The sequence below is a fragment of the Acipenser ruthenus genome, chromosome 55 (assembly GCF_902713425.1).
Source record: "Acipenser ruthenus chromosome 55, fAciRut3.2 maternal haplotype, whole genome shotgun sequence".
Classification (NCBI taxonomy): Eukaryota; Metazoa; Chordata; class Actinopteri; order Acipenseriformes; family Acipenseridae; genus Acipenser; species Acipenser ruthenus.
In genome coordinates this window covers 1831639-1901556 of record NC_081243.1, presented here as the reverse complement: position 1 = coordinate 1901556, position 69918 = coordinate 1831639, and the positions used below count along the sequence as shown (strand labels likewise).

General features: G+C 42.7%; 6 protein-coding genes across 9 annotated transcripts in view; 2 read left to right on the top strand and 4 right to left on the bottom strand.

The window, feature by feature from the left end:
• Positions 1 to 6631, bottom strand: part of LOC117401672 (V-type proton ATPase catalytic subunit A-like) — a 13104-nt gene extending 6473 nt beyond the window's left edge. Inside the window, exons 1-8 of the mRNA XM_059017124.1 lie at positions 6490 to 6631; positions 5204 to 5285; positions 3513 to 3641; positions 2740 to 2954; positions 2450 to 2587; positions 2039 to 2190; positions 1717 to 1879; positions 177 to 285 (exon numbers count right to left, since the gene is read on the bottom strand). Coding sequence (XP_058873107.1) covers positions 177 to 285; positions 1717 to 1879; positions 2039 to 2190; positions 2450 to 2587; positions 2740 to 2954; positions 3513 to 3641; positions 5204 to 5285 — 988 coding nt within the window. The 5' untranslated portion in view covers positions 6490 to 6631. The remainder of the gene's footprint in view (positions 1 to 176; positions 286 to 1716; positions 1880 to 2038; positions 2191 to 2449; positions 2588 to 2739; positions 2955 to 3512; positions 3642 to 5203; positions 5286 to 6489) is intronic.
• A 4850-nt stretch (positions 6632 to 11481) lies between these two features.
• Positions 11482 to 17716, top strand: cfap126 (cilia and flagella associated protein 126). Of its 2 annotated transcripts, XM_034002500.3 has the most exons (5): positions 11482 to 11607; positions 12592 to 12654; positions 13401 to 13478; positions 15944 to 16108; positions 16413 to 17716. In XM_034002500.3, the coding sequence occupies exons 1-5, from the start codon at positions 11581 to 11583 to the stop codon at positions 16602 to 16604; spliced, it is 525 nt and encodes a 174-aa protein (XP_033858391.3). In that variant the 5' UTR covers positions 11482 to 11580; the 3' UTR covers positions 16605 to 17716. The 2 variants fall into 2 exon arrangements, with proteins under 2 accessions (XP_033858391.3, XP_058873111.1); XM_059017128.1 differs by lacking the exon at positions 13401 to 13478.
• Positions 17717 to 20139: 2423 nt separating this feature from the next.
• On the bottom strand, positions 20140 to 33372 carry LOC117401684 (death effector domain-containing protein-like). 2 transcript variants are annotated; one of them, XM_059017126.1, is made up of 5 exons: positions 32550 to 33287; positions 24636 to 25397; positions 24253 to 24357; positions 22985 to 23122; positions 20140 to 20997 (listed from the first exon to the last, which is right to left on the bottom strand). In XM_059017126.1, the coding sequence occupies exons 2-5, from the start codon at positions 25129 to 25131 to the stop codon at positions 20618 to 20620; spliced, it is 1119 nt and encodes a 372-aa protein (XP_058873109.1). In that variant the 5' UTR covers positions 25132 to 25397; positions 32550 to 33287; the 3' UTR covers positions 20140 to 20617. The 2 variants fall into 2 exon arrangements, with proteins under 2 accessions (XP_058873109.1, XP_058873110.1); XM_059017127.1 differs by lacking the exon at positions 20140 to 20997 and adding an exon at positions 21365 to 22551 and having other exon boundaries at positions 22986 to 23122; positions 32550 to 33372.
• A 1078-nt stretch (positions 33373 to 34450) lies between these two features.
• LOC117401670 (zinc finger protein OZF-like) lies at positions 34451 to 48820 on the bottom strand. Of its 2 annotated transcripts, none has more exons than XM_059017123.1 (5): positions 45886 to 48820; positions 43211 to 43312; positions 41501 to 41803; positions 39609 to 40409; positions 34451 to 38228 (listed from the first exon to the last, which is right to left on the bottom strand). In XM_059017123.1, the coding sequence occupies exons 1-5, from the start codon at positions 45947 to 45949 to the stop codon at positions 37948 to 37950; spliced, it is 1551 nt and encodes a 516-aa protein (XP_058873106.1). In that variant the 5' UTR covers positions 45950 to 48820; the 3' UTR covers positions 34451 to 37947. The 2 variants fall into 2 exon arrangements, with proteins under 2 accessions (XP_058873106.1, XP_034770697.2); XM_034914806.2 differs by lacking the exon at positions 45886 to 48820 and adding an exon at positions 44770 to 45874.
• Positions 48821 to 49999: 1179 nt separating this feature from the next.
• Positions 50000 to 59138, bottom strand: LOC117401673 (uncharacterized). The gene is made up of 5 exons (XM_034002462.3): positions 57832 to 59138; positions 55815 to 56015; positions 52036 to 52193; positions 51264 to 51498; positions 50000 to 50304 (listed from the first exon to the last, which is right to left on the bottom strand). The coding sequence occupies exons 1-5, from the start codon at positions 58712 to 58714 to the stop codon at positions 50132 to 50134; spliced, it is 1650 nt and encodes a 549-aa protein (XP_033858353.3). The 5' UTR covers positions 58715 to 59138; the 3' UTR covers positions 50000 to 50131.
• Positions 59139 to 66682: 7544 nt separating this feature from the next.
• Positions 66683 to 69918, top strand: part of LOC117401699 (galectin-3-binding protein A-like) — a 5093-nt gene continuing 1857 nt past the window's right edge. Inside the window, exons 1-2 of the mRNA XM_059017206.1 lie at positions 66683 to 66850; positions 68152 to 68463. Of these exons, the coding sequence (XP_058873189.1) occupies positions 66802 to 66850; positions 68152 to 68463 (361 nt within the window). The 5' untranslated portion in view covers positions 66683 to 66801. The remainder of the gene's footprint in view (positions 66851 to 68151; positions 68464 to 69918) is intronic.

The following is a 69918-nucleotide window of genomic DNA, read 5'->3' as shown; positions in this document are numbered from 1 at the left end:
GGTGTGTGTACTGGGATGCTGTACCTGTGTAGATGGAGGGTGTGTGTACTGGGATGCTGTGTCTGTGTAGATGGAGGGTGTGTGTACTGGGATGCTGTACCTGTGTAGATGGAGGGTGTGTGTGCTGGGATGCTGTGTCTGTGTAGATGGAGGGTGTGTGTGCTGGGATGCTGTACCTGTGTAGATGGAGGCCTCTCTCGCTGCCACAGGCATGTTTGAGGTGTTTGCTACCAGAGTGGTTCGCTTCATTATTGACTCTGTCTTTCCATCCACCTCCATCGTCAACTACAGAGACAGAGAGGGGGGATTAGTGACCACAAGCTGCACATTGAAACTGGCAGGAAACACAAAGGAAACTGGAAGCCCAGAGAGGCCTGACTGTGTAACCAGTGCTGCAGTGACTGGAGAGATTGAATCAGAGACATGCTTCATCCTCCACTGTACAAAACACACGGCAATCAGGATAAATATTCTATCAAGCTGGAAGACAAAGAAGGAGGTTTATTGATGAAGAAAAACTGTAAAATATTTTGTGTTGAACAGAAAGAGGCAGTGGAAATCTCTGCTCTGTATTTTGCAGCTCATTGGAAGTAGAGAGGATAGGCCTTCAGGATTTTTACTGCATTCATTTTGGCAATAATTCTATGAGTTGTCATGCCAATAAAGATTTGGAATTTGATAATGAGGGAGGGAGGGGAGGGAGTTAAAGCCCAGCACAGTGTAATACAGCACAGTGAAAGCATGGTAAAGCATAGGGAAGCATTGTAAAGCACAGAGAGGTCTGGTAAAGCATAGGCAAGCATTGTAAAGCACAGAGAGGTCTGGTAAAGCATAGGGAAGCATTGTAAAGCACAGAGAGGTCTGGTAAAGCATAGGGAAGCATTGTAAAGCACAGAGAGGTGTGGTAAAGCATAGGGAAGCATTGTAAAGCACAGAGAGGTCTGGTAAAGCATGGGGAAGCATTGTAAAGCACAGAGAGGTCTGGTAAAGCATAGGGAAGCATTGTAAAGCACAGAGAGGTCTGGTAAAGCATAGGGAAGCATTGTAAAGCACAGAGAGGTCTGGTAAAGCATAGGGAAGCATTGTAAAGCACAGAGAGGTCTGGTAAAGCATAGGGAAGCATTGTAAAGCACAGAGAGGTCTGGTAAAGCATAGGGAAGCATTGTAAAGCACTGAGAGGCATGGTAATAATAATAGAAAAACATGGTAAACTATGGTACATGCAAAGTGCAACCACGAGAAAAGCTTAGGGAAAACTGCAAAATTACCTTGGCCTTCCTCTGTCACATAATCTACTCAGCTCAACGCAACCACACATACCCCCACTCTCTCCCTTCTCCCCGTCTCACCTCGGGGAAGTTTCTCAGCACCTCTGACATCTCGTTCCCTTGCTCCCCCTCCCCCTCCTCCCTTTCCCTCTCCCTCTCCCCCTCTCACCTCGGGGAAGTCTCTCAACACCTCTGACACCTCGTTCCCTCGCTCCCCCTCCCCTTCCTCCCTCTCCCTCTCCCTCTCCCCCTCTCACCTCGGGGAAGTCTCTCAACACCTCTGACATCTCGTTCCCTTGCTCCCCCTCCCCCTCCTCCCTCTCCCTCTCCCTCTCCCCCTCTCACCTCGGGGAAGTCTCTCAACACCTCTGACATCTCGTTCCCCCTCCCCCTCTCCCTCTCCCTCTCCCTCTCCCTCTCCCTCTCCCTCTCCCCCTCTCCCTCTCACCTCGGGGAAGTCTCTCAACACCTCTGACATCTCGTTGCCTCGCTCTCCGCAGCCCACATACACAATGATGTTGCTGTTGGAGTATTTGGAGAGGGATTGTGAGATCACCGTCTTCCCACAGCCAAACGCTCCCGGGATCGCTGTGGTGCCTCCCAGCACACACCTGAGAGAGACAGACACAGAGAGACAGAGACACTGTACAAGAGAAACAGCATGAGAGACAGGGAGGCAGGGAGACAGACAGAGAGACAGACACACAGGCAGGCAGGCAGGCAGGCAGGCAGGCAGGCAGGCAGACAGGCAGACAGGAAGACAGACTCACGGGAACAGCGCGTCCAGCACTCTCTGGCCGGTCAGCAGAGGGTGGTTGGCTTGAAGCTTCTCCAGCACCGGACGCACCTGCCTGACCGGCCAGATCTGCTTCAATGACAGGCTCTCCTTCACACCTTCAAACTGGAGCTCCATCACCACATCCTAAGAGACAGAGAGAATTAGTTGTACAGTCAACAGACAGACACAAAGACACACAGACAGACAGACAGTGTGCTCAATATAACTGTGTTGTATCTGTTCTAATGTATGATTGTGTATTGTGTTGTAGCTTTGGCAATACTTATTCTGCTTGTAATGCCAATAAAGCATTTGAACATGAACTTGAACTTGACAGCCAGACACACAGACAGACAGACAGACAGACAGACAGACAGACAGACAGGCAGGCAGGCAAACTCACCGTTACGTTGTAGTGCCCGGGCGGTGCCAGGTAGGTGACAGTCCCGCGGGATTTGGGCGGCACCATCATCTTGTGAGAGACCAGAGAATTCTCCTGGACTGAGGCGTAGATATCACCCCCCACCACGTGAGAGCCAAGCTGAGAGAAGAGAGGAGGGACACTCACACACACTGTGAAGACAATGAGAAACTCACACCGACTCTCTCTTCTCCCCTCTCTCCCCACTCTCCTCTCTCTTCTCACACCACTACTCCGCCCCCCTCCCCTCCCCTCCCCTCCCCTCCCCTCACCCGGATACTCTTCTCTGGGTTGAACTCCCACTCTCTCCCCCGGCTCAGGGCTCCCATGTTGACTCCACTGGGGATGTAGATGCTGTGTGTCAGTTCGCTGATGTCCTGTAGGGGGCGCTGGATCCCGTCGAAGATGGAGCCCATGATCCCGGGTCCCAGCTCGACGGAGAGGGGCTGGCCAGTCCGCAGCACGGGGTCCCCCACGCAGACTCCCGCTGAGAGAGAGGGGGGGTCAAGGAGAACAACGTAACTCTGATACACAGCAGGGTGTGTGTTTGTGTGTCTGTGTGTGTCAGGGTGTACTGTAAGATACAGTCTGTCAGTGTGTCTTCATACACCTGTACTGTGTGTTGTATTGTAAAAACCCGACTCCAACAGCTTGTTATGGTAAAACTAACAGGATGCTTTATTGTGTGTCATATTTTTCCAGCATGGTATCTCACTGCTGTAAAGCCAGCACACACACTCAGCTACAGCAACACAAACAATCCACACAGCACGACACCCAGCATGGAGGACCAGAAGGACGGGAGCTTGTCTCCACGGTGGGGCCGTTTAGGTCTGACCCAGTCTGAGGCGCTTATGGCAGGCGGCTTCACTGAGCGTGCTCTGTCGAACCGTTGCTTCATCAGTGTGTGTCAGTGTGTGGCAACGTGTGTCAGTGTGTGTGTGTGTGTGTGTGTGTGTCAGTGTATTTTGTGAGTGTCAGTGTGGGTCAATGTGTCAGTGTGTGTCAATGTGTTTTGTGTACAGTACAGTATTGTAAAGGTTACCTGTCTCTTCGTACACCTGCACTGTGGCCAGATCTCCTTCCAGTCTGATGATTTCTCCAACCAGCTCCGAGTGACCCACCCTGACCAGCTCATACATGGCAGCTCCAGACATCTCCGACGCAATGACCACTGAAAGAGAGAGGAGAGAGTGACCACTGAGAGAGAGGAGAGAGAGAACGGTGAGAGAGAGAGAGAGAGAGAGGAGAGAGAAACCACTGAGAGAGAGAGGAGAGAGAGACCACCAAGAGAGAGAGGAGAGAGTGACCATTAAGAGAGAGAGGATAGAGTGACCACTGAGAGAAAGAGGAGAGACAGACCGGTGAGAGAGACCACTGAGAGAGAGAGGAGAGAGAGACCACTAAGAGAGAGAGGAGAGAGTGACCATTAAGAGAGAGAGGATAGAGTGACCACTGAGAGAAAGAGGAGAGACAGACCGGTGAGAGAGAAACCTGAGAGAGAGAGGACAGTCTTTCTGTCTGTCTGTCTGTGTGTGGTTCTGTGTGTTTGTGTGTCTGTCTGTGTGTGTGTCTACGTGTGTGTGTGTCTGTCTGTGTCTGTGTGTGTGTCTGTCTGTTTGTGTGTCAGTGTGTCTGTCTGTCTGTCTGTGTGTGTCTGTCTGTGTGTCTGTCTGTCTGTGTCTGTGTGTGTGTCTGTCTGTCTGTGTGTCAGTCTGTCTGTCTGTCTGTCTCTGTGTGTCTGTCTGTGTGTCTGTCTGTGTGTGTCTGTCTGTGTGTGTGTCAGTCAGTCAGTATGTGTGTCAGTCAGTCAGTCTGTGTGTCTGTCTGTGTATGTGTGTGTCTGTCAGTCAGTCAGTCAGTCAGTCAGTTAGTCTTTGTGTGTGTGACTGTATGTGTGTCTGTCTGTCAGTCAGTCAGTCAGTCTGTGTGTGTCTGTCTGTGTGTCAGTCAGTCAGTCAGTCTGTGTGTCTGTCTCTGTGTGTGTGTGTGTGTGTGTGTCAGTCAGTCAGTCAGTCAGTCTCTCTGTGTGCCTGTCTGTGTGTCTATGTGTCAGTCAGTCAGTCTGTGTGTCTGTCAGTCTGTGTGTGTGTGTGTGTGTGTGTGTGTGTGTGTGTGTGTGTCTATGTGTCAGTCAGTCAGTCTGTGTGTCTGTGTGTCAGTCAGTCAGTCTGTCTGTCTGTGTGTCTATGTGTCAGTCAGTCAGTCTGTCTGTGTGTCTATGTGTCAGTCAGTCAGTCTGTGTGTCTGTCAGTCTGTGTGTCTGTCAGTCTGTGTGTCAGTCAGTCAGTCTGTCTGTGTGTGTGTGTGTGTGTGTGTCTATGTGTCAGTCAGTCAGTCAGTCAGTCTGTGTGTCTGTGTGTCTGTGTGCCTGTCTGTGTGTCTATGTGTCAGTCAGTCAGTCTGTCTCTGTGTGTGTGTGTGTCAGTCAGTCAGTCAGTCAGTCTGTCTCTCTGTGTGTCTGTCTGTGTGTCAGTCAGTCAGTCTGTCTCTGTGTGTGTGTGTGTCAGTCAGTCAGTCAGTCTGTCTCTCTGTGTGTCTGTCTGTGTGTCTGTGTGTCAGTCAGTCAGTCTGTCTCTCTGTGTGTCTGTCTGTGTGTCTGTGTGTCAGTCAGTCAGTCTGTCTCTGTGTGTGTGTGTGTGTGTGTCAGTCAGTCAGTCAGTCTGTCTCTCTGTGTGTCTGTCTGTGTGTCTGTGTGTCAGTCAGTCAGTCTGTCTCTCTGTGTGTTTTTCTTACCTGGTCCTGAGACTCCAAACACGTAACCCACTTTGCTCTCCTTCTCCACATCAGAGATTTTGGGTAGTTTTGAAAAATCCATCTGAACAAAAGAACACAGATACAGTATAAAGGATACCTCACAATGAATACAGTAAAAGACACCTCACAAGGAATACAGTAGAAAGGACACCTAACAGTGAAACAACTTTTTACAGCCCCAATTTGCTCCTATTGATGGCCATTTACACAATGGCCAAAAGTTTAGCATCAACTAGAATTTTAAGGTTGAGATAATAAAATAAATAAATAAAAAACTATATGAACATAATTAAGATCTTTCATTTAAATTAATGTAAATGAAGGAAACTACAAAATGACATCGCAAAAGAAATGTCACCTTTTTAAATGTTGTCAGTTTTTCATTGAGTATCTGGAAAACTACAAAAGCGGTGTGGAATTCAATATGTTAACGTGACATTATTCAGCAGTTTTCTTTCGACTTTATAGAGCAAAAAGAGTTAATTTTATAGAGTGATGCAAAACGTTTGGTCATAGCTGTAGAGTCACCTTCAATATTAAGCCCCTCCTGGTAGTTTACATGCTGTCAAACCAGGCATTACAAAAACCATTATAAAAACCATTATAAAAACCATTACAAAAACAAAGCAAATGGTAGCAAACCAAACTGAAGCAGAAGAAAAAAGATCTGAAAACATCCAACTAGTTGAATACAATTAAACAGTAAAATATAATTCCTAGACCCTGCATTCCTCATCGTTTAACCCTCTGAACTACACGGAATGGGAAACTGGACTGTGATGCCTGTCCAGTCTGTTCACATTCTCTTCATGTATAGTTTCAACTGCAGGGACTAAAATGGCAGGGTGTGGAGTAGTGGTTAGGGCTCTGGACTCTTGACCGGAGGGTTGTGGGTTCAATCCCCAGTGGGGGACACTGCTGTTGTACCCTTGAGCAAGGTACTTTACCTAGATTGCTCCAGTAAAAACCCAACTGTATAAATGGGTAATTGTATGTAAAAATAATGTGATATCTGTATAAAGTGAAATAATGTGATATCTTGTAACAATTGTAAGTCGCCCTGGATAAGGGCGTCTGCTAAGAAATAAATAATAATAATAATAAAATAATCACAACTGTCTATAAATGATATAACTAATCACAAAGAGCTACTGATAACACAATTACAATTGTAACACAAACGAAATATGCACCAGGGCTACATATTCACAATATATTCCTTAATAAACAGATAACGCTATACAAAAATCAATATTTTCACTGACCTTGAAAACTTTTTAACTCTTAATTCCTGAGGTTTCTTTCTTTCTTTCTTTTGCTCACAGGCACCATCTACTCGCTTCGTCTCCGTGTTTTTTGTTACGTTTATATATTTTGAGCCGTGTTTACAGATAAACACGTTTCCTCTGGGACTCGGCTTGCCATCGCCTGAGCCGATAACGGCGGCTTGTTTACCCCTTGTTTAGAGTAAAGAGAGATGTAGCGAGTGAGGGGGGCGAGGCGGCTTTAGACCCTGAATAGACCGGCCTCGGGACCCCAGCGGTGCGGGGCTGCCCGGTTTGAACAGGGGACGAAGGCGGACCCAAAACATCAGACTTGTACTGTACTGGGTCTCAGTCACACAGCGAGGGGAAGGAGACCCGTCATATGATGCTTAATACTAGATTTTTTAAAACGCAAAGAGGCACACAGTTCTGCTCTTCAGGTGAAAACTGAGGTTCAGGTTCAGAAAATGTTATTAATTAATTAATTGCGTAGTTAATTAATGAATTAATGAATTAATTATTTAATGTATACTGCATGTTCTTTACGAAATAAGATCTGAAAAAAAAAACGAGATTTTGTGATTTACAATTACCATGGTGACATCAAACTGATGAAAGTTGTTATTTTTTTCAGTATTAAACTATTAACATTTTCAAATAGTTAACTTAAAAACGATACACTTATACATACACATAATACACAATTAAATGAAACCGTGAACCTGTTTATTTTTTATTTTTTATAAGAAAATTTATTTTACATGTAAATCAAAATGCTTGCTTTAAAAATGTCCTGGAAGCAAGTGTTTCTATATAAGTTATGTAACACATCCAACCAAACCCGTTTATAGCAGTGGCTGCATTAACAACACATTGCAGACATTGTTTTGTGAATATAATGTATAGTCTTAAATAGTTAAAATACACTAAACTATGTTTGCATGTGCTTAATAAGATGTATGCCATAGCACTGTCAATATGGACCATGGGGCTGATGCACCCGCCATAGCACTGTCAACAGGGTGAATACCATAGGGCTGATTTACCTGCCATAGCACTGTCAATAGGGTGCAGGCCATATGTTTTTTAATTATATTGTTAGTCTATGTTTGTATATATTTACACTGCGATACAGACAGCAGGTAAGGAATGTGCTCCCTGTAAACACTTCAGTTATAAGACACAGTAACAATACAAACATGCAGGCACACATTCTGCCCTCATGTAATCGGACCCCACCCTGACACACACAGATTTCACAATGATTGTCTTCGCTGTTTACATGACAGCTTCCTTATCACGGCTCTAACTTTCTGTTGTTATTTCTCCCCTGGCTGTGCTTACAGGAGTCCAAGGCTTCCAAATGTATTCCTTATCTTATAACAGTGAGCTGACTGCCCCACTGCCTCCTATAGGGATCCTGTGATAGACCCTCCCAGTAAGAATGCGCATGTCCTGCAGTAAACTCAAGGTCATGGAGGCTTGACTTTGCAAACCTCACTACAGCTTCCAGCTACAGACTGAACCTGACACAAACCTGCTCTTTCAAAACAGCTGTCTATATAATAATAGTGAGAATAATACTACAACTAATATTAATATAACTAATAATAATAATAATAATAATAATAATAATAATAATAATAATAATAATAATAATAATAATAATATGACTAACAACAACAATATATATAGATACATAAGAGAGCAGACTCCAGCTCGCGTAGTCGATGTGTTTCTTGTGAGTGCAGCACTGCACTGTGAACAGGAACACACTGCAGTATGAACAGGAACACACTGCACTGTGAACAGGAACACACTGCACTATGAACAGGAACACACGGCACAATGAACAGGAACACACTGCACTATGAACAGGAACACACGGCACAATGAACAGGAACACACGGCACAATGAACAGGAACACACTGCACAATGAACAGGAACACACTGCACAATGAACAGGAACACACTGCACTATGAACAGGAACACACGGCACAATGAACAGGAACACACTGCACTGTGAACAGGAACACACTGCACTGTGAACAGGAACACACTGCACTATGAACAGGAACACACTGCACTGTGAACAGGAACACACTGCACAATGAACAGGGACACACTGCACTATGAACAGGAACACACTGCACTATGAACAGGAACACACTGCACTATGAACAGGAAAACACTGCACTATGAACAGGAACACACTGCACTATGAACAGGAACACACTGCACAATGAACAGGAACACACTGCACAATGAACAGGAACACACTGCACTATGAACAGGAACACACTGCACTATGAACAGGAACACACTGCACAATGAACAGGAACACACTGCACTATGAACAGGAAAACACTGCACTATGAACAGGAACACACTGCACAATGAACAGGAACACACTGCACAATGAACAGGAACACACTGCACTATGAACAGGAACACACTGCACTATGAACAGAAACACTGCACTATCAACAGGAACACACTGCACAATGAACAGGAACACACTGCACAATGAACAGGAACACACTGCACTATGAACAGGAACACACTGCACAATGAACAGGAACACACTGCACAATGAACAGGAACACACTGCACTATGAACAGGAACACACTGCACAATGAACAGGAACACACTGCACAATGAACAGGAACACACTGCACTATGAACAGGAACACACTGCACTATGAACAGAAACACTGCACTATCAACAGGAACACACTGCACAATGAACAGGAACACACTGCACAATGAACAGGAACACACTGCACTATGAACAGGAACTCACTGCACAATGAACAGGAACACACTGCACAATGAACAGGAACACACTGCACAATGAACAGGAACACACTGCACAATGAACAGGAACACACTGCACAATGAACAGGAACACACTGCACTATGAACAGGAACACACTGCACTATGAACAGAAACACTGCACTATCAACAGGAACACACTGCACAATGAACAGGAACACACTGCACAATGAACAGGAACACACTGCACAATGAACAGGAACACACTGCACAATGAACAGGAACACACTGCACAATGAACAGGAACACACGGCACTATGAACAGGAACTCACGGCACTATGAACAGGAACACACTGCACAATGAACAGGAACACACTGCACAATGAACAGGAACACACGGCACTATGAACAGGAACTCACGGCACTATGAACAGGAACACACTGCACAATGAACAGGAACACACTGCACAATGAACAGGAACACACTGCACAATGAACAGGAACACACTGCACTATGAACAGGAACACACTGCACTATGAACAGGAACACACTGCACTATGAACAGGAACACACGGCACTATGAACAGGAACACACTGCACTATGAACAGGAACTCACTGCACAATGAACAGGAACACACTGCACTATGAACAGGAACACACTGCACTATGAACAGGAACACACTGCACTATGAACAGGAACACACGGCACTATGAACAGGAACACACTGCACTATGAACAGGAACTCACTGCACAATGAACAGGAACACACTGCACTATGAACAGGAACACACTGCACTATGAACAGGAACACACTGCACTATGAACAGGAACACACTGCACTATGAACAGGAACACACTGCACTATGAACAGGAAAACACTGCACTATGAACAGGAACACTGCACTATCTATGTTGCACTCAGTTGGCACTCACAGATTAATTCAGTGCATCTTATGTTTGTGTTGTGTTTGTTATGTCAATATTTATACTACTGGCCCATTTGAAAATGTTCCAAGGTACATTTGCACTGTAATGTTGCAGTTTTCCCTTGTTATTCCTATTCATCATAGTTTACCATGGCTTGTTTTAAAATATGATTTATTGTACCTCTCTGGGATTTACAATGCTTTCACTGTGCTCTAACACACTTTGCTGTGCTTTTACTGTGGGAAACTTTTGTAAGGGATTGTTTGCAATGGTTTTTTTTTGTTTTTTTTTAATGTGCTTTACTATACCTCTCTGGGATTCACAATCAAAGAAATGAAAGACGTTATTTACAAACCGCTAACCAAGATCATGCAACAGTCTCTTGACACAGGGGTTGTACCGACAGACTGGAGAATTGTAAACGTAATACCGATCCACAAAAAGGGAGACAAAACTACAGACAACTACAGACCAATAAGTCTGACTTCTATTATATGTAAACTTATGGAAACTATAAAAAGATCCAACATGGAAAATTACCTATATGGTAACAGTATCCTGGGAGACAGCCAGCATGGTTTTAGGAAAGGGAGATCGTGTCTAACTAACCTGCTTGACTATTTTGAGGATGCAACATTGAAAATGGATAATTGCAAAGCATACGACATGGTTTATTTAGATTTCCAGAAAGCTTTTGACAAAGTCCCGCACAAAAGATTAATTCTCAAACTGAACGCAGTAGGGATTCAAGGAAATGCATGCACATGGATTAGGGAGTGGTTAACATGTAGAAAACAGAAAGTACTGATTAGAGGAGAAACCTCAAAATGGATTGAGGTAACCAGTGGTGTACCACAGGGATCAATATTAGGTCCTCTGCTATTCCTAATCTACATTAATGATTTAGATTCTGGTATAGTAAGCAAACTTGTTAAATTTGCAGACGACACAAAAATAGGAGGAGTGGCAAACACTGTTGCAGCAGCAAAGGTCATTCAAAATGATCTAGACAGCATTCAGAACTGGGCAGACACATGGCAAATGATATTTAATAGAGAAAAGTGTAAAGTACTGCATGCAGGCAATAAAAATGTGCATTATAAATATCATATGGGAGATACTGAAATTGAAGAAGGGAACTATGAAAAAGACCTAGGAGTTTATGTTGACTCAGAGATCTTTTTTTGTAGCGAACATTTTTTTTAATTTATAATGCAATCTTTAATGTTAACAATTTGAATCCCGAAATTAAACATTAACATTGTGACAGTAGGCTGTCAGTCACCACGGGCCGTTGTCATGCACACTGCGCAGACCCCGCCTCTTTTCACAGTTGCTATGAGACGGGTGTAAACAGAAAAGAGACCAGAAGGACGAAAGCATGGCTTCGAGTTACTCCGCGAATCAGGTAAAATTAAATATTTAAAAATAACCCGGCCTGTATAGATATACATTCCACCGGCTTACTAGTATTTTAATTAACGTATTTGTCGTTTTTCTTTAAAGTAGGTTACAACAGCAAAGCGGTGTGCGATACAAAACATTTTTAATATACTGTATCAAATCTCGTTTTGTTAACGGTCTAAAAATGACTATTTTAATGTATTCGCTAGTTTACTTTCTCTGAATTGAAGTCCAATACAAAAATAGTGTCGTCTTTATTTATTCTGCAATATCAGTGCACAATACATATCTATATTAAATATGAAATATTAGCATAACTGTGGAATACAAACTCCCTTAATATTAACAGTATGAACTTGTCAAATCTATTGCTATGGATTCATTCAGAAAGTAGTTAACGGTATAAATTCAATTAAATTCAATGAGGTCATATTGTAAGTGACTCTGTATCAGCAGTCTAAGTTGCTTTGTATAACAATAATAATAATAATAATAATAATAATAATAATAATAATAAACTGTGGGAAAATGCAGTAAACTAACAGAAATGGATTCTACATAGGGTCAAACTGAATAGGATTGTGGGGCTCTGTATGTATGTGTGTCTGTCTCTGTGTCTGTCTGTGTACAGCTATGATGAAACTAAACTCTGGAAGAATGTAGTAAACTAACACAGACATCAAGAAGGAATTATATTGTAGTGCCAAACTAGACAGGATTGTGGGGCACTGTCTGTAGCTTTACTCAGATTTAGGAGAGAAAAAAAGTCATACCATGGCATTTTTGATTTGTTAGGAGAGTACAAATTAAAACAAACATGACTATCGTGCAGGTGGGCATTGTTGCATTTTAACAGAGGTGGTGCAATGTTAATAATGTTGGTCTTGAAAAACAAATAAAATAAGTGAGAATAGAACACCCCATTTGTCTTGCTGAAGGTCGTTGTGTCAGGGCTGCATTGTAACTCTGTGTCTCTTTTGATTTCCAGTACGACAATGCATTCACATCCCAGAAACTGCAGAACTGGACTTTACCCAGACAACACAAACAGGTATGAGGCTGAGGCAATACACAAGCACTGGCTCAGGCATTTTAATAGCGAGCCCTGGGGTAGCAGTCTGTCTGGCAATACCTGGAGCTGATTCACGTCTATCGTTCAGAGTCCCTTACTATAAATCACGGACGAGGAATCAAACAATCAAACAAACAATTTGTCTAAATCCCAGTGCATCTTATCCTGTGTGTTGATGTCATCTCGTGACATGCTCTAAAGAGGCTGTGTGGTCCAGTGGTTAAAGAAAAGGGCTTGTAACAAGGAGGTCCCCGGTTCAAATCCCACCTCAGCCACTGACTCATTGTGTGACCCTGAGCAAGTCACTTAACCTCCTTGTGCTCCGTCTTTCGGGTGAGACGTAATTGTAAGTGACTCTGCAGCTGATGCATAGTTCACACACCCTAGTCTCTGTAAGTCTCCTTGGATAAAGGCGTCTGCTAAATAAACAAATAACAGTAAAATACACACTAGTGCTACTCAGGGTCTGTGGAACCAGACGTGTTTAATAGCAGTTCCTGAGTGCAATCTTGTTTCTAGTGGTTTATAATTAATTAAACTAGTGTTACCGCATCGAAGGGAAAATCATTTCACAGTTTGAGCAGACAGAACCAAACACCACGAGTCGACACATCTCTCAAAGCAACAATAAGAGACACTACAGGTTCACTCCCCCATTTTCTCTTGCTCTCTCCTGGTTTATTTGCTGACGATCCACTTTCCCCCCCCCCCCCCCAATTACCCAGCATCCCTCAGCTCTGGGAGGCCACACCCAGTTCATCACCAATGATCGAGGTCATCTCCTGCCAGGCATGAGGTCAAAGGTCAGTGCCAGTTTACTTGTTTCTTTTAACCCTGCCGTGACAGTGTGTGTGATATTTACGCTCCACTCTCTCCCCCCCCGATGTGTTCATGTTCTCTACCATGGTAATGTGTTAAGCCCGCCGCACACAGCCCGACTGAAACCATCCCGACTCATCTCATCTCAACTGGCCGTACAGAGTTTGGATGAATCGTATCAGTGTGCGTGCACTTAAATCCAAGATTATGCAGATTTCAGTTGGGATGTCTTCAGATTTGAAGATTGAACATGTTGAATCTTTTTCAGACGCAGTTTCGTTCAGATGTGATCAGTCTGTCTGTGTGCAGCGGTTGCCAACCAAGACTGACTGAGACCGATTAGTCATAAGGGTGTCAACCAATGGTGAAGCAGGTTTAAGTGACGTAGCTTGTCATGTAACTTGTCATACAAGATGGCGGAATATTGACAGATTTAGTTCCACAGGTGAAAATACATTAGTCTTGAATTGCTCTGATTGTCCTGAATTCAAAAATACAAGATATGTGCACATTGAATAGTTTTTTTTAGGCGTTTACTAATCAAAGGTAAATTATCAATTTACCTTTTTATTACCAATCTACTGGCAGCCTATATTTTCTTACTGCGCTAAAACAGAAGTAACCGGTGCGTCGATCTCCATTATTATTATTATTATTATTATTATTTATTTCTTAGCAGACGCCCTTATCCAGGGCGACTTACAATCGTAGGCAAATACATTTCAAGCGTTACAATACAAGTAATACAATAAGAGCAAGAAATACAATAACTTTTGTTCAAGTAAAGTACAAGTTTGACAAACCACAATTCAATAATACAGCAGGTAATAGTGATAGTTACATCAGGATATGATTAAATAGTGATAGTTACATCAGGATGTGATTAAATACAAAGTACTACAGGTTAAAAACTTGGCAGATTACAGTATTCTGAAGTACAGGATTAAATGCAGTAAAATAGGGGCTGATAAGAGCAAAATAAAGCACATAGGGTGATAGTGTCCCAGGATACAAACAGAGGAGTTCTACAGGTGCTCTTTGAAGAGGTGAGTCTTAAGGAGGCGCCGGAATGTGGTCAGGGACTGGGCAGTCCTGACATCTGTAGGAAGGTCATTCCACCACTGCGGAGCAAGGGTGGAGAAGGAGCGGGCTTTGGAGGCAGGGGAGCGTAGCGGTGGTAGAGCTAGTCTTCTAGTGCAGGCGGAGCGGAGAGGTCGAGTGGGGGTGTAGGGAGAGATGAGGGTCTGGAGGTAGCTGGGTGCAGACTGGTCAAGGCATCTGTAGGCTAGTACAAGAGTCTTGAACTGGATGCGAGCGGTGATCGGGAGCCAGTGGAGCGAGCGGAGTAGTGGAGTAGCGTGGGCGAAGCGAGGCAGAGAGAACACCAGGCGGGCAGCAGAGTTCTGGATGAGCTGGAGCGGACGGGTGGCGGACGCAGGGAGGCCAGCCAGGAGGGAGTTGCAGTAGTCTAGGCGGGAGAGTACCAGGGCCTGGACCAGGAGCTGGGTAGCATAGTTGGTGAGGAAGGGTCGGATTCTTCGGATGTTGCTCAGGAAGAATCTGCAAGTGCGTGCCAGAGTGGAGATGTGCTGGGAATAAGAGAGGCAGGGGTCCAGGGTGACTCCAAGGTTCTTAGCTGAGGAAGAGGGAGAGAGTGTGGTAATAGGTCCAATAGGTCACAAATCACAAGCCCCTAGATCCACACGCTGAGAAAAAAAACCCTGCCAAAGTCAAATAAAAAATCAACAGGTTGAATTTTATTTACCACAGGCTAAAGTGTAGTAGACAAGCTATACAAAAAAACAAACACTGCCTGAAACGTTTGCACGGTGTAAATGGTCAATTAATTAATAGGTTAAGCGCTTCTTTTGGTTGCCTCGCGGCGCTGTCTCCACCGTCTAATCAGCATACGATGCCATGCATAATATGAGGGTCGCTATGTTGGGCTAAGTCAATACAAAAATGTGTACAGGGCAGTATTAATTAAATCTGCATACATAGTAATCACCAGTATCTAGTTGTGGTCCGTCTAATTCAGTCTTAGCAGTGTGCGACACCCAGTCGGGAAAAACTCAATTGTGACGTCAAACCAAAATTTAGCATCAACTGATCGCAGAATCTGTGCATACTCAGATGAGAGGAGTCGGGATGGCTTGAGTCGGGCTGTGTGCAGCGGGCTTAAAAGAACAGTAAAGACTAACTGAAGGCTATAACTAAGCCAAGTTTGAAGCCAAGTAGCTGGGTGCCTCTCCTTGTGTTCTAGCCTTCCTCTTTCCTTTCCCATGTTAGTGAATTCTCGCCCTCACATTTTCTTTCTCTTTATTTATGCTGCCTCTCCGTTTGCAGGACAGGTCGTGGAGCTCTTTCCTCTCTCCTCTCCCCCCTCCTGTCTAATGTTTTCTCTCAGTGAACCCCCCCTCTCTCTCCTCTCTCTCTCTCTCTCTCTCAGGACAGTTCATGGAGCTCGTTCCTGGGTACCTGGGACCTGCCTCGTCGCATCCCCCCTCCCCGGGTGAACTACACTGCCCGCTCTGCAGAGGGCGCACACAAGCTCCAGAAGCTGGTGCAGGAGGGGTCTGCAGCCTACCTACTGAGCAGAGACAAGAGAGGAGGGGTGAGAGGGGGCAGAGGGTGACGAGGAGGGGAGAGAGGGATGGGGAGAGGGGGGGAGGAGAAAGGAGAGCACAGTGACAGACAGATATTTAAAAAAAGATAAGCCAGGTGAAAACTGTTTCTCATACACATTAACAAGAATATCTACTTTCCTAGCATGCATCAAAAATAAAAAATAAAACACAACTAAAACTTTCCATATCATCTTTAGTTCAAGTGTGTTTAGGGCCTAGGGTCCCAGTATTACTGCTAAAAACAACCTTAATGTAATCTCATTCTGATCAGATATGCTCTTTCTCTCCCAGGGCACACCTGCAAAACCAGCGACACCAGTCCAACAAGCAGAACAGCTGCCCCAGGCCCCCCCAGTGTCTCCCAGTCCTCAGAAGACCACCCCGACTCCTAGACCCACCACCCAGGAGCAGGGAGGCTCTCCCCGGGCACACACAGCACCCGAGGCCCTGGCTTCGGAGAGGCCTGCTTCTGAAAATAAATGAACTATTAACACAGTAAATGATGATCACTTCATAAGCGTGGGCTGAGCAAATTTCTTTCACCTTGATCTAAAGTCACAATGCATGAAAAAAAAAACAATCATAACTGTAAAAACATTCTTTGGTGGTGAATTTATATTTATATAATTTTTTTATTTATATAAAAAATATGATATCCACCCCACATTTGAGGTAAGAAGTTGAAAATCACCTTCTATCACTCTCTCACACACCACCCTGGACTACATTTTTATAAGATATAGTTAAATAAGAACAATAAAACACACAGCTAATTCCAAAGTGAAGTCATTCCCATCTGAGGGAAATTTCAGAAGCATCGCCTCCCTCCTCATACTGTGTTCAAACTGTGAGAAATGATTTATGTTAAGAGACACACCACACACAACATGCATTGATTCTAAATAGAAACACTAAGATTATACTCCTGCGAATAAACAAAAGAGTTCTGTTAGCTTTAAAACTGTGCCCTATGTTCTATACACAAGAAAAGCTGTCCTGTAATCTTGACAAATCTAGAGCTGGTTTCATATTTGTAATTAAGTTCTAATAATAGAAACCTTTAATGACAAATGTTTCTACTAGAAGTCTCTGTGTCTTCTGTGCTGAGATGAGTTTTAATTCACATTGTTATATCTGGGTGATGTGGACTCCACCACGTCAATATTATAAAGTGTGAAGGATCTCTTACTGGCGCAGTGTGTAAGAGACAGTAACCTTGCAGAGGTGTGAATGGCGCTAGTTAGAGAAGGTATTTTTTAAAGGAAGGCATGGAAAAGCTATTGGTGTTATGCCCTGTACACACTGCCCATTGCGATCAATAGCGACATGATTTTTCAATCGCATCGGGCAGTGTGTTGTGCGATACGATTTTACAGGATCAGCCAATTTATTTCAGTCAGCTCGCAATGTTTAAACATGTATTTTGTGATGCGATTCCCACCGTGTTCAGTCATATGCCTGTATTCATTTATTAATAACGTTTTAAGTAAATATTAAGTATAATATATATTTTCAATATAAGCATTTGGGTCACACAGTATACCGTATGTTCTCTTGTGTGAACATACGGTATGTATGATTTGGTATAATTTAATTAAAACACTATTAATAATAAATGAATCATGGTTGTAGCAGTGGTTTTTAAGTGTCCTGTAAATATTTTGTCTAGTAGTTAAAAAGTACAATGCTTATGGGGCTGTCAGAGCTTGCTTTCAAAATATGCCGGCACGAACATCATATAAAAAGCAATGGAGTGGGTGTAATACATATATATCACACATACAATTATTTATTTCAACAATGTTTTTGCAAAACTTCAAAAATGCTAGTTCAAAAGTATTCATATAGATACACAGTTGTTGGTCAAAAGTTTACATACCCCAATGGAAATTTAGAATTTCTAGACATTTCTCAAAAACAAATTATAGGAAACCTCTTTTATAGCAAAAGTTTTGCTTTTGAGGACGAGGAAAGAAAGTTACAAGAAATAGATGTCTACAGTTATTTATTTAAACATTTTTTATTTTTTGCAAAACTCCAAAAATGCTAATTCAAAAGTATTCATACCCTTTTATGCTACGATAGTATTGTTTACAAGGTGCTAGAAATTTCAATATGATAATGCAGAACCTAATTCTAGAAAATGCTGTATGAAAATGCTAAATGATTGTAGGTGAACATTCTTAGAGAGTATAAAAGGGTTAGTCATAGGATGATTGCTGTCATTACCAATAAGTGAATATAGAAAAAAAGAGCTATCTGAAGACCTTAGGCAGAAAATTATGTATTGCCATAAAGCTGGAGAAGGATACAAGAAGATTTCCAAGCATTTGAGTATCCCAATTTCATCTATTGTTTCTATTTTCAAGACGTACAAGACTCATGGTACTGTCACAACGCTCCCTCGGTCTGCAAGAAAGAAGGTTCTTTCACCAAGAAGTAAAAGAATTGTGAGGAAGGTTAATAACAATCTGAGATTGACTACCAAAGATATTCAAAGTGAATTGGCTGCAAGTGGGACTGGGGATTCCATTTCAAGCATAGGTCGAGTATTGCATGGTGAAGGTCTCAATGGTCACAGGCCAAGGAAAAAGACACTCTTAGGAAAACATCACAAGGACAATCGCTTAAAGTTTGCAAAACGACATTTGAATGATGGATATGAGTTCTGGTCAAAGGTTTTGTGGAGCAATGAAACAAAAATCGAGCTATTTGGTCATGCTGATAGTCATTATATTTGGAGAAAGTCTGGTGAGGCGTACAAAGAAAAGAACACCATACCTACGGTGAAGCATGGAAGTGGTAATATCCTTCTGTGGGACTGTTTTTCCTCTAATGGCAGGAAATTTAGTTCCAATACATGGTAAAATGGATTCCACAGCATACCAAAAGATATTGGCCAATCATCTGAAACCCTCCAGTACAAAACTTGATTTAAAGCGCAACTGAACGTTCCAACACAAAAATGATCCAAAGCACACATCAAAATCTACTTCAGAATATTTAAATAAGAAAATCAAGGTTCTGGAATGGCCTAGTCAAAGTCCCACTCTAAATCCAATCGAGAATCTTTGGAATGAGTTGAAGGCGGCTGTGCACAAGAGAAGTCCTCAGAATTTGAATGAACTCGGACAATTTTACGTTGAAGAATGGTCAAAAATCACTAAAGAATCATGCCATAAGCTCACTGACAAATATCCTAAGAGGTTATTATTGCTAAAGGTGCCTCAACTAGCTATTAATTTCATTTTCCTTATCAGGGTATAAATACTTATGAATTAGCATTCTTGGAGTTTTGCAAAAAAAAAAAAAAATTCTGAAATAAATAACTAGACATTTATTTCTTGTAACTTTTTTTCCTCATCCACAAAAGCAAAACATTTTGTTAGAAATGATTATTTGTTTTCGAGAAATTATACATTTCCATTGGGGTATGTCAACTTTTGACTACAACTTTGTTATGTGTTTATAATGTGGATCTGCATCGGCCACATGGAACTCACCGGTTTACAGATTAAAAGGCGAGTTTTGCTTTTAATTGAGTGATGCCCGCTGGCAAAGATTTTTTTGTGACGCGACCTCCTCCATTGAGATATGACGGTTGCATCAGGCAGTATGTTTACACGTGCAAGAATGTTGTTGGACAGATGGGCAGTCATTTCCTTATACCCCACATTTCAATAGCTTGTGCTTTGTAAAGTTTCATCACTTTTGGATCAGTGGTTCTGTAAATAAACTGAAACATGCAAAGTGTGACATACTGAGAGTCGGTCAGACAGACAGACAAGCTCCTCAGGACCATTAGATTTTTTTAGCCAGTTTCTTCACCACAGGAAAAGCGTTTCTCTAGATACATGTTACAGACGGTCCCCATATATCCTGATGAATAACTTGTGCTAAAGGTGGTCCTTGGCAAAGCTTCATATGAATTGACAAGTGGTTCTTAAAAACATATAAAAAACATGTGACACACACAGAGAGACAGGGGTAAGAGCTGTGTAATAAAACCAGTCCTGTGTAGTATATATGTTGTATATTTTATTTAAAGTAGAGTATATACAGTACATTGATGAGAGATAAGTATACTTCTGCCAGCCTATCTCTATCTCCACCTCTCTCATTCACAGAGTCCTTCTGTCTCAGACAGGTAGCTCGTGCTCACAGTATTCACAGGCACTCCAATGACATGGAGTACAGACACTGGCACAGTCACTCGCTTTCACTCACACACACGAGCTCGACACACAAGGAGGTTATTATAGCAATCCTCGCTTCACACTCCAGATGCTGCTGTGGAACAGTTTCTCTTCTTCCCAGACAGACAGACGGGGAGGGAGGGAGCACTGCTGTTCTGTCCCCAAGTGGCTTCATTATTTGTTCTTGAGTGTTTGGGTATACGAATGAATACCAATAGAGCACTGTAGTAATCACTCACACACACCCCTCCTTGTCCTCTCTCAATACACACACATAGCCTCTCTCTCGCACACACACAGTTACGAGGTGTCCCTCCCTATGAGCAGGTTCCTCAGCAGCCTCCTCCTGCCTGCCTGGTAGTCCTCCTCATCCACGTTGACGAGCAGCTTGATGGCCTCGTGTCCGACGGCCTGCTTCAGGGAGTCTGTGATGAAGACGCCCTTGAGTGCCTCGAGCAGCGAGCCGTTGATGTAGTCCCTCCAGAAAGCGTCCAGGTAGGTGAGCTCCGAGAACTTGATGTCGCAGATGATGGAGCCGAGGTCCCGCGACTTCAGGATGGTGTTGGCCTGGTTGAAGCGCTCAAACTGCCGCTCCAGAGCCTCGGGCTTGTTGGAAAAGACATTCCCCGTCAGGGCAGACTCGTGCTGGCAGTACTCAGCACGCACCCGCAGCCGGATATCTGAGAGGAGAGAGAGAGAGAGAGAGGAGAGGGTCAGGGCAGACTTGTGCTGGCAGTACTCAGCATGTACCCGCAGCTGGATATCTGAGAGGAGAGAGAGAGAGAGAGAGAGAGAGAGAGAGAGGAGAGGGTCAGGGCAGACTCGTGCTGGCAGTACTCAGCACGCACCCACAGCTGGATATCTGAGAGAGGAGAGAGAGAGAGACAGGGGCTTAGCAGAGAGAGAGAGAGAGAGAGAGAGAGAGAGAGAGAGAGAGAGAGAGAGAGAGAGAGAGAGAAAGAGGGTTAGCAGAGAGAGAGAGAGAGAGAGAGAGAGAGAGGGTTAGCAGAGAGAGAGAGAGAGAGAGAGAGAGAGAGAGTCCAGAGTTCTGTAAAAACATCATGAGATTACAAAGAAAAACACCAAACAATGCATGCAGGGCTGAATTAGGCCTTTATCCATTGATTATTAACATCCAAAAAAGAGCATTAAAATACTGGATTCATCTAAAAACTAGTGATCCAAACTCACTCCATCATAAAGCCCTGCAATACCAAGAGCTCAGCCCAGAAAAGAGTCCCCTCAGCCAGCTGGTCCTGAAGCTCACTGAGCTGAGCAACACTGACATCAGTCAGCTTCAGGACAGCACTGCAAAAACAATTCCAATTAGTGTAAACCAAATTATAAAACACCTGAAACACTCCTATCTGGACCATTGGGATACAAACACTAAAACACAAAACAAACTAGAGTGCTATCGGACCCTAAATAGAAATTACACCCTGGCAGAATACCTGGTAACTGTCAGAAACACAAAGCAGAGGCAGATCCTGACCAAATACCGGCTCAGTGACCACAACCTGGCCATTGAAAAAGGCCGACAGAGGCAAACCTGGCTGGCCAGGGAGAACAGGCACTGTGGTCACTGTGAGACAGGAGAGGTCGAGACAGAGATTCACTTCCTGACACACTGTGAAAAATATAAAAACATAAGGGACATTTTCTTCCCCAAATTCTGTGATTTAGTCCCAGAATTCCCAAAAATGTGTGATACCCAGAAGCTGTCAATCCTGCTGGGGGAAGACAAACACACAGCCAGACTGGCTGGTCAATACGTGGAGACCTGTCATAGCCTGAGGGACAGACCGTGAACACGTCACACTAGAGAGGGAAAAGAGAGAGGGAGGGAGGGAGGGATTCTGTTTAATATAGAAAGAGGGAGGGAGGGAGGGAGGGGGTATTGTTTAATTGAGGGAGGGGGGATTCTGTTTAATAGAGGGAGGGAGGGGGATTCTGTTTAATATAGAGGGGGGAAGGGGGTACTGTTTGATATAGAGGGGAAGGGAGGGATTCTGTTTACTGTATTAATATAGAGGGAGGAGGGATACTGTTAGTATTAAGAAAAATTCTTTGTCTGTATATTTGAGTTGGTTATGCCATGTATGTGCTTTGGCAACACAATTATTTTTATTGTCATGCCAATAAAGCCAATTTGAATTGAATTGAATTGAATTGAATTGAGTCAGGGCAGACTTATACTGGCAGTACTCAGCACGCACCCGCAGCCGGATATCAGAGAGGAGAGAGAGAGAGAGAGAGAGAGAGAGAGAGAGAGAGACAGGGGGTTAGCAGAGAGAGAGAGAGAGAGAGAGAGAGAGGGTCAGGATCAGGGCAGACTCGTGCTGGCAGTACTCAGCACCCACTCGTAGCCTGATATCAGACAGGAGAGAGACACTGGGTTAGCAGAGGGGTGTGTGTGTGGGGGGGGGGGGGGGGTTAGGACAGACTGGTACTCAGCATGCACTCGCAGTCTGATAGAGACAGAGAGAGATGGTGAGGGGGTGAGTGTGAGCGTGTGCATGTAAATCTCAGTGTCTCTGTACTCACCACAGGTATGCTTCTCTCTGCAGTGTGTCTGTGGATCTCAACAAGAGTGTTTGTACATCTGTGTGTCTCAGTGTCAGTGTGCATCTCAGAGACTATCTCTCTGTGTGTCTCTGTACTCACCGCAGGTCTGTTTCTCTCTGCAGTCAGCTGTGCTGTGCACTCTCTTCCTCTTCCTGTTGGGGGTGCTAGGGATGGGCTTGCCTCGTCCTGAACACACCGTGGGTCTGACAGGGGGGCAGCACAGCAGGGGTGGAGGGCCTGGGAGAGAGAGAGGAGGAAGAGAATTTAAAATCAACAAAGAACCACGATTCCTACCATCTACAGCTTCAAAAACACACTCCCCAGTAAGACAAAAAGAAACTGATAAGGCACTAGCCAAAATGCTTGTGTCAGTTTCTTCTAGATTCATCTCAATAACAACACTGATGAAGGCACTATCTGAAACATGCGTCAATTCTGAAGCTTTGATCTTCCCTCCATCATTTCTTCAGAACGGACCTTTAAACAAACTAGCAGGATGACAGTGGCTGTGTGTGCCAGGAACAAAGACTGGAAAAGTGAAGCAACACTGACATGTAGTGGAGAAAAAAGAATGTTACACAACCTCTCTCCATTTCTCTCTTATTACAGCACTGCATCCAGCACACAGGACAATCCGTCAAGTCATTGGAACAGTGTTGATCGTAGGATGTGCTTGAATATTTTAAGTTAATCTTATAGTATATATTTTTTTAATATTTTATCTAGCGAGGACTTTGCAGTTTTAGTTTTGAAGTTTGTAATACAGGGTTAAAAAGTGACCATCAGCTTTGAGTGTTGAAACCTGAACACCTTTCTATACTCATACATAAATCAGATGTTAGCTCCGTCTGAGGAATTGACTCCCAAATCCTCTCTCGAATCTGCATGTCAACCAGTTTGGAGCTGGAATCGTGTTGTGGTTTTAATGGGATTCACGTGCACTCGGGTTTAGAAGCACTGATTCCTCCAAACCACACCGAGTTTGGCTTGTGAACTCAATTCTAATTTAGAATCAATTCCAATTCCCATTCCCTTTCAATCAATTCCAGCACATCATTGATCAAAATTGCAATTGGCAGTATTCTGTTAAAATGAGCTTCTAACAGTGGCAACAAATTACTTCAATTGACGTCGCTGTTAGTCAGTTCAATTAAATGTTCAACTGCTTTCATTCAAAGCCAATCACAATGTCTCTAACATACAAATTCCAATTCCTCTGAAGGGCTTGGAATTGATTTTAAAAAGGAACCTGCTCTGCTCTGCACATCAATTACAAACAGCTCACATCCTTGTCTGTCCTGGTGTCGCTGCACTCCACTATAGATATCTGTACAGCAGTGCAGCTCCCTGGGTGCTGTGCTGTTTACCTGTGCGTCTGTGCTGCGAGACCCCTCTGCTTTCAGCAACATCTCGGGGAGAAATGTAACGCACCGACGTGTCCTCCAGGTACTTATCAACAGGGTCCGGACACACTGAAACACAGAGAGAGAAGGGGGTGAAAAAGAGAGAGAGAGAGAGAGAGAGAGAGAGAGAGAGAGAGAGAGAGAGAGAGAGAGAGAGGAGAGAATATACAGAAAGACACAGATAGATCAGTCTGTGTCAGCTTGCCCTCACTGCAACATCACATAGGGCAGAGGTTCCTGTCTGGTGATGATCCTCAGAGACACACACATACAGTACAGACACAAGCACACACAGTAGACACAGATGGATAGATATACAGGTAGATACACAGACAGACAGGAATTACCAGCCTGCCTCCTGCGCAGCGTCACGTAGGGCAGAAGGTCGTGTCTGGTGATGATCCTCAGCAGCTGCAGCACATGTCTGAAGTTGGTCTCGTCGCAGCGGCCCTGCCGCTCCAAAGCCAGCAGGAAGTCCCTCCCATCGCGGATCCCGCCGCGCTCGTACTCGTCAATCACGTCCACGAACAGGAAGGAGAGCACGCGCACGTCCCGGTGTGTCAGCTGGGCGCCCACGATCTCAAACATGCGGTGCAGGGAGTTCAGGCCATACGAGCCGTCCACCGCCTCGTCCGGCCAAGCACACAGGCCACGCCCATACGCCACCCCACCCACGGAGGGGGAGGGGCCCATGGAGGGGGCAGGGCCAGCAGAGAGGGGGGCGGGGCTGCTGGAGGATCTGGGGATCAGCCAAGCCGAACTGTGAGTGGCAGAGTTGTTGTTTTGAGTGTTATGTGTGGGGGGGTTGCTGTTGTTGATGCTGTGGTGGTTCTGTGATGTCATCACTTTGCGTGTAGCCGGATTACCGGAATGTTTGCTGATTGGTTGGTTGATTGTAAAAAGGAGGAGGTATTGTTTTTTACCTTCTTTCTTTTCTTAGGACATAGTCAGTTTTATATTTGATGTTTGTTATTGTCCTTTTCTTTTTTGTATCAGTTTTCTTTTACTTCGAACAAAGGGAATTTTCAGGGTTTTTTTGGTCTTTACTGTGCTGATCAGATAAAAAAAAAAAAAAAGAATCCCTTCTCAGTCCTCTAAATACCAGTTCTCTGGAGAGGGGAGAAAAAAAATAAAAAAAGGAGGATTACAACAAAAACAAAGCATCCCCTGGGTCAGGGGCTTGGCATAGTGATAATGCTTTGCAAGCATAGTGACTGAATGCTTTGGAAGTATAGTGAAGTTAGATTCTGTTTAAGTTCCTAAACATTTACACTATAGGATAAAACATGTTGAAACATTTAAACTAACATACTATGGACAGAAACAAAGCCTCCCCTCCATGGTTAAGGAGAGTGCACAGAGATTGCATGGCCGGGTATATGCACGCAAGCCATGGAGAACACAGGAACAGCAACACAATCAGACAGGTCCAGGGGGCGCAGTTGAAGCCTGTATGACAAGCTTAATAAACTCAAGGGATATTATGCTGAATCAACAAGCTGTACTTGTCAGGGGAGTAAAACCAATTCAATTTCTGGACACCACCTGGAATAGAACTTCACCAAGCGAACCACAGAACACAGCTGTGCACAAAATATGAAAAACAATCTCAAAACGTGCTGTCTATCTGGCAGAAACAACATCCCCAAACCTCACAACGGCAGCTATATTGCCAGTTTTTAGGTAATGTTAAAATCTCTGACGCTGTATAAAATAAGGATGCAAGTCTGTTATATCAGTTTTTTTTTAAATCAACTCTTTCAGCTGTTTTTGGTAAAACCAGAATTCAAGTTTAAAACTGAAAAACAAACTATTTGTGCAGCCAAGGGAATGGGATATACCATTATTACAGTCCATTCAACGTGAAAGTATTGTGATTCATGCAAGCACCTCCACGCTGCTTTCCTGCAGCCTTCACTATCTTCACTGTACTTTCAGAGAAAGCAGTTGCAGCGCTACAGTACTTTTATGACTGCAAGAGTCAACAGAAGCACGTTTTATAATTAAGAAATTCTAAGCATTTTCTTTATCAATCCATCTTTAATTTAAATTGCCAGGGCTAGAAATTAACTAAGGCAGTAGTGCGGGTTTCCTGTAAAAACTTAAAGAAAATCGTGCTGCAGGCTGTTCATACAAAACTTTCGAAAGGGAGAAAATTACCAGACTCATGGACCCCATTCCCCAATCTTCCCATAGGTGACAGACTTCTTTCACTTGAAATTGTTCTGTAAGCTTTTGGACCGAACGGCCGTTTATGTTTAGTACAGTTTTTAATATCAGTCATAGCGCTCTTTAAAATTCCAAAATATTGTGCTATTTTATCCCTGGTAATTACCTTTTCCACAAGTGAAAGGATTTCCAACTTTTTTTCAATTGAAAGCACAACTCGCTTTTGCGGTGTACAGTGGGTGATGTTGGTCTCTTAATTTATTTATTTATTTTTTTTAAACCATATCATTTGGGGAAAATTTACTAATAAAAAAAACGTAATAGATTCCTGTTTTGTTGTTGTTAAATGAACCTTTAAGAAACACACCTATTCTAAAACAATATACTATCCGAAAATGTGTTCAATATGTATATAGTATAAAGTTATATCTAAACTAGCAACTTTAATTACAGCCATAAATATAAACATTTCAATATACACTTTGAGGCGAGGTGTTTTTTTTTTTTTAATTATTTTTTTTAAGCCTTTGCGATGTTAAAACTTTATTTGCTTATTTAGGGGTTATTTGCTTAGAAAATACTAACCAGGGCTGTTAGTGGGCGGCAAAGAAAGCTGTGGAAGATGCAAAGGCTGCCCTTCGAATCGGTGATATCATGGGGTCTTCAGCATGGAAGAGGGGGTCTTGGTTTCAGTTCAGCTCCTCCTACATGGCACAAGGCAGCCCCAGCTCAAAGGAGGAAGCTGGTAGTCAACAAGGTGCAAAAGCAGGAGAGGATGAGGTGTATAAAGGCCATTTCCCAGGCCAAGCAGGGAGAATGGATGAGATGGGAGAGTGTGGACCAATGCAAGATTGGCTGGCAAGACCTATGGTCTATGGAACAGAGCAGGATCAGTTTCCTTATCAGGTCAACATATGATGTTCTCCCATCACCACAAAACCTAAACCTCTGGGTAGGAGAGGATCCCTCATGTCCTTTGTGTTCATCACCTGCAACATTAAGGCACATTTTGACAGGATGTAAGGTGGCTCTTAGCCAAGGACGGTTTACTTGGCGCCATGACCAGGTGCTGCAATGTTTGGCCTTAGCATTGGAAGACAAGCGTAACATGACCAATAAGTTGCCACCTGTTCCATCAAAACATTAAACACAAAAGACAACATTCCTCCGCCCAGGAGAGCAACTGCCAAGAAAAGGTGTTAAAACCAATCCTCGCCCAGGACAACTGGAAGCTGCTAGAGACTGGAAAATGCTGGCAGATGTTGGTCAACGGCTTATTTTTCCACCTGAGATTGCCACCATTAACCTTCGACCAGATATTGTCTTGTGGTCTGGATCAGCACGCCTTGTTCACCTGGTAGAGTTAACAGTGCCATGGGAGGATGCTGTAGATGAGGCGTATGAGAGGAAGAAACTGCGGTATGCTCAACTAGCCACTGAAGCGGAACAGCGAGGATGGAGAGTTCGGGTTTACCCAGTGGAAGTGGGTTGTCGAGGATTTGTGGCACACTCTACAACCCGGTTTCTCAGAGACGTCGGATTCATTGGCCAAGAGTTGCGTCGCACAGTGAAGAACTTATCTGAAGCAGCAGAGAGGAGCAGCAACTGGCTGTGGTTGAGACGGAAAGATTCTGGCTGGAGATCTCAAGCACAATAGAAAGAAACGCTGATGTACGGGTAAGTAAGCTGGGCTGAGCTGAGCTGAGTGGGGGATGGAGGGGGTGATGCTGGGATGTCAGCATCACCGTCGAGCCCTCTTGAGGTGTCGTGGGCTAGTCAAAGAAACACCGAGGATGGAAGGTGCCCACTTGAAGACCCCAGAGATGTACCCTACTTAGCTCAATCCAGACTGTTGTCATGCTGATGCGCTGGGGAGACAATAAGCTGATCCCTGGAGCCAGCATTACACTTCAGCCATCAACACCAGACAGAAGGATATCTACATCATCATATGGAAGGAAGCGCAAATGGATGGAGACACAGATGGATCACATTAGTTTACTGTGAAGCTACGTTTTAGTTGGTGCTTATCTTGGCGAGAGCCGAGTTCAAATCAGCATGAAGTTTTAACATCTACTCTCATGTAATGGAAATCAGTTCCGAGTGACTGCTTTCCAGGGTTGGGGTCAATTCCGAATGTGTTGGTAAACTCCAATTCAATTCAATAATTGGAATTTGAATTGAAAAAATCTTCAGGATACAGAATTGGAATTGGAATGAAAGGAAATAGAATTTAATTCCATGAAATTCCACTCATTTTAAAATGGTTGAATGCCACATTTATAATATACATCACTGTAAACAATACTGATTGCAACAGCATTAATATATTCTTTCAAATACTGTATCTTAAGCATGGCTCAGAGCTTTCAAAACTTTGTTTTTTGCAATTTTGTAATGAGATGTTTAAGAGCTACAGTAGTCCTTAATAATTTGTTTTTCTTTTTAAAAGTTTTAAAAATGAGTGGCATGTAACAACATAGGAGTGAAAATCTAAAGGATGAAATAAAGGATGAATAAAGAAAAACAATTAAAGACGACTGTAGCTCTTAAACATCTCATTACAAAAATGCAAAAAAATAAGTTTTGAAAGCTTTGAGCCATGCTTAAGATACAGTATTTGAAAGAATATATTAATGCTGTTGCAATCAGTATTGTTTACAGTGATAAAATATAAAAGTATAATATATAGTATAAAATAAATGTGGCATTTTTTAAAATGAGTGGAATTTCATGGAATTAAATTCTATTTCCTTTCATTCCAATTCAAGCTCCAATTCTGTATCCTGAAGATTTTTTCAATTCAAATTCCAATTCTTGAATTGAAATTTACCAACAAATTCCAATTCCTTTCGGAAATGACCCCAACCCTGCTGTTTTCTAAGCATTATTTGTGAACGCTTACTCACCACTGTTACACCCTGTTAGAAAACTGACTTCCCTGCATTTTTTAACACAGGACTGAACGTCAGAGTATATGTGTACATTTGTTTTAAGTACTCGCCCAGAGGACTGTCGCGACACAGACATCAACTAGTCCTCATCAGATTTAATTTGCCTTGGGCGAGCGGGCAAGTGAGAGTTTCTAACCCTGTATGTAGTATGCATTTTTCCCTTTTATCTGTTTTATTACAGGTGTGTTTATAAATTAATATATCAGCATATTACAGCTCCCTTTGATGCAATACCATGCATCACCTTCAAAGCCGCCATTAACTGAAACAGCTTCCTAATGTGAAACAAATACTAACTAAATAACTTACACATTATAAAGGCACATTTGTCTTTTTTTTAGCCAGCAATTAAAATTAAAACAAAAACACTCTACATCTAGCACTGCTTTGAATATTCCTAACTCGGCTGGAATGACTAAATAAAAAAAATGTACTAAAACTGCTTTTAATGTATTACTTCTCATTTTCAACAATATAAAATGTGCTACATTGTTGCCAGGCATATAGGATTAGCTGCAAATAAGTTAATGTGAAACAAAAAGAGGCTGCATTTGTATCTTGTATCATAGTGTGAATGATCGACTGTGTGCCACCAATCCCATTTCATTCACACATCACAAGTGGTAAATAACATCCTGTACTCTCCAATCATTTTTTAATTTTTCAAATTGCTTCCCACCCACCCAGTCTTCTTTTTGGCGAATAATAAACTGCGTTAGAAATTACACAAGCTAATGGGGACCAGCGCTGGCTTTACAGGGATATAGGGAAATAGTATTGATGTGTGAAGAGTAATGTTCAGTTTTACTTTACTGCAGCTACAAACCTTTACTACACAAAGACAGTGGATTGAATAGACTTTGGTAGAAGCCTAATTCAAGCAAAATGCAACATCATTTTAACACTAATATGCTGAAGGAGTGCTTTCATTGAATGTCTCTTTCAATTTCATTGCTGCCATTTGTCAGCCTTTCAGTTTTGTTAACTCAACCTGTTTTAAAGTTTGTCTGCAATGCTGTCACTATTTTATCATCTCGTGAAGGGGATATAGTGGAGGCGGTCACAGGTATGTCACAGGCTTAAGGAATTGAATCTGTTCAGTCTTGAACAAAGAAGACTACGCGGCGATCTGATTCAAACGTTCAAAATCCTAAAAGGTATTGACAATGTCGACCCCGGGGACTTTTTCAACCTGAAAAAAGAAACAAGGACCAGGGGCATTCAGAACAGAAAATAGGAGGCACTTTTTTACACAGAGAATTGTGAGGGTCTGGAACCAACTCCCCAGTGATGTTGTTGAAGCTGACACCCTGGGATCCTTCAAGAAGCAGCTTGATGAGATTCTGGGATCAATAAGCTACTAACAACCAAACGAGCAAGATGGGCCGAATGGGGCCTCCTCTCGTTTGTAAACTTTCTTATGTTCTTATGTCACACTTTACATTGTTACACTTAACTGGAAAGCCACTTCTCCCTTTGTCATGGGGAAGTATCAGACTGTGTGGATATATAGAGGTGCCTGTCCACTCATTGCCCTTTTCTATTAGAGATGCTGCTTCGGTCAATATTTTTAAGTCAAGATTAAAGACTTACTTTTGTAGTATAGCCTTTTTAACCTGAATTAGAATATAACTGTTTATAAACTATTTCACTAGCTTAATTTTTATTATTATTATTAATTTCTTAGCAGACGCCCTTATCCAGGGCGACTTACAATTGTTATAAGATATCACATTATTTTTACATACAATTCCCTATTTATACAGTTGGGTTTTTACTGGAGCAATCTAGGTGAAGTACCTTGCAGCAGCAGTGTCCCCCACACCTGGGATTGAACCCACGACCCTCCGGTCAAGAGTCCAGAGCCCTAACCACTACCCAATTATGTTTTGTTTTTTTTAAATTTGTATTAATTTCTTGATACTGTAAACATCTTTCCGTTTTAACCTACATGTAAAGCGTTTTCAGATACTGTGGTATGAAAGGCTCTATATAAATAAATACAATTGAAAATTGAATTGAATGTCACACTTAGATGCATCTTGAGAAGTTATTCCATATGCAATCATTTTACTATGCTTTACTATGATATGTAGATGATCACCTGTAGAACTCCTCTGTTGTATCCTGGGACACTATCACCCTTCATTTAAATATGCTTTATTTTGCTCTTATCTGCCCCCTATTTTACTGCATTTAATCCTGTACCTCAGAATATTGTAATCTGCCACTTGTTTAATCTGTAGTATTTTGTACTTAATCATATCCTGATGTAACTATCACTATTTAATCATATCCTGATGTAACTTTCACTATTATCTGCTGTATTATTGAATTGTGGTTTGTCACACTTGAGAATTATTGTATTTCTTGTTCTTATTGTATGACTTATATTGTAACACTTGAATGTATTTGTATTTGCTTGCGATTGTAAGTCGCCCTGGATAAGGGCGTCTGCTAAGAAATAAATAATAATAATAATAATAATAATAATAATAATAATAATAATAATAATAATAATAATAATAATATGAACACCTCACCCACTTCTCCAATTCCCACTAAAACTATTCACGAGGATTTCTGATCCTGCTCTACTAGGTACACACTGTTGATATTATACGTCATGGGGTCATCAGCAGTTTTGTCATATGAGAGCAATGGGGAATGGCTGTTACTGTCAGGGTTGTTGAATTGGAGTGGACTGATCTAAAGAGCGCTTGGCCTTAAATCCCACGCCGACTAGCAACAGAGTGTGTTAATGTGTTTGAGTAATGCTGGACTAACTATATGCCATGCCATAACCAACCACGTTGCGCGGTACTTCATATCAGCTATCTGATGCATCTACACTTCTGCCATTTAGACCAGAAAGACATGGTATAAATAGGACTAAATAAATCAAACTCTCAACAGCATATGTCTACATTAACTGTAAAATATCTCACATTAAAAGACCATATGACGCCGACCGAGCATTAAACAGTTTTGTTAATAATAATAATAATAATAATAATAATAATAATAATAATAAATCAACGTATTAATTCTTCGTTCCCTTAGCAACTATCTGACAACATTTATAAACAAGAAACTTAAACCCAGACCAGTTAAAAATGTTTGCATTGTTTACCGTACCTGTAATTTCTTCATTTCTCCTGTTTCTTCTAATTTCAGAAGGTTGTAGTAATTCTCCCCCGCCTCCCCCCCACCAAAACAAACAAATAAAAAACCTATGGAAAATAATACAATAATAAGAACGAAATAGCCACAAATACAAAAAGAAAAGTTAAAAAAAATAATAAAACAAGTCGTCCCAAGCGTGAAGCGTACTCCTGTTCTTATTTTAAATGACTCCAGCTGTCACGGTATGGATTTTTTTTTTTATTGTTGCTGTTGTTGTTTAAAAAAAATGGTATTTTTATGTGTTTTTTTCCATTCAGATTCGCTTGTCGTGTTTAATCTGAAATAAAACATTTGATGTGTCCTTTTTCTTCAACCTTGTTCCTCATGCCCGCTTTCTCCTCGTGTTTTTTTATACGGTTCTCGTCTGTTCATTCAGTTTCTTGTAGTTTTTAAATGGCTTTTCTGAATTCCTCGGCGTTTTGTGTTACTCATTAAACTAGAGAACTAATGCCTAACAGGCCGCCATCTTGGCCCCACGGCTAAAATGAATGAACATCCGGGACATCTCCGGTGTAAGGGCAGCTTCCGAATGACCTTGTTGGCTTCACTTGAATTAAAAACAATAGTCTGCAGACATGTTAGGTAAGGGCGCAGAGTGAGGGAAGCGTATGGATGAAGGCGTAGGCTTCACTTAATTTGAAAACAATGGAGAAACGGCAGGCATTGTAGGTAGGGGCACAGGGTAAGGGCAGTATCTGGAGGACTGCGTCGGCTTCACGTCTATTGAAAAAAATGCAGTCGGCGGACAATTCAGATTCTGTATTGGACAAGGAGGCAACATGAGTCGTTTTGCATACAGTAACTCTCGTTCTCTCATGCACTGTATTATAAACAGTCATGTGACTCTCTCCTATTCACAGTATTATAAAGTCATGTGAGTCTCTCCTATTCACAGTATTATAAAGTCATGTGACTCTCTCCCTCCCTCCTATTCACAGTGGGTGCGTTCACGAGACGCAGACTTTGCTAAGTCTGCGCAGATTCTGAAAATTCATTGGCTACTTGCTCCGATTCTGTACAGAATAGCGAGAGTCTGCGTGGCGTGAACACACCCAGTATTATAAACAGTCATGTGACTGAAATTGAAGAAGGAATCTATGAAAAAGACCTAGGAGTTTATGTTGACTCAGAAATGTTTTCATCTTGACAATGTGGGGAAGCTATAAAAAAAGGACAACAAGATGCTTGGATATATTGTGAGAAGTGTTGAACTTGGGAAGTAATGTTAAAACTTTACAATGCATTAGTAAGATCTCATCTATAATACTGTGTTCAGTTCTGGTCACCTCATTACAAAAAGGATATTGCTGCTCTAGAAAGAGTGCAAAGAAGAGCAACCAGAATTATGTCATATAAAGAATCTTGAACAAAGAAGACTACTCGGCGATCTGATTCAAACATTCAAAATCCTAAAAGGTATTGACAGTGTCGACCCACTTTTTCGACATGAAAAAAGAAACAAGGACCAGGGGTCACAAATGGAGATTAGATAAAGGGGCATTCAGAACAGAAAATAGGAGGCACTTTTTTAGACAGAGAATTGTGAGGGTCTGGAACCAACTCCCCAGTAATGTTGTTGAAGCTGACACCCTGGGATCCTTCAAGAAGCTGCTTGATGAGATTCTGGGATCACTAAGCTACTAACAACCAAACGAGCAAGATGGGCTGAATGGCCTCCTCTCGTTTGTAAACTTTCTTATGTTCTCTCCTATTCACAGTATTATAAACAGTCATGTGACTCTCTCCTATTTACAGTATTATAAAGTCATGTGACTCTCTCTCCTATTCACAGTATTATAAACAGTCATGTGGTTTTAATGTGTTTACCAAACAAAGGCTAAAAGAAGCTCATCTTTGCTGATAGTTTTATTGCTTCATTTCAGACATTAGTTTAGAAGTACAGATCAAACCTACTGGCAGGGAGGACGACTGCACAAGGTTACACTGTGTGGTCCAGCGGTTAAGGAAACAGGCTTGTAACCGGTCCCCGGTTCAAATCTCACCTCAGCCACTGACTCATTGTGTGACCCTGAGCAAGTCACTTCACCTCCTTGTGCTCCGTCTTTCGGGTGAGACGTAATTGTAAGTGACTCTGCAGCTGATGCATAGTTCACACACCCTAGTCTCTGTAAGTCGCCTTGGATAAAGGCGTCTGCTAAATAAACAAATAATAATTCTGTATTATTATTATTATTATATGGGAAGCGTTTGATCAGGAAACAAAATAGAACTTATGAATGTGTTTGGATTGGCAGGTGTGCCTCCAGTAATGTATTTATTAGGACCTGACTTCCATTCTGGTAACATGACCAATGCTCGAACATGGGAACTAGATAGGTTTTCAATCTACTAGATCAAACCTATTTTATTGTCGATTTTTACATTGATTTTCTGGCATGCAACATTCAATTGCAGTTTATAAAGCATTAAAATACTATGAATGATGCTGTTTAAAGCTGGGCTGTCCCGTGGCTGAAAGTATACATTATTATCTACAGACACACTACAGGTTGAAAGTTTGGAAGCAACGCATGGTCTGCAGAGCGGTGTGGGGAGGGGATTGCAATGCCCGCACATGAGTGTCCCAAATAGTATCCATTTCCTGCCAATGCTGAATGACTGGGTGGAACACTTATACAGCACAAGCTGATATAGCCACTCCACACCTGAGAGATCAGAGTGGAAGATCAGAGTGGCTTTGTCACAAGTGAGCTTACTGGCCAAACCTGAGTGGGTCAAAACCAGCTTGTACCTCATACAGACCCCTGGACTATTTAATTATTATTATTATTATTATTATTATTATTATTATTATTTATTTTTGAATAGTTAAACAGTACAGCTAATTTTAATTTCCATCTGATACAAAGACATTTCAGCTGGCTGTATTGCATCAATATAATGGGTCTGCTATATATTATAAAGACATTTCAGAGGGCTGGATCGCATCAATATCAGGGTCTAGTGCTATATATTATAAAGACATTTCAGAGGGCTGGATCGCATCAATATCAGGGTCTAGTGCTATATATTATAAAGACATTTCAGAGGGCTGGATCGCATCAATATCAGGGTCTAGCACTATATATTATAAAGACATTTCAGAGGGCTGGATCGCATCAATATCAGGGTCTAGCACTATATATTATAAAGACATTTCAGACAGCTGTATCACATCAATATAAAGGGTCTGCTATATATTATAAAGACATTTCAGATGGCTGCATCACATCAATATTATCTCTGTCTCTGTGCTCTCCCCTCTTTGAGTGTGTCCTCTCTCTCAGTGCTGCTCTGCGCTCTCTCCTCTGTGTGTGTCTTCTCTCTCTCAGTGCTGCTCTGTGCTCTCCCCTCTCTGAGTATGTATTGTGTCTCAGTGCTGCTCTGTGCTCTCCCCTCTCTGCATGTGTCTTCTCTCTCTGTGCTGCTCTGTGCTCTCCCTTCTGTGAGTGTGTCCTCTCTCTCTCAGTGCTGCTCTGTGCTCTCCCCTCTCTGCGTGTGTCTTCTCTCTCTCAGTGCTGCTCTGTGCTCTCCCCTCTCTGAGTGTGTCCTCTCTCTCAGTGCTGCTCTGCGCTCTCCCCTCTCTGAGTGTGTATTTTGTCTCAGTGCTGCTCTGTGCTCTCCCCTTTCTGCATGTGTCTTCTCTCTCTCAGTGCTGCTCTGTGCTCTCCCCTCTCTGAGTATGTATTGTGTCTCAGTGCTGCTCTGTGCTCTCCCCTCTCTGCATGTGTCTTCTCTCTGTGCTGCTCTGCGCTCTCCCCTCTGTGAGTGTGTCTTCTCTCTCTGTGCTGCTCTGTGCTCTCCCCTCTGTGAGTGTGTCTTCTCTCTCAGTGCTGCTCTGTGCTCTCCCCTCTCTGTGTGTGTCTTTTCTCTCTCAGTGCTGCTCTGTGCTCTCCCCTCTCTGCGTGTGTCTTCTCTCTCTCAGTGCTGCTCTGTGCTCTCCCCTCTCTGAGTGTGTATTGTGTCTCAGTGCTGCTCTGTGCTCTCCCCTCTGTGTGTGTCTTTTCTCTCTCAGTGCTGCTCTGTGCTCTCCCCTCTCTGAGTGTGTCCTCTCTCTCTCAGTGCTGCTCTGTGCTCTCCCCTCTCTGCGTGTGTCCTCTCTCTGTGCTGCTCTGTGCTCTCCCCTCTCTGCGTGTCTTCTCTCTCTCAGTGCTGCTCTGTGCTCTCTCCTCTGTGTGTGTCTTCTCTCTCTCAGTGCTGCTCTGTGCTCTCCCCTCTCTGCGTGTGTCTTCTCTCTCAGTGCTGCTCTGTGCTCTCCCCTCTGTGTGTGTCTTTTCTCTCTCAGTGCTGCTCTGTGCTCTCTCCTCTGTGTGTGTCTTCTCTCTCTCAGTGCTGCTCTGTGCTCTCCCCTCTCTGAGTGTGTATTGTGTCTCAGTGCTGCTCTGTGCTCTCCCCTCTCTGAGTGTGTATTGTGTCTCAGTGCTGCTCTGTGCTCTCCCCTCTGTGTGTGTCCTCTCTCTCTCTCAGTGCTGCTCTGTGCTCTCCCCTCTGAGTGTGTATTGTGTCTCAGTGCTGCTCTGTGCTCTCCCCTCTGTGTGTGTCTTTTCTCTCTCAGTGCTGCTCTGTGCTCTCCCCTCTCTGCGTGTGTCTTCTCTCTCTCAGTGCTGCTCTGTGCTCTCCCCTCTCTGCGTGTGTCTTCTCTCTCTCAGTGCTGCTCTGTGCTCTCCCCTCTGTGAGTGTGTCCTCTCTCTGTGCTGCTCTGTGCTCTCCCCTCTGTGTGTGTCTTCTCTCTCTCAGTGCTGCTCTGTGCTCTCTCCTCTCTGAGTGTGTGCTCTCCCCTCTCTGAGTGTGTATTGTGTCTCAGTGCTGCTCTGTGCTCTCCCCTCTGTGTGTGTCTTTTCTCTCTCAGTGCTGCTCTGTGCTCTCCCCTCTGTGTGTGTCTTTTCTCTCTCAGTGCTGCTCTGTGCTCTCCCCTCTCTGCATGTCTTCTCTCTCTCAGTGCTGCTCTGTGCTCTCCCCTCTGTGAGTGTGTCCTCTCTCTGTGCTGCTCTGTGCTCTCCTCTCTCTGCGTGTGTCTTCTCTCTCTCAGTGCTGCTCTGTGCTCTCCCCTCTCTGCGTGTGTCTTCTCTCTCTCAGTGCTGCTCTGTGCTCTCCCCTCTCTGTGTGTGTCTTCTCTCTCTCAGTGCTGCTCTGTGCTCTCCCCTCTGTGAGTATGTCTTCTCTCTCTCAGTGCTGCTCTGCGCTCTCCCCTCTGTGAGTGTGTCTTCTCTCTCTGTGCTGCTCTGTGCTCTCCCCTCTGTGAGTGTGTCTTCTCTCTCAGTGCTGCTCTGTGCTCTCCCCTCTGTGAGTGTGTCTTCTCTCTCAGTGCTGCTCTGTGCTCTCCCTTCTGTGAGTGTGTCCTCTCTCTCTCTCAGTGCTGCTCTGCGCTCTCCCCTCTCTGCGTGTGCAGTCTCAGGTGCTGTTTCAGGCTCTGGGACTGGTTGAAGTCTCTCCCGCACACTGTGCAGTGGTAGGGTTTCTCTCCGGTGTGGACTCGCCGGTGGATCTTGAGGCTCTGCAGCTGGCGGAAGTGCTTGCCGCAGTCCTGGCAAGGGAACGGCTTCTCCCCGCTGTGGATGCGCTGGTGCTGCTTCAGATTCCCCGGCAGCACAAAGCTCCTCCCACACTCCGAGCACAGGTAGGGCCGCTCGCCTGCACAGGGAGGAACCATAGACAGGGACGGGAATGAGACTCCTACTGCACAGCAGCTTCAACCACACTAGGTGTTACTACAAGCTTGATCAGCCAGTGTACAGGTAACAAGCTCAGATGTGTCTTATTAAACTCATAGTGAAAGCAGCAATGGAGCAAACTATAACATCCAGAACTCTTAAACACTCAACGGTGCTGAATTCAGAAATACTAAAAGAAAATTCAATTCAGTGGCAAACATTTTGAGCTAGAAGGCTTTTTCAATGACTCGTCCAAAAGATACCTTTCCCAGAAACTACAGCTGCACAAACCCATTATTGGATTACTGGGATCATGCTCTGCATAGGCGAGGGTCGTTGGTGTCGATCGGGTTGATTCACCATTCAGAGTGAAATAAGTGAAGAAACAGCTGCTTGGGTTTGTGTGGATTGCTGTTCTCCACACGGTCTAAAAAGAGCAGCAATCATCACAAACCCAAGCAGCTGTTCCTTCACTCGTTTCTGCAGCTCACTCAACAGCAATGACCCTCATCTGACTGTTAGCACCTGATTTCTGTGGGGTGCTTCATCCGAAATAGTTACAGCATTAGCAAACATGTACTTTCATTTTAATTCAGGTATCTGGTGCGACTGAAGCCACTCTCACACAAACACTCCTGCACATCTTATTGTGTTGTGCAGTGGACCACCTGACAACAATTCTAAAGACATGGACAGCGGCATTAATGACTTAATATGTACAGATGACTCTGTCTCTTACAGTATTGGAGTGTCTCAGCTTCAGAGTGCTCTTGCCCACCCACAGTGTTTCACTTCAATACCACTGATAAAGGCACTGGAGCCCAAACGCTGGTCTGCTTGACTCAGTCTCTTCTAGTTTCAATAACATTGATGAAGGCACTGGAGCCCAAACGCTGGTCTGCTTGACTCAGTCTCTTCTAGTTTCAATAACATTGATGAAGGCACTAGAGCCCAAACGCTGGTCTGCTTGACTCGGTCTCTTCTAGTTTCAATAACATTGATGAAGGCACTGGAGCCCAAACGCTGGTCTGCTTGACTCGGTCTCTTCTAGTTTCAATAACACTGATGAAGGCACTAGAGCCCAAACGCTGGTCTGCTTGACTCGGTCTCTTCTAGTTTCAATAACACTGATGAAGGCACTGGAGCCCAAACGCTGGTCTGCTTGACTCGGTCTCTTCTAGTTTCAATAACACTGATGAAGGCACTAGAGCCCAAACGCTGGTCTGCTTGACTAGTTTCACCTCACTAACACTGATTATGAAAGTGTGCCTGGCTCCGCAGCTGTACCTGTGTATGCCAGTGGGTCTGCAGGATTAGGGTCAGGGTCAGGGTCAGGGGTAGGGTCAGGGTCAGTCTGTACCTGTGTGGAGGCGCCGGTGTGTCTGAAGGTTCTGCAGGACGGCAAATCTCTTGCCGCAGGCGGTGCAGAGGTAGGGCCGCTCGCCGGTGTGCGTCCGCTGGTGCGTCTGCAGGTTGCTCAGCTGCCGGAAGCTCTTGCCACAGTCTCCGCAGTGGAAGCGTTTCTCGGCCGTGTGCACGAGCCGGTGCTTCCGGAGGCTCTCGGCCCAGCTGAAGCGCTTGCCGCAGTCCGGGCACTCATGGGGCGTGTCTCCGGTGTGCGTTCTGCGGTGTGCCTCCAGGTTCTGCCGCTGCACGAAGCCTTTCCCACAGGCCCCGCACACGAAGGGCTTCTCACCGGTGTGGCTGCGCCGGTGCGCCTGGAGGCTGTGCAGCTGCCCGAAGCGCCGGCCACAGTCGTTGCAGAGGAAGGGCCCGGAGGCTCCGTGGCCCCGGCTGTGTGCCTGCAGGCTCTGGGCGTGCCGGAAGCGTCGGCCGCAGGTGGAGCAGGGGAAGGGCGCTTCGGCGCTGTGGCTACGCCGATGGGCGTGCAGGGCCTGCTGCTCCCCGAAGGACTCTCCACAGTCGGGGCAGGGGAACGTGCTGCCTCCCGCGTGGTGCTGCAGGTGGGACACCAGGTCCTGCAGGAGCCCGAAGCTGCGCCCGCACTCAATGCAGCGGAACGGCAGCTTCTCGGCGGGGCCCGGGGCGGCCGGCTGGGAAGCCGAGGAGGGGGGCTGGCTCGGGGGGTTGTTTCGGATGGTCACGGCCCAGGTTTTGAGTTTTTTTACTCTTTCGTCTCGGTAGCGGCCTTGAATCACACCTAGGGGGAAAGCGATAGGGATTTTCACTGCAAAGAACCCATATTCGGTTACGTTTTTGAAGGTATATTAATTTCAACTGAGCTGAAAAGGAGGTATATTAGCGCTGAATATTCGAACAAAGACAGCTTGAAATCGATTTGTTGGTTTGTATTTATTCATATCACAGAATTTTCAAGACTGTTTCACAGTAAAGGAAACCAATGAGGTCTGAAATCAATGACACCCATTCTACTGTACAGAACTGTATTTAACTCTCCTTTCTTTAATAGGGAATTTGACAGGGCATTTAATAATATAGTACAAGTTATACTTGCAATATTATTATTATTATTATTATTATTATTTATTTCTTAGCAGACGCCCTTATCCAGGGCGACTTACAATTGTTACAAGATATCACATTATTTTTACATATAATTACCCATTTATACAGTTGGGTTTTTACTGGCGCAATTTTAGGTAAAGTACCTTGCTCAAGGGTACAGCAGCAGTGTCCCCTACCAGGGATTGAACCCACAACCCTCCGGTCAAGAGTCCAGAGCCCTAACCACTACGCCACACTGCTGCCCTGCAATATACTTTCCTTCCAATTCAAAATAAAGAATATTCAAATATCTGTTTACATTTTGTAACTATTAGAACAGAAATCATTTCACATAAGTAGCAAGAACCCAAACAGCAAGATTATGACACTATGTATTAACTTATACAACAATCGGACACTTTTGCCATTGCTTTCTTTGGATGTCAGTCTATTATTACTCAATAACGGAACACCAAATAAAGCATGGCTAAGAACTGCCACTAATTAATGACACCTGCTCTAAAACCACTGCTTACTTATCATAGGTATATAAATAAATAACTTCTGAATAACAGTGATAATGGCACCGCTGTGCTGTGTTTCTCTGTAATTACGGAAGTCCCTTGTTCAAATAGTTATTGACTCAGGAGTTCCATTATTACTTCATAACATGCCACAGCAATGCCATTATCCCTTAAAGAAAAGTTAAGGGTTTGATTAAGTAATTGAGAACTGGAATGAAAACCAGCAGACACAGCAGGAGGGCTGGGAGTGCAGCTTGCTTACGTGTGACAGTGCCCCCGGTGGACAGTAGGCTCTCCTGCATCGTTCCGCTATACCCTCCTGCAGGGCTGCTCTCTCCCGTCTCCTCCTCCTTCACCAGGGCTACTGCTGCTGCTGCTTCTGGGACCTGCACAATGTGAAGCGAGTCCAGGCAGTCCAGTTCCGGGTCCAGAACCTCCTCCTTGATCCACAGTGGGCCCGGCTCCAGTACTGCGACGGCGTTCAGAGCCCCGGGTTCAAAAGGTTCAGCTCCCAGCTCAGGGCTCTCCCTCCTCGCACCCGACCCGGCTCCCTGCTCTGCACACCCTGGGGAGGGAGAGATGGCTTCTCTGTCAGGGAGCTGGAAAATACAAAGCTTGCCCCTGGGATGGAAATAAGACTCCTATTGCATAGCAGTTTCACCCATTCCAGGTTTTATTATTAGCTTGATCAGCCAGTGTATAGGTAACGAGCTCAGATGAGTGTTGCATATTACAGGACATTTAATGATTGTTTTGTCAACATGGAAATATACTAGGGAACGCACTTATTGTGATGTCTATATCATTTATATAAATTATTTATTTCTGTTTTAAAATGGAACATTTTGAAGTCAGCCAGCTAAGAATTCTCGGGACACCTATTTTTTTCCATTTTGTGGATGTTTTTGGAGATTTTTTTTTTTCAAGTCATCTCATCATTCTGAGATTCTGATCTTGATCTCTGAAAAATGTTGGTTTCCTGTCAGTGTAACGCTCATTGTGGTCCCTATTGGCGCAAGGAAGTACGGTTTCCTCTCGATAATGGTTGATGAGAGTAACGCTATTTGCTGTCCCCACTGGACAAAAAAAGGAACGTTCATTTCTGAGAATTAGCTATGCTGAAGGATAATCTATATATTTAGTAAAAGTAAAGCACAAATAAATGTATTAATAAATATTGAAATACATGAATACATAAATCAATACATAGACATTTCTTTCTTTTACTTAAAACTGTTACTTAAAACAAAAATAAATAAAACAAACATTTTGAGAATTCAACACCGTCTCCCTGAGTACCACTTTTACAAAATCTTGTTTGTCTCGTTACTTGTTAAAAACTGTAACTTTACTTGGCTTGTGTTTTCAGGCACAATAGAATTTGAATCAAAAACACAAGCCAAGTTAGTAGAAACAATTTGAACAACCTTGACCCCCACCTATTTGCTAGGTGCTGCCCAAGGTTGTCCCAATGTTTTCTTGAAACTCGGCTTGTGTTTTTGATATCTCCACTTTTAATGGCTGGGCACTTTTGATAACTTGCCGTTTTTTCACATTTCAAACGTGTTTTTGTTTCCAGCAGAAACAGACTGAAGCCAAAACATTGTTGTCTTAGTGTCTAAAATATTATCATCACAATAATAATGTTTTTATTTTTATTTTTTTTAACAGAAATTACTTTAGAAAACAAATTAGTCAATAATGTGAGTGAATTATGAATCAGCCCGCATAAGCTTCAATGCAGTAGCCACCATGAAATTAAGCCCACTTTTTATTTTTTAACAGTCCTGATTTCCTCCTATTGAAAGTAATATAAAGTCACATTGACTCTTATTATTTCTAATAAGCCCAACATACTGTGAACTGCTGACCAGACTGGGATGCAGCACAGTGTAACTCACTGCTCTGTCCTTCAGTAGAAAGGCTGTGCGTTTCTATTCCACAGATGCAATAGAAACTCTGATTGGGTTACCCGGTACTGTGCGTCCCTTTGTGGTGGTGCCATCCTCTTCAATCTGCTCCCAGTCCTGAGACTCTGATTCCTGGTCCTCTGTCTGTGTCTCACTACCCTGGACTAAACACAATGAGATATTGGGGTTACACAAGCCTCATGCATGGGGACAGATCCAAAAAACGCTCCTAGTCTTCATATGAAGACATATGGAAGATGCATGATAGCCTCATATGAGGATGTCATTTTTTCCCCCATATAAAGCAATGGAAACGTTTTCAATCAAAAATATATTTCTTGTGTGTCCAAAACTACTTTTTTTTCAGTTGTTTTCAATATTTAACACATGAAAGGGTTAAGGGTATCTGAAAAAGACTAGTATAAATGTATAATCCATAATACAGTAAATATAAAAGTCTGCTCCTCATCACCTATTAAAGAAAGGAGGCTTAAACACCATGAATTTAGTTATTTATTTCAGACCTCGTTCAAGCACCTTTCCTTTGCATATTTTCGATCCATTCCTTTATAAATTCTGTTCTATGAACTAATACCAACATGGCATATGAGCTTCAACAGCACCCCCTATTGGAATGACAGGGAAGGCAATAAGACTCCCAATGCATAGCAGTGTGATCCATGCCTGGTTTCACAATGAGTTGAATAAGACAAACCTGAGCTTGTTACACTCTGTGGCATGAGTGAAACTAATGCAGTTGAAGCCGACACCCTGGGATCCTTCAAGAAGCTGCTTGATGAGATTCTGGGATCAATAAGCTACTAACAACCAAACGAGCAAGATGGGCTGAATGGGGCCTCCTCTCGTTTGTAAATGTTCTTATGTAAACTGTTCTGCAAAAAGAGTCTTGTTTCCATCCCTGAATTCTTTGTACTGCATTAGATGAACACGTTGCAAACACACTGCGACTGAATCTTTAAATACAGTGCCTGTACAGTGTGCTCATGAAGATGTCAACGAAATATGGCATCCATGAAATTGTTCTAGACTGCAGTCTAGAACCGGTTTCTGACACTAAAATAAAATCTAAAATACATTTATATAAACTACAGTCAAACCCTTATATATCACTTCAAACCATGCGAGAGGCAACAACGTCTCCAAACCAGCACTACAAACACAGTGCTGAAACAGCAAAGGAATCGGTTGGTGTGGAATTCGACATACAGCAGTTTGTAGTGCACTGATTACAATGCTGTCCATTAATAAAAAATAAAAAGGTGTTTTTATCCATATACTGTAGTGTGTAAGTCTGCACAGTATTAACAACGGTGTTATCATGCCACACACACTGCAGTTTGTGTGCTGCATTTATCTGTCATAACAGTTCAATGCTGCACAGCAATTTACTTACATGGAAACCGACTTATGCTTTGAAATAGTGGGGTGGAAATCAAGTGAAACTGTGAGTGATAGCAACCGGGGTGACATTATCCAGAGCGGGTCCCCAAATCACTCCCTTTATATTTTGTCGCGAATATTTTAATGTGGTGATAAAAAGCGTGACATTAACACAAGTGATTAACCGGGTTTGACTGTACTACGATGCAGGCTGGTTTACCATGTGCTGCCCGTCCCTTGGTTGTAGTCCCATCTGCTTCAATTTGTTCCCAGTCTTCAAATAACGGCCCCAGGTTTGCAGTCTGTACCGCACTATCCTCGTCTGTAACCGGGGCTGATGCTGCGAGGTTTCTGCAGTCAGGTGAAAATGCCGATTCAGCGTTATTACCAACATCACCCCGCGTGTATTGATGGTCATTCAACAGGTTAGGGAAGCGGGCATTTGTGTTATTTACCCGAGTCGGGGAGGTTTTTAATTTAAAAGTCGGTGTGTTCTTTGCTGTGACGTGCCCGCGTAGGATCTCCAGTTCGCTCTCCGCTCTCTCCAGTCTCCGCCGCAGTCTTTCAATTTCCTTCTCACTCTCGTCTATTTTTACCTGGAAACCCGCACACCTGCGCTCAATCAGCGAAGTCATTGCTGCGATGACGGGTTCAATCCCCAAAGCGGCAGTTTTGAGGTTTATTACCCGGTCGGTAATATCACTCCTATTAATAACACTGGCATCGAGGGAGGGAGGTGGGACTTTCTTTCTAGTACTACTAGTTTCGGAAACTGGTTTCATTGACGATGATAATTGATCGCCGGTGGCCAGTTCAGCCGCACATTTGTTGTCAGTAGTTGAGCCACTTCTGTACAGCGGTTTTCTGCTTTTTGGACACGGGGCACCGCTTTCTAAGCGCGACACTCCCTTATTCTGACAGCTCATATTTGCAAACTTATTAATATCAACAGAAGATCACGATTTAGAGTTTATTTATAGTGTAGTTCTAGTCATACCGGATGCAATTAAGAGTCGGTGAGCAATGTCTGCACCAGAGAATAAATATCAAAATAGACAAGTTTATATTTTCTCTTATTAAGCTACACGTTCTCGAAAAGCGGAACTAAGTTTGGATTAAAGTCACAGCATTTTAAATATTCATGCACACTCTGGAGTCCACGCAGTGTTGCTTCGGATATTTGTAAGTTAGACTTCACCCCCGCTGCAGAATCTTTAAAGGATAAGAAATGTAGAAAAATTATCTGATGGTAATCGCCAAGATGAATTTCCATCTCTCCGCCATCCCGGAAGTCTTTTGTTCTGAAACATTTCCTTCCTTCCACTGCTCGACCTACCTGTCAGCGCACTAGCGCCGCCTACCGTCACCCTCCGTGTAGTGCGCAGAAAGACAGACACCATACAGCCCCTCCCTGTTCAGTTTGACACTGCAATATAAACCCTGCTTGGTGCCTGTGTTAGTTTATTACATTCTTCCAGAGTTCAGTTTCATTAAAGCTAGTGTCCCACAATCCTGTTCAGTTTGACACTACAATATCCCCTTTGATCACATTTTTAAAAACATTTTAAAACAGTTTATGCGAACTCTATGGCATTTGAGAAATTGCTCTACCAAATCATTGAAAGAAAATAAGATTATATGCATGATAAAATAGATACACAGATAGAAAACGTGGTACAATTACACACACAAGAGTGACATTTCTTCTTTGTGTCTGCATTAGTTTATTATATTCCTCCAAAACCCCAATACTGCACTATATTTATAGGATTAACAAACAGCAGATTCAATAAAGCACTTTTAACATTTATTAAGGTTAATGAAACAACAAGCAATTTTGAACATCAAAATTGAAATCTAGCTGTTTATTACTTATTTACACTCAGTGTCATGATTTCTAATCACATACAGGCAGGAGTGTCGTGTACAAAGAATGATCTCAGGAGTAGAGCTGGGTTGAATACACACGTAGTACACATAAGGTCCCCACAGGGGGTGCTGTTGATTTCACATGGCGAATGAACCGAATGCTGAATGAATGGGACCTCACACACTGCTAAAAAAAATACCTTCTTTTTCATGATGTTTGCAATCATCCCAAGTGCTTTTGATTGCAATTACTCAAAGTCGCTGTTAAGGGGCTTTCACCTAAAGTTAGGAGCTGCAATTCAGGTCTAGTTTATTAACAGACATTTGTAATGCTGGCTAAATCAGCAAGAGAGTCTTTGTATTACTAAGCGCCCTCTAGTGGACAGCTAGTGTTAAAGCTATAGGAAACTTGATCAACTGTAAAACCACTAGGTGGCGCTGGCTCTTCTGAAAAGACACTGACTCTCCTAAAAAGACACTGGCTGATCTAGCCTGTGTTACATGTGCCAGTGGAAGGCAACTGGAATGGAAAAGCAGCTGCTGAACTCGAATTAAATAAAAACTCTCCTGTATTTCAGAAATTATTATAAGAATAAAAAGGTAAGGGGACTGTAAAGAAAACTAAGAATTACAATTAAAGCAACTCAGTCTCAAAGTGATACACAGTGATACAGTGATACACACTGCAGAATGAACGAGCGGAGGCCTGTCAAAGGCCCTGTCCACACTACAGAACCGATCGAGAACCGTACTGGAAAAAGGTCTAATTCTGGTCCCCTTAATTTTATTTCAAACAGAGCTGACAAATGACGTGAATTGTTTATCCCCGATCCTACGTTTAACTCGCATTTCATTTTTGCAGTCGCCTACTTTAACATTATGCTTTTGTTATTTTCCCCACTAGTTTAACAGAGATGTCCTTACATTTTGTTTTGTTTTTTAAGCATAAAAATGAATACCTAGTACAGAGTGTACACTGATCAAAGTGCTTCAGGTCCCTGTTCTGATTATTTAGCCAAACATATAACAAAGCATTTTGGGATATTGGAGGATACACAAAAAATGTAGTTTGGCATTACAGCGTCCAGACTTCTGACGTGATCTAATTAGAAGCGGACTCGAGACTACCTCCTGAGGTGGTCTTGAATCCGGTTCTTTAGTACTACTCAGTATTAAACCCTGCGTAGTGTGGACGCTAACCGTATTTACACTTTTAAAGTCAGTTTAAAGGCAACTAATACAGTTTAAAGACATATTTAAAAGGTCTTATTATAGCTGCATAGTTAATTAACTATGTGATATGGTTTAAACAGCACCCCCCAGTGGCAATCTGTTTTCATTGCGTCGTTCTGTACCAGTGGGGATATCAGTGTTGGGGAAGTCACTTCGAAAAAGTAATCTGTTACAGTTACAAGTTACAGGAACAAAATTGTAACAGTAACTTATTACACTGAAAAAATGAACTACTTAAGAGAGTTATTTCTCAGGCACAGTTTGCATTTTACAGAGATGTATATTTTTTCTGTTTGGTCAGACTGCAGCTCGAAATATTCTTTTAAGATCCAGCTATCAAACCCACTCCTTTCCCTCTGACACAGGATGATATGAAAAGCGCGTTCATGTGACATGTACGGTTTGACTTGCACTGTTGAAGAGCTTTCTGATTTCCGGGTCATGCATTAGCAGCATTTTGTTACCTGTCTGAAAAAGGAACCATTACAGTTACAAGTTACTAGAAAATGTAATCAGATTACAGTAATGCATTACTCCCCAACACTGACTGATATAACCCAAACAACTTTGTGCCAGCAATAAAAGGCTGGCAAATATTTGTCTTTACAGTACACTGAAACTGCTTAACAGAATCACTGGTTAAATTAACCAACCAGACACAGTTATCAAAAATTGTGATCCCTTTGCTATTAAACATTTAAAAGCCAGTTCAGAATGAAACTGGTAAAGGGGCCTGTCTGTGCTACTATTTCTAGTGGTAATAAGATACAACACATGATTGAAAAAAATGCTAACAAGAGGTAAGAAATTGATTTTAAAGAAGACTTGGTTCACCCTCTTTAAAGCAGGACCCTGTAAATTGTACAAGAAATCCACAGAGGAGTAAATGAAGAAAACAGAAGAGAACAAAGGTCAAGAATAAAATAATAAAAATCAATTTAGAAATACTTAAATTAATAACAATGACACATTTTGACTAGAATTGAAGACACTGGAAAGACTTCTAGACGAAAGGCTTCTTTCAGTACAGTATTTACATATCCACCACTACTGAGCGTTAGTTATGGATAATATAAATAGTGCTGCATTCAGAAAAATCCCAAATAAAGTAAAATTCAACTAAAATTAAAAGACATGGAAAAAGAATTATTGAATTTCATTTTCTTTTAGCATTTATAAACAAATATAAAACACCGGTAGATAATCAGAATACTAAAAGAAGCTTACAAAATCCAATGGCAAACATTTTGACTATTGAGGACCTACAGAAAAACTTACGGTTGAAACAACTGTCAGTACAATTTAAGAACTGTAGAATTTCAATATATTATTCAAGTGAGGTTTTTTATAGCATAGTTATGGGTGAATACACACCTTTTACAATCTCAATCCTATTCCCTATATAGGTCTCTAATGTGCACATTTGAAATCTGCTGCCCTTCAAAGGTCATGTTATAGTAATGCTGTATTCATATTTTAAAACAGGTTATCTGGTACTACTCTTTGTTAAAACAAATCTCTGTTCTCAAACAATGCTTTAGACAGTCCTGCACTTGCTGGGTCATCTGGAGGGTGAAATTGTCCCCCAACCCTTCACTGGCATCTTTCCCATCAATAACCAATCAGCTACTTCCCCTGTTGACTGACAGGCTTTCAGGCAGTAACGACCTAGAAGATACTGCTGATAATGACCCAGGAAGTAAAACAGTAACAGACTTCCTGGAAGGCAAGGGAAACAAACTGAGAATTTAGCGTAGTACCAGCGGTGTTTTATCAAATGAAAATACGGGTTTGCTAAAACATTCAAAATACATTTGAGACGTGTGTAGTGAATGGAAGTGCGTGGCGTGGAATGGATTCATTCTGTTAGCTCCAATCCCTTTAAATGTAAGGGAAGAGAGGACTGAGCACAGTTTCACTGGGCAGTTCTTGCTAGTTTGGAAACCCCTGTTTGATGAGCTTCTGCCAGGGCTGCAGTGTTTCCTCAGTCTCTCCCGTGATGCTGTCTCTTGTGTTGCTCCGCTCTGCCAGGGCTGCAGTGTTGATCTCAGGCAATCTCTCTCGTGTTGCTCCGCTCTGCCAGGGCTTCAGTGTTGAACTCAGGCAGTCTCTCTCGTGTTGCTCTGCCAGGGTTGCAGTATTGATCTCAGGCAGTCTCTCTCGTGTTGCTCTGCTAGGGCTGCAGTGTTGATCTCAGGCAGTCTCTCTCGTGTTGCTCTGCCAGGGCTTCAGTATTGATCTCAGGCAGTCTCTCTCGTGTTGCTTTGCCAGGGTTGCAGTATTGATCTCAGGCAGTCTCTCTCGTGTTGCTCTGCTAGGGCTGCAGTGTTGATCTCAGGCAGTCTCTCTCGTGTTGCTCTGCTAGGGCTGCAGTGTTGATCTCAGGCAGTCTCTCTCGTGTTGCTCTGCTAGGGTTGCAGTATTGATCTCAGGCAGACTCTCTCGTTTTGCTCCTCTCTGCCAGGGCTGCAGTGTTGATCTCATGCAGTCTCTCCCAGGACACTGTCTCTCGTACAGCTCCGCTCAGCTGTGCTCAGGTACGGTTTCTTCAGGTCTCTGCGGCTGTTGCCCATTTTGTTCTGAACCACCTTGCGGTACTCCCCCTGCAGCAGCTCCTCCATGCCGTACTGCACTGCTGTGGCGTGAAGGAACTCTGCAGGGAAACACAGGGGTCTCAAGGACTGCAGGTAGCAATGAAGACACTGCGAGAGACTGCTAGTGGAAACTCATTATAATTACATTGAAGACACTGAGAAAGACTGCTAATGGAAACTCTCTACTGTTGTCATTAAATATACATTGAAGACATGGAAAAAAGACATCTAGGCGAAATGTTAGTCTTCAAAAAAAGAAAATGAATCACATTTCATTGCACTACCTTTTTTTTTAGATTTTTATAATAACTGATTTGGCCCACAAAAACAACCTCGGAAATGCAAGTGTAAGATTCTCAGAATAAGGTATTGAAACATTTGCATTTACAATCCCATGAATGTGTTTTGCACTTCCATTAGCTACATACATTTCACATGTGCAGTTTTGTAAGAAACTCGTGCTTTGGTTTCAGTCAGTGACCCAGAAGAGAAACAGATCTCCTGAGTGCAAGGCATGGAAACTGTGAACTTTCTTTAACCTTGTGCAGAACCAGATATCTGGTTTTAAAACAAAAATACATGTTTGCTAGAAGACCTGCAAGTTTGAAACCTATGGAGCTAATGGAAGCAGACTTGGGGTCAATTTCAATAGTAATTGAACTTTGGCACACCTGTGTAATTGTATTTGCAATTACCACATCATCGATCAATTACAGTACAATTACACACCTTTCCAAGCTTAATCATTTCCATGTTGTGTTTCACAATAAGCGATCATTATTCTCGTATTTTCAACCACTTTTAGTGACCCCATTTGTTTAAAAAAACATTTCTGTATTTTTACCTGCGATTACTGCTTGGTGGAATAAACAGAGTAAACATGTTAATGTGTTAATGTGTTATTTTAGTGCAACTGGAATTGTAATTGAGCAAAAGAGCACTGTAATTGTAATTGCAATTTCAGTGGCTAGTGGACAGCGAGTGGAGTGGAGCCCGGAGCCCGAGAGTGTCCCGCTACCTTTGATGGCCTCCTGCTTTCGCGGGTCCAGCGCCTTGCTGAAGTCTTTGACCCCCTCGGCCTGCGCCAGCTCCTCCTTGCTGAAGACCATCCCCAGCAGCTTGTTGAGCAGGTAGCGCTGCCCCTCCTTGGACTGGAACTGTACTGCCTTCTTCACAGCCTCCCGCAGCTGACCCGGGTTCACCAGCACACTGCTCAGGAGATCCGAGCGGCCGGCCATCAGAGGGGCCTTCATCTGTGGAGAGGAGAGAGGCGGAGACAGGGGAGAGACAGGGAAGAGAGAGGAGCGAGAGAGGGGAAGAGAGATGAGGGAGGAGAGGGAGAAGGGAAAGAGAGGAGGGAGGAGAGGGAGAGGGGAGCCATTAAAAACATAAGAAAATTCACAAGAGGAGGCTATTTAGCCCATCAGAGCTCGTCCAGTTCCTAGCAGCTGATTTATCTCAAAAAACACTTAAGTCGTGTTTTTTAAGTAATGGTGAACTCTTAAGATATTGAAGACATCAAATCAAGCTCCCCACCTTGTTCCTTCAATCTTCGTAGGTCATCCTTTTAGTCTGGTTGCTCTTTGCTGGACTCTCAAGGGCCATACTGTGCTTTTGGAAGTGTAGTGACCAGAACAGGACACAGTACTCTTAAGTGAGGCCTCACCAGTGTATTATACCACCTCATCATAACCCCCTTTGATTTGTACTCTACACTTTTGACATTCAGTTTGCCTTACAGACATATTGATCTACAGCCTCAGTACAAAGTGACCTGGCCGCTGTCTCACCTCGTTGAACCCCGGTTGCTGCTGCCGGCTGGTCCAGGGGCTCTGGCAGGACTGGGCGGGGCGAATGTGGGTCTGTCTCTGGGCGACATACTGCAGGGACTGCTTGAGGAAGCCTCCCACTGCATCGAGCTCCAAGCCACAGAGGGAGTCCAGAAACACTGTGATCAGAGACAGAGACATACATTACCACAGTCCAGAAACACTGTGATCAGAGACAGAGACACACATTACCGCAGTCCAGAAACACTGTGATCAGAGACACATTACCACAGTCCAGAAACACTGTGATCAGAGACACATTACCACAGTCCAGAAACACTGTGATCAGAGACACATTACCACAGTCCAGAAACACTGTGATCAGAGACAGAGACACACATTACTACAGTCCAGAAACACTGTGATCAGAGACACATTACCACAGTCCAGAAACACTGTGATCAGAGACACATTACCACAGTCCAGAAACACTGTGATCAGAGACAGAGACACACATTACCGCAGTCCAGAAACACTGTGATCAGAGACAGAGACACACATTACCACAGTCCAGAAACACTGTGATCAGAGACACATTACCACAGTCCAGAAACACTGTGATCAGAGACAGACACACACATTACTACAGTCCAGAAACACTGTGATCAGAGACAGACACACATTACCGCAGTCCAGAAACACTGTGATCAGAGACACATTACCACAGTCCAGAAACACTGTGATCAGAGACAGACACACATTACCACAGTCTAGCAACACTGTGATCAGACACACTACCACAGTCCAGAAACACTGTGATCAGAGACAGAGACACACATTACCAGTCCAGAAACACTGTGATCAGAGACAGAGGCACATTACCACAGTCTAGTAACACTGCCATCAGAGACAGACAGAGACGCAAGCTACCAGACATAGCTTGTCTGGTTCCTAGCAGCTGATTGATCTCAAAAGTTTGTCAAGTCGGGTCTTAAATTATCCCAGTGATTCAGCATCAGCAACATGACTAGGTAACCCATTCCATCCCCTCACCGCTCTCTGTATGAAGAAGAGTCTCCTTCAACAACATGACCAGGTAACCCATTCCATCCCCTCACCGCTCTCTGTATGAAGAAGAGTCTCCTTCAACAACATGACCAGGTAACCCATTCCATCCCCTCACCACTCTCTGTATGAAGAGTCTCCTTCAACAACATGACCAGGTAACCCATTCCATCCCCTCACCGCTCTCTGTATGAAGAAGAGTCTCCTTCAACAACATGACAAGGTAACCCATTCCATCCCCTCACCACTCTCTGTATGAAGAAGAGTCTCCTTCAACAACATGACTAGGTAACCCATTCCATCCCCTCACCACCCTCTGTGTGAAGAAGAGTCTCCTTCAACAACATGACTAGGTAACCCATTCCATCCCCTCACCACTCTCTGTGTGAAGAAAAGTCTCCTTCAACAACATGACTAGGTAACCCATTCCATCCCCTCACCACCCTCTGTGTGAAGAAGAGTCTCCTTCAACAACATGACTAGGTAACCCATTCCATCCCCTCACCACCCTCTGTGTGAAGAAGAGTCTCCTTCAACAACATGACTAGGTAACCCATTCCATCCCCTCACCACCCTCTGTGTGAAGAAGAGTCTCCTTCAACAACATGACTAGGTAACCCATTCCATCCCCTCACCACCCTCTGTGTGAAGAAGAGTCTCCTTCAACAACATGACTAGGTAACCCATTCCATCCCCTCACCACTCTCTGTGGTGACACAGCATTTTATTTTAGTTATTTTTTTTTATTAATTCCTTGCCATTGCCGTTTCTTCACAGCGGCGATAGACACGTTTTCATAAAGTATTAACACAAGGTTTACTTGTGCCTTTTTGTAGCTGAACAAGCAAACGAAAACTGAAATTTAAACATAAACACATCAAATAAAAAATAAATAAATAAATAAATAAATGGAAATGGTGTTGTAAAATGAAGGTGAAAAAAACTCAGTTTTGCTTCTTGTTTATTACAGTCCACATAACAGAAAGTCACAACAATATATATATATATATATATATAAAATCAGGGCTAGAAGTTAACTTTTTAAGGCAGTAATAAGGACCTGCATGGAAAGTAGGTAGCAAAATGGTCTTATTCGGTCACCGTTTATTCCACTAAATTATATATACAAATTATTTTAAAAATAAACATCTACCTACTTTTTAAATAGACTGAATAACCCAAACTATCAGTTAATAGGCCTCTATTTAAATCAGAAAGTATTTATTGAAACCACCTTGTGCTCGACTGAGTAATGGAACTAATGCAATTCCTTGTCAAAATGTATTTAGTTTTATCCTTAGGTTCTACAAGAATGCAACCATATCATTTTATGTAAGATACTAATAACGTACATGTTAAAAAAAAACGAATACCGGTGATTATGTACGTGTTCACTCAGGGTCGGTCATATAAACTGCAGCGTAAGGGATCAGAAAAATGCTACTGCATAAAAAACTAGTAGCAAATTAAAGAGTTTTGGGTAGCAAAATTCTACCAAATATATTAACTTCGAGCCTTGATAATATATACAATCTATATTAAAATCACTACACAACATTTTCAGGAAGTTGGGTACTGTTTAAGCGAGGCATTTCAGAATGACATGCTTGCTATTTTCTGCCCCATGAGATTCTGACGCGCTCTAAAGCAGCACAATGCGTTTGTCCCACATAGCTTTCCATAGAGATCACTATGCGTGCGCGTGCATGATCTAGTTTGTTTACTTTTGCCTTTTAATAGAGGCTCAAGAGCTGCTGTGTTGATTCTGTGTTTTTTTATATATATTAAATCTCACATATCACACAGAACTCTTTTTCATTTGCCATTTTTTAAACTGTCGTGCAAATTCTGGTGAGGCGGTAAATCAGTGCAAGGTATTTTTGTCATTTGTAGTGAATACGAACATCTGATTTTTGTATACGAATACATGTTAAAAAAAAAAACAACAACAGGAAGTTTTACATCAATAGCTCATTGGTCACACACACAAGGTTATTTACATTTTAAATAGTGAGCAGATAGGTTTGTTGATTGTTTGTAGCAGTATTGTTCCTTGGGATAACAAAATACTGAGCTCAAGTCATGTGATTTCATAAAAACGCCAGGTGCTCAGTGTTTGGCATTTCATTTGAGTTAAAATTGCCAAAACGAGTTGATTAAGAATCTGTATAATTAGCCATTCGAAAAGACGAATCAGCCATTCGAAAAGATGATTTTAATTAACCCAAGAACAGCAAAAGATTATCGGCATGATTGAAGGCGGCCTGTCTGTGAGAGAAGTTGCCCGGAGAATGAGATGTTCTGCTTCAACAATCAGCAGACTAGTCCAGAGAAACCAGGAAACTGTCTGTGATTGTTTGATATCTATGTTTAAAATATTTGATTACATCCAATTAGACCTGAGTGTTGCATTCCTTTTGTGCATCATATATATATATATATAATTATTCCCAATTAGCACCAATTACCTCGTTTGGGAACAGCCACACTCTTGCATGTTTTTGGCAGGGACAGGAATTAACCCTGTCCCTGCCAACCACCACCAACACACACAAATCACTCACACTTTCTTTACAGGTACAGCTCTGCCACAATACCGGGTTTGGCATGGCCCTGGTGTGGGGCATGTTCTCCTGCTATGCCCTGGGTTCCTGTGGAAGGCCGATGACTGCTGTAGTTTACTTCAGAAACGTGGCGTGCATCGCCACACCCCCTCAGTGCTCTCCAGTACTCACCTGTTATACCTGCAGCGGTGGACCCTGTACTCTCCCCCTCTCTGCTGCTCTCCTGCCCCAGGTACACAGCTTCACACTCTGGGTATCCCCCCAGCCCCTCCACAGCCTCCTCCTCTTCCTTGATGTGCACAGAGTCCAGCCCCGAGACTTCAATGATGTGCAGAGACCCCAAGTCTGTGCGTCGTGTACCGGTCGAGCCCTCTGTGGGCAGCGAACAACAGAGCCATGTGTGCATGTGGGAGAAAAACAGAACACGCATCCTAAACACATTTCACTGTCAGTGAAGGTATCTTGAATTACATTTAAATGCCAGACAACTTTATTACAATTTAATTATAATTGAAGCTGACACCCTGGGGTCCTTCAAGAAGCTGCTTGATGAGATTCTGGGATCAATCAGCTACTAACAACCAAACGAGCAAGATGGGCTGAATGGCCTCCTCTCGTTTGTAAACTTTCTTATGTTCTTGTAATGCTGCCTAATAAAAGCTACAAGTTGATCGTTTTATTCATAGCTCTACTAATAGGTATGTATTTTGATGATGGCTTTGAAGAAACTGTCAAGTTTCAGTGCCTCTGTTTATTCAGTTTACAGTTTTCAAAACCTTTTAGGGAAGTGAAAAAAACTTTGTTTTACAAACTCTAGATGTGCAATAAGCATTTGTAATACCTCAAGATTACTTGTGCAATGCCTTGTGAACTGTTCATACATTTGTATTGGTTTTGCAATTGGTTCCGTGCCAGAAATAATTCAATAAATATTGTGCATTTGCACTATACTCTCACACGTTGCAATATATTTTGATTAAACTACTAAATATATTTTATGATATATATGAGAATATATACTGGGATGCATTGCACTATTTAACATATATTGGTAAAGAAATACATTGAAACATATTTTTTTTGTGCTCTGAAATGTACTGCAATATATTTGTCTTCCATGCAGTGTGAAGAAAAGTTTTACCACAATTTTACATTACAACAAAATTTATGAGGCCAATTTACGATTGACAAGAAGAGTAGGGAGGGCTAGCAGGAGTTAAACATATTTTTATAATGGAATAAGAACATAAGAACGTTTCCAAACGAGAGGAGGCCCCATTCGGCCCATCTTGCTCGTTTGGTTTGTTAGTAGCTTATTGATCCCAGAATCTCATCAAGCAGCTTCTTGAAGGATCCCAGGGTGTCAGCTTCAAGAGGAGGAGTTAATTTCAGAGGAAGGCTGTTGAGTCCTGGATTCTCCGGAGAAGCCCAAAGCAGCTCAAAGCCAGGCAAAGGCAGATTTTGAGAATTACAATAACTCAATATTGTACCGAGTAAGAAAAAGAAAATAAATTTAAAATTACATTTGAACTGTAGTTTAACAGAGATAAAAAAAACTTTGTTTATATGCCAGTTTGTTTAGGTCAATTAAATGCAATTTCAGGTGCAGGGTCACAAGCTTCCTTCACTCTTTGAAATCTACAGCAGTAATAATGGAGGTTTGAAATATATTCAGTTCAACCTATAATACACCGGTACTAATAACAGTACTATTAAAAAAGAAACTGCTAAATATTCTGATAAAAAAAAATACAAATTAATTGCGGGTGACTAGCTTTTGTATTCAAAATGGATGCAAACCAATTCTTCTGCCATTCAAAATGCACGCCAGTGGAATCTGCTGAAAGAATGTAAAATGGATGCTTTTGGAATACCGAAGGACTCCTCAAATACGTATTCCGAATGAAATACATACATCCATTCTACGAATATAAACGGTGCATTTACAACGAGGGTAGTACTTTGCTACTCGAATCCATCAAACACATTGTATTTTAAAAATGAACAGAACTGTTACAGAAACGGTATTGTGAATGTATGTTGATACTTGAACGGGGGCGGCAACACAAACTTTAGTTTAAAATAATAGATTGACTAATAATTAACAAAATCGTAGGCATTTTCTGGCTCGATTTTTTAAAAAGCAATTATCAATTTGTTCCACACGATTATTATAAAGGTATCTGACCTTGTCCCGTTTGCTCGCCACCACTCTCAGTGCGCTGGTTCCAGTGCGGAGTTCTGTTCGGGTCGGTACTGAATACGTCGTGGTTCGTTTGTGGTTCTGATGGCTGAGTTGTTAAACCTTGCAAACCTGTCGCTGGTGTGACAGCAGCTCGCACGAACCGGGCAGGTGTACTACTAATTGTATAGTGTGGTCTTTTCTTGGTAGGTACACACTGTGCAACACTCGTATCACTTGCACAAATTGATTTCGGATTGTCCTCTTTCTCTCTCCTTCCTTGGTTGTTTCGTGCAATACATTTTCTTGTGCGGTCGTCTGTGGTGGTGGTGGTGGTGGACGCTTGTTTTGTGAATGTACTAGGACTGTTAGTATTAGTAGCGCTGCTGTTGTTGTTAATATTATTATTATCAGCGTTCAAATCGCTCAGATGTCCCCGAATAGTTTTCAATTCGCTCTCTGCCACTTCCAACCTTAACCGGACGCTCTCGAATTCTCGCTCCCGGTCCTCCATCCGGCTTTGCAAAACGGCGCATTTGCATTTTCTCTCGACAAGAGCGGTCATTTTGGACACGGCAATCTGCACTGCTCTCTCCACGGCTTGGTCGATCGCGGAGGCCAGTTCGTGTTTAGACAGGCTAGCACTACTGCTAGGGGAAGCACAGCTGCTGTCGGTATTGTTGTTTAACTTTTCTTTTAAAAGTTTTAACTCCACACGTTCTGGTCCCAAATCATTTTTGTCTGCATGGGTTTGTGTAAATCCAAGACCCGGTGCACCGCCGCCGTCCTCCGCGTCTGAACCGCTACTTCTCCTCACTTTAAACCTGTTCTCGCCGGGCATGGCAGCACAGCCACTGGACAGCGCATTCCAGGTCCTTTTAGCACTCATGTTTTGTAAATTTCAGTTCAAATCAGAAAAGTTGGTCCGATTTTTTTAAAAACAAGCAGAGAAACATACGTTTTTCTAAGCACTAAATGAACAAAACCACGTCTTTTGATTCGCATGCCGTTTTCCCTCCCCCAAAGGCCGGTGAACACCAATGCATTAAGAGTATTTACTTATATACAGCTGTATTATCTGTACTACAGATATGTACAGCTGGCCTATTCAGCTTAGCAGTCAGCATTTGGAACAGGCAGTTTTTCATTTCCACGAATGTATAGTTGAGTTATTAGTTTAATTTCTGTATTAGCCGGCAAAACACATAAGTGTTGCTGCACCCGAGTTTCTTCAACACACAAGCAATCTTCGATCCCACGCTCTGCTCATTGTGTGTGTTGTGTTATTATATATTTGTTTCTATCAAGAGGGAACCGCTCAGTTAAGCTTTATCTTAGCTCGCCAGCGCCCTCTGTCCCAGACCTCCACGCGTTCCAATAGTACGACAGGCTGTTTATGAATGGTCGTGCTACATAATGTAGCTTCACAAACCGACAGCACTGGTCTCTAATCCCTTATAGGTGTCTGTCAGTTGATACTTTCTTTCAAGCTATTATTAGGCTTCCAACCTGGTTTGGGAAGCCTATTGTTAAGATTTATTTATTTATGTATTTATTTATTATTATTATTATTATTATTATTATTATTAAGAACATAAGAAAGTTTACAAACGAGAGGAGGCCATTCAGCCCATCTTGCTCGTTTGGGTTAGTAGCTTATTGATCCCAGAATCTCATCAAGCAGCTTCTTGAAGTATCCCAGGGTGTCAGCTTCAACAGCATTACTGGGGAGTTGGTTCCAGACCCTCACAATTCTCTGTGTAAAAAAGTGTCTCCTATTTTCTGTTCTGAATGCCCCTTTATCTAATCTCCATTTGTGACCCCTGGTCCTTGTCACCTGGGTCGACATTGTCAATACCTTTTAGGATTTTGAATGCTTGAATCAGATCGCTGCGGAGTCTTCTTTGTTCAAGACTGAATAAATTCAATTCTTTGAGCCTGTCTGCATACGACATGCTTTTTAAACCCGGGATAATTCTGGTCGCTCTTCTTTGCACTCTTTCTAGAGCAGCAATATCCTTTTTGTAACGAGGTGACCAGAACTGAACACAATATTCTAGATGAGGTCTTACTAATGTATTGTAAAGTTTTAACATTACTTCCCTTGATTTAAATTCAACACTTCTCACAATATATCCGAGCATCTTGTTGGCCTTTTTCATAGCTTCCCCACATTGTCTAGATGAAGACATTTCTGAGTCAACATAAACTCCTAGGTGTTTTTCATAGATTCCTTCTTCAATTTCAGTATCTCCCATATGATATTTATAATGCACATTTTTATTGCCTGCGTGCAGTACCTTACACTTTTCTCTATTAAATGTCATTTGCCATGTGTCTGCCCAATTCTGAATGCTGTCTAGATCATTTTGAATGACCTTTGCTGCTGCAACAGTGTTTGCCACTCCTCCTATTTTTGTGTTGTCTGCAAATTTAACAAGTTTGCTTACTACACCAGAATCTAGGTCATTAATATAGATTAGGAATAGCAGAGGACCTAATACTGATCCCTGTGGTACACCACTGGTTACATCGCTCCATTTTGAGCCTCTAATCAGTACTTTCTGTTTTCTACATGTTAACCACTCCATCTGCATGCATTTCCTTGAATCCCTACACTGTTCAGTTTGAGAATTAATATTTTATTGTAGTAGCAATAGTAGTAGTATTTAATCTCCATAGTTTTATATATCATACAGCAGTGGCTCCAGCAATGATTCAGATTTCCAACCCTCACTTTTATCACAACAGAGTTCCATGTATCTGGAAACACAACCCTGCCCCACAGCAACACCTGGAATTATCCAGACAGTAACCCAGGCTCAGCACTAGGGGGCTGTGACAGAAAGACAATGATTCTTGGTGGTAAATCTCCCTCTTGACCTGTGAGGGCGCTAAGCAACAGGAACAAAGTACTCTGGACTACTGTGCCTGACACTTCGTTCCGAGGGCTAAAAGGAAGTCGGTCACGCAGAAAAGAGACAGAGCTTCGATACACTAACTCATCGACCCAGAGGGGAAATGATGTGGCAGTTGCAGATCATAAAGAGCAGCTGCAATCTTTTATCAAGGGGTTATGACGGTATAAATAGGGGTCGAAGCAATGTTTGGTTTGAATAGTTAAACTGTAAGGACCTGTGAGAGACTCAGTGATAAAAGTACAGTGAGTGTTTTGTATTTGTTTGTCTATAATTGTTCGTAATTATTAGACAGCTATCACGTTCTGGAGCTGTAGCCCAGGGGCCAGGACAAAACCCGGCACAGCACTGCACTTTTGTCACAAATAAACTTCTCACCCACCACGAGCACTACAGCACGCACCCAGGACTGGTGACCGTGTTCAGTATTATTGTGGGAAAGATACGTGTGTTTATTATTTGGGACTGCAACCTGTTTATTTACTTCCAGTGCATTACACATTGTTGTGTATTGCCTGGAGTTATTGTTTGGTCACCAGACTGGGATTATAATCAATAAAACCTGTTTCCAACTGGATTACAATTCTCTGTTTGTTCATTGCGCGCTGCATCGCTCCTGCACCTGTACACAATCAGCCACTTTGCCACAGGGGCGCACAGTCTTTAACTCCCTAATAAGATCTTACAGCACAGTAAGGACACCTCTGCAAACAGATCACTTCACAATGAACCCCACTTTGTACAGTCCTGACTTGTTCCTATTATCAGCAATGTTAAAATCCCCTTCAATATTAAACACTGCACTCTGTAGTCCCACACATATCACCCCCTGTCCAGTTAACTCCATAGTGAGACTATAATTAACTACAGGCAGCCACGTTCAGGAATAACCCTGTAAATCTAGGTGCAACATGGTGTAACTCCCTGCACGTAATTCAGGAGTGAACTGAAAACAGACTAAAACAGTCAATTAGAACAGTTTGCATGAAAGAAAACTAAAGCAATTAATACCAAGGACAATGGTTCAACTGTTCAGTGAAGTGTTGGCCACTTACAGAAACTAGCTAACCTTTTAAACACTGTGATTCCTCTGGTATTGACTCTGCTGTATGTCCATTCAATAGTAAAGCCACTTTCTATAAAGACTTCCTTGACTGGTCTTTATAGTGAGGCTCCAAATCTCATTGTTAGAGATATCTGGATCACTGAGCTGAGGACTTCCCTTTGTTTCTGCACCCTCTTCAATTCTTTAATTTCTATCCCTGTGCTCTTCCTCCCCCAGATATGCGGCATACATACGCCTCACAACGAACTGGTGCCCTGCAGACTGAAGAGCCTGATTTCAGCTATGAGAGACATGAGTTTGCATCAGAAGAGGAGAGAGACTTGGTCTATGAGAATATCGACTTCAGTGAGCCTCACTGTGGAATCCCAGGGGGCTCTGCAGAAGATGAATATTGCATAGACTTGGTGTGGAAGGGTGGTGGACAATTCACTGGCACACAGGAGACAAAATTTTTATTTGTAATGCCGCTCAGGCGCACTGTTTTATTTTAGCCCGCAGAGGGCGCTGTTGTCCGTGGCCTGAAAACCGACAACGGTAATCAGGTCCACAGGAATACCAACACAGGTAAACAGTTCACAAGTGCGGTTGCACTCACAGGTGCTTTGAAAATAAAAATAATAATAAATGACAAAAGGTGAAAGAAAAAGGGAAAATAAAACACAGTAATGAAACTACAAAATAAAGGTGCTGCACTCTGCAGCTTCACCCCGACCGTCTCTACCCGTACGGCCCGGGTCTCCATCCTACGCTCACTGGGTCCCTCAGTACCTAGGCGGATACTCTCCAGGGTTCTGCCCAAGTCTTTTCCCTGCTGCTAAAAATAATCTTTTCTTTCTTTTTATTTTGGTCCTTTCTGGTTGTGCTCGGTCCAGCAACAGCGCTTCCGCTGGCTCGTATCTCGTCTTAGAGGAGCAGATCTGAGGGAACAACAGAGTGTTATTTAAAGGTTCAGCAATCCCCCAAGGCCCGTCTCTCAGCCTCTCAGAGAGAGGGAAATCCAACCCACCCTCTCCCCCACCTCTCCGTGTCATCGCCATGACTGACAGGCGGATCTTACGAGGCTACTGCCCTCATCCTGCAGCACCATGCATGCGCCAGACAGTCAGCACAGATCTCCCCTGTTACACTTGGTCTATGAGAATACCGGCTTCAACAGTTTGTACAACTCTGTATTGCATAAGAATACACATGCCACAGAACCACACATTTTGTAGAAAGCGATATAGGGAAGAAATATTTAGCATCGCAGGGTTGAATCATTGATGAAGGCACAAGCAGAAACATCTCCTCAACTCTCTTATAACTAGGTTGCATTTATTTTTCAGACTCACAGAGTACTGTAATAAATCACCCATCTTTACAGTAAAGCATTCATGAAACCTGTTCTTGGTGCACCGGGCTGCAGGGGCTCTGCTCCTCAATGTGATCCTTTCCAATGTATTGTTTGCTTCTGGGCGGTGTTGTGTGCTTCTCTGCCGGTACGGATTCTGTCCCCTGTCGGTGAGATGAGATGAGATTAAATACTCTGAATTCCAATGGGCCTGGCTCTTTTGCAGTGTGGTTAAGACTCCCGCTTGCAGTGCATGGGGTCACCGGTTCATGCCCAGCCTCAGCCCTGTTACATCAGCAGCTGAGCAAATGCAGCTGGGGTGGAGATATCCAAGCAGGGAAAAATCACTGCAAATGAAACTGGCATCTTCCATACCTGACACTTTCCTATTGACTTGGTACCAGTATCTCCACCCCACTCAGTCAAGGCTCAGCTGCTCAGAAATGACTCATGAACTAAGCAGTGAAGCCTGTTGTATGATTAACAGGTCTCATGTTGCTCCAATGAAGAACCCCAATCAAGTATCAAGCTAGTTCTGCATATAAGACTAATGGCATGCTGTCTTGATCCCATCCCTTCTAAATTATTAATATAAGTACTTTGTGTTCTCAATACACGCATATAAGAAATTATAAATTAATCACTTGCCTCCGGCATAGTTCCTTTAGCACTCAAGGTAGCAGTGATAAAGCCATTACTTAAAAAAAAAAAACTTAGACCCTGAAAACCGCAATAACTTTAGGCTAATTTCCAATCTGCCATTTTTAGCAAAGGTTCTTGAGCTGATTGTTATAAACCAAGTACAAAGTTTTTTAGCTACTGTGACAAAGACAGAATGATTCTTGGTGATCAATCTCCCTCCCGACCTGTGAAGGCGCTGTGTGAAGGGAACAGAGTGCCCTGGACTGGATGGCCAGACAATTAATTCCCAAGGTTAGACGGAAGTATGTCATCTAGAAAGGGGCGGAGCTACGGTACACTAAATCATCAACCCGGAAGGGAAACAATGTGGCAGCCACGGATTGGAGGAGCGGTTGCATTAGTTAACCAAGGGGTCATGATTGACGGTACAAAAGGGAACGTAGCGAGGTGATCTGTTCCTTTGTATGGTTATGCTGAACCTGTGTTGTTATCTTGAGTGTTTTGTTTGACAGCCTTGTTAGAGTACTAAATGATCTGTTGATAAGCTCTGGCTTTCTCTCCATTCTAATTTACCTTGATCTAAGTGCTGCATTTGATACTGTTGACCAACTTAATTTTATTGAATCATCTTGGAAGCTTGGTAGGTCTCTCAGGTGGTGTCCTATCATAGTTTAGGTCATGTCTTTCCAACAGATTCCAGTATGTCTCCATTGGGGAAAATAAATTGGTATTATCGAAAGTTATCTGCAGTGTTCCTCAGGGTTCTATTTTAGACCCCTTATTATTTTCTTTATATATGTTGCCTAGGTGACATTATTCTCAGACATGGAGTTAACTTCCATTATTATGCTAATGACACACAACTGTACTTGTCTGTAAATCCAGGCAACCACTCTAATGGGGCACTATTAGTTGCTTGCCTTGCTGATATCAAATGTGGAAGTTTCACATTTTTTAATGTTGAATTCAGACAAAATGTTTTTGGGCAGTCAGAACCAAATAAAAAGCACTGACTTACAGGAGTTAGGGTTCAGAGGTTTTTCATCAAATCCAAAACTGGAAATGAGGAATTTGGGGTCACTTTTGATCCAAATTTATCACTCGAGTCTCATATTAAAAAAATGACCGAAGTTTTTTTTTATCATTTGAGGAATATAACCAAACTTAGACCCATTCTCTCTGTACCTGACTCTGAAAAGCTAATGCATGCCTTTGCTTCATCCAGAATATATTATTGTAATTCTCTGTTTACTGTATTCCTCAACGTGTCATGTCTCGTTTACAGCTAGTTCAAAACACTGCTGCCAGAATTTGAACTAAAACCAAAAAAAATGAGCATATTACCCCTGTCTTCTGTGCACTGGCTTCCTGTGCATTTTAGAATTGATTATAAGATTTTGCTTTTAACTTATAAAGCCCTGTGACAGAAATATAATGAGTTTGTAAATCTCCCTCCCAACCTGTGAGGACGCTAAGCAGCGAAAGGGAAAGGCTTTGGATGGGCTGGCCTGACAGTTCTTTCTCCGGGTCGGTCAGTCTGGAAGAAGGCGAGACTCTGTTGCAGGAACGTATTGACCCGGAAGGGAAATGATATAGCAGCTGCAGACAGTAGAGACAGCTGCAATCATTTACCAAGGGGTCATGTGTTATAGCATAAAGGGGACGGAGGATCATAAATCTTTTCCTTTGCTTGGTTCAGAGTGACATGGAACTGGAAGGACCAGGAGAGTTCCCAAACACTGTTGTTTAAAAAGAGTTTGTGATTGTTTTGTTTGTTTGTAGCACTGTTAGTAATTGTCTTTTGTTTTGTAAATTCACTAGATGGCTAACACGTCTCCGGAGCTGTTGCCTTGGGCCAGCACTACCCGGAACAACAACACCACAGTCACTGTTATTTTTTATCACCCACTCCAAGCACTACTGCACGCACCCCGACTGGTGACTGTGTTTAGTATTATTGTGGGGCGGATTACATGTGATTATTATTTGGTTCTGCAAACCATTATTATCATTTCCTTCCACGGTTCACACATTGGTGTGTTTTGCCAGAGGATTATTGTTTGGTCGCCAGACCGGGAATTTTACAAAACCCCTTTTCCAAACCGGATTACAGTTTCCTTTTGTGTGATTATTCCTGCACTGCATCACCTCTGCACCTGTTTCTGCTCAGCAGTCACTTTGCCACAAGCCCTAAATGGATTAGCACCTTACAATCCAAGTCATGCTCTAAGCTCGCAGGATGTGGGACTGTTGGTTGTTCCGAGAGTGAATAAAGACGTGCAAGAGGGAGGACCTTCTCTTGCAAAGCCCTAATGTTGTGGCATGCTCTACCATCTTCAGTCATAAAAACAGCAAATCTTTCTATTTTTAAAACAGCATTGAAAACCCACTTTTATAAAATGGCTTCTTTACCATAATTTTAGCACTGACTTTGTAACGTTTTAGACTTATGAACTGTTTTATAGGAATTATCTTTGCCTTTTAAATGTTGTATAATATTGTAAAATGTTGTAAAGCACCTTGAAGGCCTTGTATATAAATGTAAATAAATAAATAAATCTAAAAGGTGAGTGATTTGTTATAGTACTTTGTGAGCCCTTGAAAAATAAACATTGAAAAGAAGCTTATAGTGACTAGTTATAGTGCTCTCCGAACCTAATCAGAAGTGAAACTGGTCTTGTTGGCTGCCCAGTTTGTTTCCGTTCCCTCCTGGTGCAGTCCTAGCCACAGGTCGGCAGCCTCTTTTAATGATACCTGCAGCACGAGGGCGTTTGAAACTCAGAAGATTTGTTTTGTCTTCATTTTCATTTCTCCATTAGGGTTTTAATGAAATGCTTAATGCATTACTTCCTAAATAATACAGGGATATATGTACCAGATACATGCACCACACACTTCAAAGCTGGGCTGTACATTCCTGCAGGTGATTTTTGTATTTTACTTGACTGAGCTGAGATTTACAGTTAAAGTTGAATTGAATAAGATATTTTTGCACTGCTGTAATTTCAAGGACTGGTAACATGGCATCATCTGTACTCCTGAAGATTATTGTTTTCCTGCCACTGGTCGGTAAGTATTATATTGTAAATGAGGTTTCAAAATGATCAAAAATCAAACTTCTCAGTGGCAGAATATGCATTCATTCGTGTATAAGAAGCTTTCTACAATTTGTTTACAAAACGTTTGGACTATAATTCTTTCTTAGAAAGACTTCTAGTCTAAAAATGTTGCCATTGAATTCATTACGTTTCTTTAAATATTTCTATTGAAGACATCGACAAAGACTTCTAGTCGAAACGCTTGTCAAAGAATGTAAGGGAAAAATATATATATATAGTATTGCTTGTATATTCTGTCACATTAGTATTATATATATATATATATATATATATATATATATATATATATATATATATATATATATATATATATATATATTGGAGGAGCTACTGTAAACAAACATTTCAAAAATAAAAATGTTTCTAAATTTCACAACAGAAAATATCACAATAAGACGGTATACTTGTATGACTCCCTGGTAAAGGCACGGCCGCGTGGTGTGCAGGGGGGAGTCACACAGTCAGGGGAGCGCAGGGGTCCCCGAGGGTCTCCCCTGGTAAAGGCACGGCCGCATGGTGTGCAGGGGGGAGTCACACAGTCAAGAGAGCGCAGGGGTCCCCGAGGGTCTCCCCTGGTAAAGGCACGGCCGCATGGTGTGCAGGGGGGAGTCACACAGTCAAGAGAGCGCAGGGGTCCCCAAGTGTCTCCCCTGGTAAAGGCACGGCCGCGTGGTGTGCAGGGGGGAGTCACACAGTCAGGGGAGTGCAGGGGTCCCCGAGGGTCTCCCCTGGTAAAGGCACGGCCGCGTGGTGTGCAGGGGGATTCACACAGTCAGGGGAGTGCAGGGGTCCCCGAGGGTCTCCCCTGGTAAAGGCACGGCCGCGTGGTGTGCAGGGGGAGTCACACAGTCAGGGGAGCGCAAGGGATCAATCATCAGGGAATTAATTAGTTCACTGTGCTACAGCGGACCTTTAACGCAAGATAAGCGCTTGGCCTTGTATGCATGATTTTAGAAGAGAAAGAAAAAAAGTCTATCAAAAATCCTTTTATTGTGGTCTTTTTTTTAATGCTGTCACAGTTTAACATGCTGGTATTCAGTAATCCGAGATTTGTAATCATCTTACTTACATGTATTGTATCTGAACTTTTATCAGCTGCAGGGGCGTGTATACTCAGGCATGTGGGCTTATATATGAAATGAAAGGATTAACTGCAGTTACTCAAAGTATCCAAGTGGAAGGCCATGCACCTATTTACGGTAATTAAAAAATGAGTACAAATTCTGAGGCGGCTCACCCCTTTCATTCTAGAGAGCACAAGTGTCCGGCTGGCGAATGGCAGCAGCTGCTCTGGGAGAGTTGAAGTTCATCATGACGGCCACTGGGGGTCAGTGTGCGACGATGGCTGGGACTGGCTGGACGCTCGGGTGGTGTGCAGAGAGCTGGGCTGCGGTGATGCTATTTCAGCACCAGGGGGCGCACACTTCGGCAGAGGGGTCGGCCCGGTGTGGGTGTATAATGCAACCTGCACTGGCTCCGAATCCTCCCTTACCCAGTGTGTAAACCCAGGAGTCGGGACGAGCAACTGCAACCACGGAGAGGATGCAGGCGTCGTCTGTGCAGGTAGAGGAATGGAAATGCTTGTAGCTGAAACCGTGTCGCTGGAATGACCATCATCTTACCTGATTAGCACCTCCATTAGCGACCTGCAAATGTGCAGTTTCGAAAGAAACACATTTTACAGCAAACATTAAAAAAAAACACATCTAGGTTAATGAAGGTTTCAATGCCTTATTTTCAGGATTTCTGTTACACGTGTACTTCCTAGGGCACCTCAGCAGTGAGTTTGGGGTTATGGGCTGAAAGTCAGTCAGTAAGAGAAGCAGCTGGCTGCTTAATGACAGGGAAAAAGCCAGTGAAGGGGCTCTCCAGGTTAGCAAGGAAGTGCAGCACTATCTGAAAGCAAGGCTTGCAATTGTTTCTTTAACCTGGTTGTAACAGGCATGAGAGTAATGCTAATCAACCATTCAGAGAATTAAAGAACGAAAGATCAGAGATGCGAAAGTTTGAAATGTGATTGGTCTCTTTTATTACCCTGCCAAAACCCGTACCCCATGCATGTTTCATTTTTCACAGCAATGTTGACCCCATTGACCCCGGCCACAGACAGCAAACAGTATTTACAAAAATAAAAATAACAGAAAATTAAAAAAAAAAAAAACTTGTTGTGGTCGAATAGTTTCTCCCCATATAGTCCGTAGCTCCTGAAGCATTAAACAATACAACAATAATTAATAAAGCATGTCGTGTTTATTTCATAGCTGGGCATTTCGTAATAATACACTTCTCCTTTCTAAACATTTTCAAACTCTGCTGTTGGCTGATCTCTGAGCACAGTAAATGATATTGAGAACACAGATTCAATTGCAGCATCTCAGTATTACTCAATCCTGCAGGACACATTGCAGAGGCTCCACCTTCAAAAAACGAGTTGTTTAGAGAGGAGGCAAACTAAAGAGACACTGCAGGTACCCTTATAAGAGTTTACCACAGTATTTTTGCAGTTACACTACATGCTTACCATAGTTTACCCTGGTTTGCCATGTTTATCAGTATGTTTTACCATGCTTGACCTTTACCATGCTTTAACTGTCAAGCCAAGATTGTCTGAACTAAAAGAGAAATTTGGGAAGTTGACACGGTCTAAAGCAACAAAGCAATGAGTAAAACAAAGAAGTGATACAAAAAAACAGCAAACTGGAAACCAGAGGTCAATTATGTAAAGAAAAGTTGACATACTTTGGAAATTTGAAAGTGCAATGACATGCATCTATTAATTTACGGCTTGAAGTTTTCAGGTTTTATTTTTGATCACATGACGTAAACTTATTTTGAGCCGATTCTGTTTCCTAATTAAACTAAAAAGAAAGCTGTTAATTACAAAACGATGTCACTTGTTTCACCTTCAAATCTGGACTGAGCCTGATTCTGTTAAGCGTAACCCACAACAGACACGCGCAATACAAATACTCAAAGCAGTAAACATGACGGCACATGCGACAAAACGCCACTACTTTT

Excerpts from the sequence above, each read along its gene's own strand:
- cfap126 (XM_034002500.3), top strand. The coding sequence starts at position 11,581 with ATGGCTTCGAGTTACTCCGCGAATCAG. Across the intron at positions 11,608-12,591 it reads CGAGTTACTCCGCGAATCAG|TACGACAATGCATTCACATC; the intron begins GTAAAATTAAAT and ends TTTGATTTCCAG. Across the intron at positions 16,109-16,412 it reads GCAGAGACAAGAGAGGAGGG|GGCACACCTGCAAAACCAGC; the intron begins GTGAGAGGGGGC and ends TTTCTCTCCCAG.
- LOC117401684 (XM_059017126.1), bottom strand. The coding sequence starts at position 25,131 with ATGACATCACAGAACCACCACAGCATCAACAACAGCAACCCCCCCACA. Across the intron at positions 23,123-24,252 it reads CTCGCAGCACAGACGCACAG|GCCCTCCACCCCTGCTGTGC; the intron begins GTAAACAGCACA and ends TCTCTCTCCCAG. Across the intron at positions 20,998-22,984 it reads CAGAGAGAAACAGACCTGCG|ATATCCGGCTGCGGGTGCGT; the intron begins GTGAGTACAGAG and ends CTCTCCTCTCAG.
- LOC117401673 (XM_034002462.3), bottom strand. The coding sequence starts at position 58,714 with ATGAGTGCTAAAAGGACCTGGAATGCGCTGTCCAGTGGCTGTGCTGCC. Across the intron at positions 52,194-55,814 it reads CACCGCTGCAGGTATAACAG|TGTTTCTGGACTCCCTCTGT; the intron begins GTGAGTACTGGA and ends CTCTGATCACAG. Across the intron at positions 50,305-51,263 it reads AAAGCAGGAGGCCATCAAAG|AGTTCCTTCACGCCACAGCA; the intron begins GTAGCGGGACAC and ends GTTTCCCTGCAG.
- LOC117401670 (XM_034914806.2), bottom strand. The coding sequence starts at position 45,475 with ATGAGCTGTCAGAATAAGGGAGTGTCGCGCTTAGAAAGCGGTGCCCCG. Across the intron at positions 41,804-43,210 it reads AAAGGGACGCACAGTACCGG|GGTGTGCAGAGCAGGGAGCC; the intron begins GTAACCCAATCA and ends CTCCCTCCCCAG. Across the intron at positions 38,229-39,608 it reads ACACCGGCGCCTCCACACAG|GCGAGCGGCCCTACCTGTGC; the intron begins GTACAGACTGAC and ends CTCCCTGTGCAG.